At 43.8% G+C, this 52,055-nt stretch overlaps 1 protein-coding gene across 1 annotated transcript; it reads right to left on the bottom strand.

Moving 5' to 3' along the window:
- Window positions 1–13,155: 13,155 nt before the first annotated feature.
- LOC119652173 (nuclear receptor subfamily 2 group E member 1) lies at window positions 13,156–50,400 on the bottom strand. The gene is made up of 5 exons (XM_038056118.1): window positions 50,269–50,400; window positions 36,529–36,609; window positions 36,308–36,469; window positions 14,604–15,340; window positions 13,156–14,506 (listed from the first exon to the last, which is right to left on the bottom strand). Exons 1-5 carry the CDS (start codon window positions 50,276–50,278, stop codon window positions 14,021–14,023), a joined length of 1,476 nt encoding a protein of 491 aa, XP_037912046.1. The 5' UTR covers window positions 50,279–50,400; the 3' UTR covers window positions 13,156–14,020.
- Between the last annotated feature and the right edge of the window lie 1,655 nt (window positions 50,401–52,055).

The raw sequence follows: 52,055 nt of genomic DNA, 5'->3' as shown, positions 1-52,055 counted from the left end.
CCTCTCTTCCCTTCATTGTCTGCGGTGACTTTAACCTTCCTTTGCTCTCCTGACCTAACATTCCCGACCCGCCACAACTTCCAATTTGTCCCTCTCACCCGTCTCTCCTTTTACTGATTTTCATAAGCACCTGTAGTGCCCTTCAGTTCAACCGTACCACAAATCATTTAAATCGCAATCTCGATCTAGTCCTCCCCAAGAACTGCGCCTTTCTTAATCTTCTCTTGCTCTTCCCTATGTTGCTCCTGATGCCCATTAGCCTGCTTCGTGTTACAACTGCCACGCCTCAAATCCCATACTATGCGCAAGCCCTCTAAGCTTAACTTCCGTAAGGACACTTTTGAGGGTTTGAACTTAACTCTGGTGTCAATCAAATAGGCTCCTCTCACCATCAACCTGCAACCACGCCCTCCTCTCCTTTTATTTCATTCATTCATTCATTTGTCTGGCCTTCTTCCTAGTTACATTTCTTCCTCCCCCAAATCCCTGAACTCCTACCCATTATAGTTCACACTAAAATCCATAAAAGGCTTCTTCCGAAGCAAGCTGCGAGGAAAAAGTTTTTATCCACCGAGAGCCATGCAGACTTTGACCATTTCACCGCTCTGGGATCTTCAGTTAAGTCGTTGATAATCAAGTTTAGGAAGGATTATCTGGACAGTGTTGAAATCAAATTGGCGCGTAGTATCGTGAAGCCTTTCTGGTCTCACCTCAGTAACGCCCGCGACGCCTCCCAGTTCCCTTCCACTTTCATCAAATTCTCGGGCTCCACTGCTACCTCTCCTCAGCTATCCTGTGATTTAATTTGCAGTTGCTTTTCTTCGGTGTATAACTCCTCTCCTTCTTCTTTCTTTATCCTCCTTCTGAGTACAGCTTCTTCCGAATATCCTGCCATTCCCCTCCTTACTCCCTCTTTCATGGATTACCTCACTGACAACCTTGGCGCCAATATTAGACCCGGCCCCAAAAGTCTTCTCAACCTCTTCCTGATTAAAAACTCTAAGTTCATTTTCCTTCCTCTCTGCATTATTTTCAATAAGACCCTCAAATAGTGTCATTTTCCCAGCCTGCGGAAAGAAGCCCTTTTTTCCATACATGAGGGCGGTGACCATACTCTTGCTGAGAATTACCGCCCTATTTCGTTCCTCTCATCCTGCTCCAAGATTCTCGGGGGTCAATGGCCACCCACTTCGTTCACCTTATATCTAAGGAGCAGCACAGTTGAAAAAAACATCGATCCATTGCTACCAATCTTCTCACCAACTTTTTGGCCAAATACCTCAACTCTGAGCAGTTAGTTCACGTCACGTCAGACTTTTATAAGGGCTTCGATTCTGTTAACCACGAGATGCTATTGTCCAAACTCGGCTCTCCCAACATTCCTCCATCACTTATTAAATAGCTTGGCTCCATTGTTTCTATTGATGGTTGCACTTCTAGTCCTTTTTCCCCCTCCGCTGGTGTGCCACAAGGATCCATCCTAGGACCTCTTTTACTTTTATTCTTTATTAACGACCTGCAATTTGTCCTCACTTGTCCTTGCCTGTTATACTCCGACGGCCTTAAGCTGTTTTCGTCTGTTTCGTCCCCAATGGATTGCGCTTCACTGCAGCAATGGATACTTTGGTCAATTGGTTCACAGTTAATAAGCTTGCTCTTAATGTCAGCAAATGCCACTTGATGTGTTACTTGCTTAAAACCTCCCCCACCCCTTTCTCCTCCTCTCTTTGTTGGTTGCTCCCTGTCCTATTTGAACCCTATCCTCGAAGTGGGCGTAACCTTTGACGATAAACTTCGTTTTGGTAGCCACTACTTCGATATCCCCAACCATGCTTCCAAAATGTCACGTTTCATACTGTGTTCCTGTATTGATTACACCTCGAAGTATCCTTGAGTATTGTTCCATGATTTGGTGCCTTTTCCGTAATTGTATTTGTCCTGCCCTAAAGATGATACAGCGCAAATTCACCTGTTCGCTCTTCTTCAACATGAACCTCCCCGTGTTGACTATCCTGCCCACCTCCGCACCTTTCGTCTCCCTTACCTCCAACAACGTAGAAATGTCCCCGATCTTTGCACCCTCTTCAAACTCTCTGCCGGCCTAATGGACTGCTCCGGATCTGCTGATGTCGTTCTTCGTAATGCGTCATACAACACGCGTAATACTCACTTTTTCGGTGTGCCCTTCACGGAGCCTCCCATTCCAGCTTACGATTGTATTGTGTGGTCGAATTGCGCCCGGATGTTGGACAGCGAAACCCTACGACCTTAATGACATCCTAGACGAAGTACTTCGGGAACTCCGGGTATTCCGAACGGACCGTGAAACACGCAAGCCGAGCTTCAAAGGAACTTTGCTGCGGAATTTCCAACCAGGGCAGAGTAGAAGACCAACGACGTCTTACAAGGTTATGACAGAGTATTTTTCACCACCGGATCAAAGATTGTCGATGAAATCAGTGCGGGGGTTTTGTCCGATACACGCAGCGTATCCGAGTCGAACGAGTCTCCCAGAGTTCGCCAGTGTATTCCAAGCGGAAATAATGGCTCTGCTTGGAGCCTTTCGATATCTAGAGCATGATTCGAACCCCAATGTTACGTTTGGGGCCACTATTCTGACTGACAGCTAAGGAGCAATTAGGGCTTTCTACTTAGTGACAAAATCCTCCAGACTGGTGGCAAGTGCAGGAATACGCTGAACAGTCTGAGCATGTGGCTCAAAGTCGTACTCCTCCTATAAGTGACCATACCGTCAGTCTCGACATACCCTACAAATCGCATTTCCGAAGCTTCAGAGAGTAGGGAAAAATCCTCAGGTGCTGCCTCTGCGATTACCATTCTCTTGCGATAGCCAGGCTACAGACACTAGGTAAACCATTCTTTGTGAACCTCGAGAATATCTGTTGTTGCATAGTGGGAGAGCTACTATGCTTCGCGATCTGAGTGGCTGGACTCTGCCTCCTTGTTTTTTCCACAGCAGTCTTGGGAGTTTGTGGCGCACCATATCGCTGATTGGACTCCTCGGAGTGGCCCCTAATATTTTTTTGCCTACCTCCTTACTTTCCCACCTTTATACTTTCGTCATTTCTATTATTGCTTGTTTATTCTCCTAAATCAACCTAACTCCACTGTATCAGCATAAATATTCCCATGGTTTGCATAATACGTAAGAATATCACAGAAATAATCGTAATAATTACCACAAAACAACTAAAGCTAAAAACATCCATGCTTCCTGCACAAAGGATCCCTAATTATCATGTAGCATGAAATGGACAAATTAACAATGATACCTAAAACGAGCATAATAATTTCCTACATTTGCGGAAGCGAAAAAATGAATAAAATTTAAGTCTTCCTTGGTCACATCTTCCTCCCCAAAAGCCCATGTAAAATGACTGCAGGGGAACGGGTGCGGTCCCATGAATAGCGGTAGCAAATATAATTCGGTTCGGCAATAAAGTAAGTCCAGATGTCCTGATTCCCAGCGAGAATTACAAGGTGCTTGGCTATAGGTATCTCATTTCTGGGATTGGTAGCTCCGGGTGAAGAAGCTGACATCTTCTGTGAGGGTAATGGCTGTTCGCGAAACGTTCCCTGCCACCCAGAGTAATTTCAGGATGTTTGGCTCCTGTCTTCCACGTTTTTGTTCCCATATAAACTGTACAGGATTCATTGTGTGTAGTCATAATTACCGATGTAGCGGGAGATAGTGTACCCGCAGGAGATGAGTCCTGGTTGAGTCGACGAGCCAAGTCCTAACACCTTGGCCTTCACTTCACTTTTGAGCGTGAAAAAAGCAATAAGTAGGATATCACGTGAATTATGGTTAGAGCTTCTCGGTGTTCTTGACACGGACACGCCCTGATGAGAACTCGCATCGTGGCGAGGAAGGAAGTCCTGCGATTGTGATTAATTAGCTGATTATGAGAGGAAAATTGATTGGAAGGGATGGAGCTCATAACGATCGTTGTACTCAACATTTTCTTGGATTAATTTGTATTTAGCGGAAATAATCAGGAAAAAAGAAACTTTCAAACTAATTTAGGAAATTCATTGATGTGTTCCGTTCGTATCCTGTAATCCCCAACGTTCACCCTCTTCCGAGTTCTGTTTTGTTTAACACGTGAAAGCTTACAAGTTGAGTGATGAATATGTGGGGGTCCTTTCTGAACAAAGCGGCTCAAACGATTCATCAGAACTGAAATCTCTCCCGACACTTTTACACCACTTAAGGAATGCAAATTGTAATATTTCCCACGGTAATTTCCACTTTTCAATCAATAAAAAGTATTTTTTCCACGTTGATCCCTCCATCCCTATTTGCTCGCAAACAATATTTAACCTGCGACGCTACGTATAATGGCACTCGCCGCCAGGACAATCTCTATTATCTCTTGAAAAGTGGAAATGCAAACTCGTCATAATTTTTGCCGAGTCACGCAACCGGTCAGGATATGTCCAAATAATCCCACTTGGGAAATGCTGGAGTTTTTCCATTCAATTGGTTGCCTGACAATGGTGACACCGACGCCTTTCATTCCGCACTTACAAAAAAATGTTGACGATTCCCTCTATTTGCATTCTTCTCACTTTCCGAGGGTATGTAACCAGGAGGGCGTTAACGATAAAAGCGTGATGCATGGTGGAGTGATGGAGTGGATCTAAGTCCTTGCTGTAATCTTCTCGATTAGATGAAAAATTCTGTAGATTAGGCGGAAGGGCATTTAGTCTGCGCTCCTTTGAGAAAATGAAAACAACTACATCATGCCCTTGTGCCACTAAAGCCAGTTTCCGTGATTTCCCTACTCTCTTCAGGATGCCAAAAGCCGAGAAAAGACGAAAGAAAAATAAACGACCCCAAACTTGCGTGGCAAGGATGAAAGGACTTACTTAACGCAACTAAGTGACACAATTTCGCCGAGTCGTCGCTGCAAATTGAGGGGATCATGATATGTAAATAGAGGAGACATTTTTTTTTCAATTTCAAAGATGCGGCAACACGACGTCTATGTTTGAATATACACACTTCCGTGGGTACATACACATTCATGTTTGGAAGGATAATGCAAGTATCCTAATATACATACATGGCAGACACCACTTTATCATTTTCTGATGTGATTTGAAACATCTGGGAAGTCGGAGATGACAGAGTTTCTACCTTGCATCCTCGTTACTCTGTGACTCATGGAAGCATAATTAATCACGTTATTGAAGATTCAAATTTCGAATCTTCAATCTTCTGCTGCATTAATGCTCCTTGACTTGATTTCTTTAGATATACTATAATTTGACTTTCTATTGAATTGGAAAGCTGGTGAAACCGCAGTTCCAAGTCAGATTTATAGACGGCTCATAAAAGCAGAGAGCGCAAAAGAGCGCTCTTCCGATGTATCTTCATCTTAAGTTCAAGCAAAGCTTGTCTACCCAAGGGAAAGTCTTCCAGTCTCTGCAAATTGGCTACACATAACCCAGGCCAGTATCTAGACTTTTACAAAGTGACAGTTGAAAAAAGAGTGCAATCCTAGACGAATGGTACAGGTCCAGCAGCGGACTGCAGGACAGACTAATGCTAATTGTACATACCTGGAGCGAACCTATCGCTGTTCTGAGTATCAATCCACCCAGCGATCAGACCAAATATGAAAGAGGAGAGAGACAGTTTATTTACGATGCAAGGCTTAGGAAACCTAGTACAAGTAATTTTTGGGAGTGGATAAACGGTCTCCCGATATCCAGCGACCGCAGTGCGAAACGTGACTACTTTGGCATCTGACGCTACAAGAGATCTTCGTGGAGTAAAAATGAGATCCACACTGGATCCTTTTCGCAAAAACTCATTACACCTAGACAGTCCAGATTCGTCGCAGGATTCAAAAAGGAACTTGGATAGTCCCAGGACCCACGTAATTACTGATGCTGCAAAAGACGAGCGTAGCAGGCAGCACACTGCAACAGCATTTCTTGGACTGAGAGAACGCATAAATGAACTCTGTGAATTCATCAAGGAAAGGTAGAATATCCACCAAAATATCAGGGCTTTGATACGGGTCATTAATTTATTCTATATTAGAGCAGTGGAGGAGAAAAATCCCCAAGCGCCATGTGGAAAGGCCACGTAAGAGACGTAGGTGACACCTCCTCAACATAAATTAGTTGAAAACGCCGGCAAACGGAGTAGGGATGAAAAAAGTGATCCCCTTGGTAACCAACAAGCGGCCAAGAACAAAAAAGCATCTTCGTCGAAGAAAATTGAGCCGGCGAAAGTTCCGGGTAGTTCTTCGATAATGGCTCCAACTTTGACAAAAGGATAGAGTCTGCAGTTCGTAAACCCGAACAATGAGCAAAGCTGGGCGGTGAAAAGCAGCACAAGGAGAAAAGGAAGATTCTGGAAATAATCATTATTTCCAAAAAAAGAGAAATGTCTTATGTCGATATCCTTCGGAAAGTGAACCCCGATCTGAAATTGACAGACCTGGGTGACAGTCTAAGTCGTATCAGGCTTACACAAAGGTGGGATTTGTTGCTGCTACTAGGCAAGCAGCCAGAAGTGAAAGCTTGAAAGCAACAGATAGTAATCGAGTGCAAAGACCTAGGGGAGATTATATCACGAGAGGATTTCTGGGCTGTGCTAGAACAATTCAAACTTCGCATAATAGAAGAAAGTGCGATCAAAAGGATGAAGAAAGCGTATGGAGGTACAAAGACCACTATTATTGGCTTTCCGGTTGAATCAGGGGTTAAACTGATTACCGCGGCCAAAATAAGGAAAGGTTGGGTCGTGTGCCGACTTAAGGAGGAATTATCTCTCAAGAGATGCTTTAGATGCGTCGATTTCGGTCCTTTTGCAGCAGCACGTACAATAAAAATAGCAAACTACAACTTTGAGACCGTTGAAAATTTCTCCTATCTAGGGTCGAAAATCACAACCGATAACAGATATGACGATGAAATCCGCGCATGGTTGTTGGCAGCCAACAGAGCATATTTCAGCTTACAAAAACTGTTCCGTTCGAAACGTTTCACCATAGGGTCAAAGCTCTTACTGTACAAGACAATGATCTTGCCATTCCTCATGTATTCCTCGGAGACTTGGGTTCTTAGCAAGAAAAATTGTGAACTCTTGGCCTCGTTCAAGAGAAGAATCCTCTGAAGAATTTTTGACCCCCTACATGAGGATGGACGATTCCGTAGCCTACATAACGACGAAATCTATGAGCGATACCATGACCGTCAGGTTGTGGATAAAATCCGGCTGAAAAGGCTGATCCAGCCCGGAAAGTCTATAAGGGCAATATCTATGATAAAAAAAGAAAGCGAAGCAGACCCTGTCTGAAATGGAGCGATGGCGTAGGTCAGGCGCCAAACAACTTTTAGGGACACGGAATTGGTCGTCGCAAAACCGGGATGTTTTAGGTTTCTTATTAAGGCAGGCCTAGACCAGACCGGTTGTTGCGTCGTTGATGATGATAGTGACGTACTAATGAGCACGATAGATCGATAGAAGATGCAGGAAGTATGGAGAAAGCGGCACCTTATCAAAGACTGCACTGGAAATCCACGATGCATGTTGTGGACAGGGAAAAAGGAAGTGGACGACCGGTACGTTGTAGGTTGTAGCAGATGCCCCCCATGTAGTAGGGAGCTAAATCAAAGGGCTAAACGAGGTTGAGACAACAACCACATCCAACAATGGCATTCCCGGGAGCTGGCTTTTTCAGGGCTAAAGTCAACAGCATCCATATCTACAGCTATTGCGCTCCATCTAGTGTAACATTTGCGGAGCTTTCGAAGAAAAGACATTCCTGAGTGAGTCAGCTATGTCAACGGATAACTGAATCGTACCACTCAACAATGCCGCGACGGAAATTCCACCACAGTAGGAAACCCAACTACTAGTGGAATCAAGAAATCTCGCAGTTGAGAGCATCGAGTCTGCGAGCGGGGAGGGCTTTCCCAAAAGAGAAACGGGAAGCCAGAACATCGTCAGTCAGAGAAGGAATACAGCGATCTTCGAAGTAGCCTTAAGAATGCTATACAGGAATATAAGGGGAATTGCTAAAGCAGTTATGCCTTGAGGCAAATACGAACCCGTGGGGTGCTGCTTACAATTTGATAATGAACAATATTCGTGAAGTAAAATCACCTCAAATGACGCGGCTATTGTTCACAATAATCGCAATCCTTTTCCCACAACAGCAAGAAAGTGGACCTCAGCCAGTAGTTCAACATTATGTTTTCTCCATCCGGGGTGACCAAGAGAGAACTATGAGATATCTATGGACGAATTGGTCACAATAAAGCTCTGGGATTGGACGGGATTCCGAACAACACCCTGAAGTTGGAAGGAATGAAGCTCCAAAAACCACCCGGCGCACCCTCTTCATATCGCTCTATGTGTCTTTTAGACAGAAAATATTGGAGAGGCTGCTTCCGTTCGTCAAGCTAGTGTTATGCTAAGTTCAGTTCTGTCTGCCCAGATTACCGCCCCGTAGGTATTCACTGAACTTGCTATTGCAATGTTTATTCAGTGCGTCATTTTAGAAGTGCATTCCCATTTTTCCTGCTGCGGGGCTGCAAGTCAATGCGAGCGACCTCTGATGGGAGCGTTGCGCATACTGCGGGCTTCGGGTGATACCCAGTGTTCAGAGCAGAACTAGAAAGAGCTACGACGTGGTTAATATTATTCATATCCTACATATCAATATGCAAGGGATGCAACCATTCATGAGTTTCTAGCGCAGTTCGCTTCGGAAATCAAAGCTGATCCTCTTTCATGGTAATCTCATCTACATCATTGCAGCTTATAGTCATCTCTGACCTGTTGGCCCTTATGTCGGCTTCTTGTCCAAATGGCTTTCCAATTTGGATAGATAGGCTTTCTTGACATGAAAACGTAAGGTCTCCTTTCTGGGACCGTCTGATCGCGCAAATTGGTGTGTCTGCCTTTACTCTTCTGTCAATGTCACCGTATGACCCTTCACCTTGTTTAGAGATGATGATAACTCCTATCTTCATACTTTTCCGAAGTGTCGCCTTTTTCCAAGCTTCCCTTTGAGTTTGTACCTGTATAGGTGTAGATCAGCGAAAAATCATGCTTCTTCTGATTAAATCCATCGATGGTGCGAGTTCTAGTCCGCCCCATGCGCTTGTAACATTAGATGCCCCATTGGCAAAACTCCCACTACTAAGGCACAGCAACGGTGGGATATCGACAGCCGACACCCCGCCTACTATTCCTTAAAACGGCCAGCACAAGGGTTCCGATGTAGCAGAGCGAACAACTTTCGCTTTAGCCATTACATGGAAAAACAACTTTTGACATTAAAAAACAATTTTTGACACCGGGACCGACGTGTGCCGCAGATCCAGCTGACATCACTTCAAAGAAAGTATTGAAAACCAACAAAAATGCACTTTAAGCCAACAGCAACAGGCTACATTTTTTCGGGCTTCGCAGCGGATACCGTTCATTTTAATTACGCGCTGGTTGGGCTGGACGAGGAGGCAGTTGAGCTTGTTTCCGACGACCTCAAGGACTGCTCCTATAGGCAATTAAAAAAACATCTCATAAAACGCTTTTCAGTGAGTAAGACGGGTAAACTTAAGCACTTACTCAGAGAGCTAACACACCGAGCTGCTAATATCTCTGTGGCTGTGGAAGTTTCCGGAGAGCACACAGGCCATCCTGACGTCTCCAGATTCGAGGTCTCTGGATACGTTAGTCGCTATCGCGGGGTCGCGCGACAACTTAAGCCAGGTGGCTCAGCTGCAGCAAGTGATGGTAGCATTAACAGCCACCGTCTCTGAGTTGACAGAGGCCGTCGCGAGTAGGGCTAGATCCGCCTCCCGAAACGCGCGATTAGTTAGTAGGTCGTCGGGACCTTCAGCAAGTACCGAGGTATGCTGGGTCCATCGCAGGTTCACTGAAAAGACTGAAAAATATACAGCCCCTGCAATTTTTCACCAAACAGATCAGACTTGCCGGGAGTTCTGGGGACTGCTACACGAAATGCAGCACCACGTCGCGTCACAATCTATGACCCCTTGAGCCGGCGCAACTACTTGGCCGATAAAGGCGCTGAAGTTTCGGTTCCTCCCGTATGCTGACTTAACAATTTAATATCACAATCATTGATACTCGTAGCGGTAGACTTGTGTTTAGGACTTCGACGAACGTTTTCTTGGTACTTCATAATCGCGGACATCAGCATACCCATCTTAGGTGCAGATTTCCTATGCCACTATGGTGTGCTAGTGGATATACATAATAGGTCCCTTATTGACCCCACAACTTTCCTTAGGTCATCAGGAAAAATCTCATTCTGCTCACCCAGCACTCTTTCCATTGTTGTAGGAAATGGAGGCTTTATGGCGACTACAGACGCCTAACCACTCGGCTATTCGGACGTGTGTCCGAATAGCCGAGTGGTTAGAGCGCAAGGCTATTGTACGGAAGGTCGCGGTTCGAATCTCACTGGTGGCAGTGGGATTTGTATCGTGATTTGACGTCGGACACCAGTCGACTCAGCTGTGAATGAGTACCTGAGTCAAATCAGGGTAATAATCTCGGGCGAGGGCAATGCTGACCACATTGCCTCCTACAGTGTACTGTAGTGTACCGTTACGGTCTTGAATGAAGTGCTCTAACACACTTGAAGGCCCTGATCCAATATGGATTGTTGCGCCAACGATTATTATTATTATTACAGACGTCTAAATGCTGAGATGATTCCAGATCGTTACCCCATCCCACCCATCAACATCAAGACATACCATCAGATCCCTGTAGTTCCCAAAGATAGTCCGAAAACGGCAATAGGCACCCCTGTCGTACTCTTCAAGTTCACGGTGCAAAGCTTTCAAAGATTCATCAATTCTGCGCTGCGAAACCTCAACTTCTGTTTCGTATATGTAGATGATGGTCTGGTCCCGTTTTCGTCCGATTGCGAGAATTTACAGCACTTCAAGTGCATTTTTAACGTCTCCTTGAGGCTGGTCTAGTACTCAACGTTGAAAAATGCAAATTCTTACAATCGCAGATGAGATTCTTCGACCACCTGATTACCCCTGAAGGCATCCAATCGGACCCAGTCAAGGTGCAAGCGATTTCGAGCTTCCCGCTTCCAAAAACTGTTAAAGATCTGAAAAGGTTCTTGGGCATATTAAACTTCTATCGTCGTTTCTTGCCCAAAGTTGTCCACCACGATTTCCGAAAAGAAGTTTTGTCCGCCATTCATGATTTGGCGCACCCAGGCATTCGTTCAACAAATCGGTTAGCCACTGCAAAGTATTTCTGGTTGTCCATGAACAGGAAAATTATTTTTTGGGCCAGACAGTGCATCGCATGGCAGAAGTGCAAAACTACAAAGCATGTGAGGAAAGAGGTAGGAGTGTCCCCTCGGTTTAGAAAGCGTTTCCACACAAGCCACCTAGACATCATCGGTCCTTTGCGAGACTCGCACGATTTCAGGCGTTGCCTCAGAATCATCGATAGCTTCACGCGGTGGCCTGAGGCGATTCCTCTGAAAGACATTATTGTACAATATTGTGCAAAGGTCCTCTGTTGAAAATAGATTCCACGCTTTGATGAGCCGGCAATTATAATTACCGACCAGGGAATACAGTTTGAGTCCTCCCTTTTTTCAGAGTTGAGCAAGCTCTTCGACTTTAAACGCTAGCAAGCAACCGCTAACCACCCGCAATCCAATGGGATGCTCGAAAGGTGACACAGGCCGCTGAGGGCCGCTATAATGGCCCAAACGCCCCAAACGGGCCTCCATAGCTCAACTCAAGCCTTTCGTCCAGAAAAAAAGCGGGACCAGGGCGATAGGCGCGCAACGCGTCCGTTTTGACTGGCGACTCTGCATCTGGTTCCTTGCTGAAACTCTCCTTTGAGGCTATGACATCGAAAAACAATTTTTTACATCGCAAAATTCTATTTTTGTATCAGTTGGAGTTCGAGACAAGACCGAGGAGAGAGGTGACTCCTCACTAATTAATTTAAATAGTAATTTAAATTAAGTTAAAAAAAATTAAATTATATTTATTAATGTTCAAAAGGGATAAAATCTAATTTGTCAGACAAATTTATTTATCCCGTATCGAAAACTTGTAACGTAACATTATTTCACTTCTGATGCATGTTTGGTTTTATTTCTGGATATCCTTCTCATAGCTAATTTTTATCCACGGGCATGCCTTTCGTTCTCACCTACTCAACCTGCGCCCTCACATCTCCGGATAGGTACATGTATATGCCCATAAGATATCCCCCGAGCATTCCCTTATCGCACGGTGGGAGATTTGCCAACTCCACTCAGGAGTTTCCATTTAGTAACCAAATGGCGCTTTATCAGCCCATGAGTGCATGCTGTTCCAACTTTTTATTTTGGGTTTCACTTTGACACCTTTCATCGTGCAATGTGAAAAAATTCTCTAGCGGCTGCATAAGCTGTCCCGCCAGTCAGTACTTACCTACCCCCAAAACAAGGTCAGCAGACGCCTAAATCATTGTCAGTCAATGGAACTTATTTCCAACCTAGGCTGCACATCTTCCTAACGAGAAACGTAGGGATTTGCGTCTAATGAAGCCTTAAGCAAACCAGTCAGATTATTGTAACTCGGAAATAATGATCGATGGGATAACCTGCCACTATTGAATCTTGACCTTGAAGCTTGTTAAATCACCTCATTCTACCCCCTTCTTATACCACCAGTGAAATTTGAACCACCACCTTTCATCGCGAAAGACTAAGTCTTTAATCCAGGCCAGATGACAGGCAGGGAAAGTGTCTGATTCCCCCTGATTTTTCTTGAGGGTTCGGAGTTTTCTCTAGGGTTCAGAATAAGGGCTTGCGTAATTTTCATCCTAACCCCGAATTTTCTTTTTAAGATCCCCCTGGAAGTTTGTCGATGATTTGAACTAGCTTGGGACCATCTACACCCACGGAAAATAGCTGGCAACAAATTCAAGAAAAAACAGTTTTGAGTCCTTTTTAAATTTAAGTATATTTTATTAGTATTCATATATTACGATATAATAATATCGATAGAGACTATGATTCATTAAATACCTAAATACTATTGACTAGATTAGGCAACTTACAAACACTTTAAACAGGCTATAAACACATCAACAGTTATCTTCATTGTCCTTTTTCAGATTCTTGAACTAAATACATTTGATTACTGCGTTGAATCCTTGCTATAAATTCATCATTATTTATTTATACACATTTTGATTATCTCTATTTTACCACGAAGGGTGAACTGTTATATTCGAACACTTATCTGTAACTCCCTTAAAGAGGGGCTGCATCAATGTGAGATCCCTCACGGATAAATAATTAAAACCGCAACTCATGCGACCAAATCTTCCGTAGCTCCAACTATCCATCTTCCTTGGAAAGGGTTGGTTTTACTATGATGATATCAAAATACTCCGCCAAAACGCAAAAAAAATGCAATCATATTAATCCGTAAGACACCTGAGTGGCTTCCAGTGGCAAGGACTACACAGATCCTGAGTACAATGTGGTGGTTCCCACCATCTTCGCACACATATGACATACAAACGCTCACGGCAAAGTTATTTTTTCATCTTCAACTCCATTTCTGATTACACAGTGGCACCCTTTCAAAAAGGAATCGCCTACCATACTCCCAGTTACCTGTGCCCTGCGCCACGAAAAAAAGGATAACTTTTCCTCACTCCTTCTTGCGTTTTCTTCCATTCACAATGCAATACTTGTAAGTGTAGCGGACTCGTCTCCTCTTTCTCGCGAACCAGCTCGGCGACAAATCAAAACATTGAAAACGCCCTGATAAGGGTAGGAAATGTCCTTCGGCAGAAGTCGTCCAACCATTGGACGTGTGGGACGTCGATGCCGTTGCTTTCTCGTGGAAGAGCTCGGTCTCGGGGGTTGAAGCAAATAAAAAGAAAATATTCGAAGGCATGAAATGAAAATTCATCGATATTTGTTTTTCCTTTTCCAATTGTTCCTGGGAACAATAATTATTTATCAATTGATCCGTATTGTTCCATGGAGTACATATCTCGCAGCAGCCGGGCTATTGCAACGTTGCCGATGGTTTCCTTAAAAAATAAAGCCTCAATCGTGGATGCTCTGATGGTGCGGAGAGAAGGAAGCAGTAAGAGGAGACGTCCGAACCGGGTAGGCTGACGCGGATATCGGAGTCTTACGTGGTCAGAAAGGATGCATTGAGCTTGATCCTGGAGCATTTCAACAGGTTGAATATCACAAAGCCCAGGTGTCTCGGGAGCGAAAAGACTAATGGCCTTCATGCAACCAACTTCACTTCCATCCGGAGTTATTTGTCGAAACCGGCAAAGGATCTCTTGGATTGTTTTCATTTCTGTTATAGTAGCCTCGTCTTGAAGGACTCGTTCCTTGATCAAGGGACTCTCGAGAATTGGTGTTAGATCTAAGGGTACACTCCACTGTGCGAGGTTGAGAAGGAATAACTCTTTCCATGACTCCTGGTTGAGAATGAACAAAAAACAATTCCGATTAATATGTGGTAAAGTCAAAGGGTGAAAGGATTCTACTATCCTTAAGTTAACATCGATATCATACCTGTAATAACAAATGTTGATCGTTCTTTGATAGAGTTTGAAAAGGCATCAAGCATCGCACCCATCTCACCGCCATAAACAATAATCTGGCCGTAGTCTCCTGTAACATCTCCCAGGACAGCAGTCTCGAATCCATTCCGATGAGGGAGTGGGGCAAGGGCGGAAACATTATTGAATTATGAACCTGATACTGGATGAACTCCTGGCATTTGTCCGGATTTAACAGAATCTCGAAAAATCCATTCTGTCTAGCGCTGTGCGGTGCTGGGGGAGTAGTTGACGGGGTAGTTTCAACATTCAGTCTAGGGCTTCCTGTCTCTTCAGAAGCCGGTCCTCCAACACTCGATATACTCTGAATAGTATGCGTTGGAGACGGCGAGAGGTGATGCAAGGGCTTGTAAAAATCGTTGTTGTTCGAGGCAGTGAGATCAATGAAGGATTGAGGATGATCTGGATGCTTTGGGGTATCCATCAGACTATGATGAGCGGCTGGAAGTAGAGGCCCAAAACCCAGTGGAGGCGGTTGACTGTGATGGGGATGATGTAGCTGAGAAGGATGATGGGGATGAAAACCGGAACGTTGAGCCGCTGCTGAGATATGAGAAGTATAGTTAAACGACGCCGAAACATTGGTGACTAGAGACATAGGAAGATGCGGATTATGATGCTGAAGCGGATTGGAGCCGTGCTGCATGTGAGGGATTTTCGGTTTTCGAGGTCCGCGCTCATGTTGAACAGCTGTGGGGAGACATTTTAAAAATCTTAAAGTCAAATTAGCTTTTCTCTTCACTCTTAATTAAAGTAGAAGTACTCATAGCACTCCTAAATTCATAGCTTTCAATTAGTTACCAAGCCTCATTCTTCCAACCCAATACATTCTCTCTCTATCCCCACTAAATTCCACTATGGGAAAATTCATCACAAGCTCCGATACGTGCTTCTACCATGTCATCACAAACTGCCCTAACAATACAAATGCCAAATTGTCATGTCCTAAGTTGAAGGTGGTGTGTTGACATACACGAGGATTAAAATAGACTCAATTGCCCTCTAGTCCCGGTTTCACCATCACCACCAACCCTTCACTCTGGCTTCCATGTATCTGCATCCAAGCGAATGTGACACGAAATTGCAGTTTAATATCATGTCCGGTCACCAATAGTAGCTTTTTATTGAATTTGCATGCACGCATCATTCTCTCGACCCTGCCACCCCATAGGGGGATTACACTTTTGCCTGTGTAGAAACTGGGGGCGAACATTCTCTGTTTGAAAGGATAAAACTCCGCCGCGAAAATCCGTCCTTTGAATTTGTGTACTGGTGCGTAATCGCATACATCAGGGTTAATTGTAACAGAGGATATGTGAACAGGAGGTCACATGGAGTACTGCATCGTGGAATTTTGAGCGGTAACATAGTGGTCGACGGTCTGGAGATATTCTTGATATTATTAATAAAGGTAGCGAACTTTTGACAAAGTACGATAGTTAAGGATAGTGGTAGACAGCTTTTGTTTGCTTATTTGGATAGTTTTTCAGGTGGAAACTCATCACTCACCGCCATTAAAAATATTATTTCAATAAAGGCAGACCCAAAGGCTCAAATGGAAACACCGCAGAATAACTTTGATTTGAAGGACGAAAAGGATCTAAATATCTTATGTCTAGAAATTGAGCTCCAACTCCTCAGATAACCTCACTCCCAGAGTACTTGTACTCTTGTCTCCAAAAGTTGCTAAAAGTAGGAAGTCTTCACTATATTTACATTACTCGCGTCCTAGGTTTTGGGCTATCAAGCTTAAATTATGTTTGAGCATTAATCCCTCGATATCACACCCCGAATTCAAATCCTGGTTCCTCCCTGCACTAGAAAAAAATCCAACAGGACCGCAAGCCAAGGCGGATTCGCATGCGCTGATAGATGCATGGATAATGGGGAGCTTAGTATGCGGAATCTGTATATGCTAGGCGCTTAAGCTCCCCCCACGGTTTCCTGAGACGTCAGAACTCTTTCTCTACTATTCCGCGCCAAGTGCACTTGGGGTGACCCACCTGTTGGCCATCTTGGGAGAGTGGATTCCACTGCATGGTGTAGCCGCTAATGCACTGCGCTTCTGTCTTCCGATCACAGGGCGAACGAGAGCCAAGCCTGTGCGCCGACCAAGTTCTCACAACACAACCCTAACTTGATCTTGATTTTGAGATAACTGTATTTACTTGACTTTAGGCAAGGCAGCGAAATAGATCTAGAACTGTCAATGCATCGGGCAACATCCAGTTCTATTCTATTCTAAGGTCCCAGTGACAGGGCAACCAGATGTCATCAGGGCAGTCGAGGTGTTTAACGAGGAAAAATGTTATAGTCCATTGAACGCCCCGACATCCTCCGGACAAAGCAGCATGAAGAACCTAACCGATAACAAGAAGAAATAATATCGTTGACAAGATTCAACCCTGGCGGACTCCGATTTGAACCTCAAAATCCTCCGTGTAGCACTTGATCATATGTCGCTCTGATAATAGCCATTAGTTTTCCATAAATGCCCCTTCTGTGGAGAGCACGCCAGATATACTCCGCTGTTAACAGCTTTCTCGAAATCAATGAAGGGCAGGTGCAGCAAAGATCGAAACTCCACGTACTCCACCAAAAATGATTCGTAGGTTGATGTGGTCAATACTAGAGGATCCGGAGCGAAAATCGACCTAGTCTCTGCCGCTCAAGCTTTCGAGATGGTTCTAACGCGTTCCAGGATTATTTATTACCTTTTTAAAAGCAGGAAGAACGCAGATAGCCCTCGAATTGTCAACAGGTACCCTTCTTGAAAATGTTAATGATCATCCTCTTTTTCCACTCTCCGCGGTAGACCGTCCTTCACAGAGCCATGCAACCTATTTCGTGGTGCGGTATACACTTCCGAATTCATTGCGTGCTGCGGAATCTCTCGCTCACCTAACCACCGCAAGAGCAAATTCTCTCTTGTCACGACGCACACTATACTTAACTTCTTGGAATTTCGCTATTGCAGTTCATCCGCGTTACGCCCGCCATCACTCGCATCGGTCAGTACAGCCCTCAACCCCTTCCGTTCATCGAACAAGACTACCAAGAATAAGGAGGCCAGGACTGTCGACGAGAGGGATGAAAACAACCTCGCTTAACATAAGGCAATTGTCGAACAATACAACAAAAAAGCCTGGAAAACCAGCAGAAGGTAAAGCCCACCACCATGTAAGTGCTCGGATGCCAAGCAACCTCTGCAAACAGTGAAACAACAACGGCCGGTCGACGAACCACGAATTGCGAAACGCTTCAGCGATATAGCCAGGATTCACTTACAAGTGAGACTAGCAAATGGTAATTCCTCTACCGATAAACTGACACCGAAGGTCTCAACCAGACTAAGCTATCGGAGATGGTCATCGAGGATTTCCTGAACAGCAAAGGGAAATGGGGGATTACAACTTCTGTTTTGATTTCTTCCCGGTGTTCCGTTGATTCCATGTCAAAGCATGTGAAAACAAATTTGCCAGGGACTTTCCCCGTTCGTACGTAGATAAAATCAGCGGCGCCTGGGACTGCGTAAGGTTCAACGTTGTCTCATACGATGTGATTCCCAGAAGACCGGTCGCTCCCATGTGGCTAACCAAAGATCCGCATAGATAAGGACAAGCTTGCCCTTGCGCATTGACAGCATAAATAGCAAACGCCTGGAGACACTGGAGAAGGTGAATTGTAAACGACGATTTAAAGTCAGAAATGCAATGCTGAAAGACTTCCGGCTCGCCAAACTGGCAGACCACCAGGATCCATTCGAAGCACCAGCGAGCTGTTAGAGGAAATAAAGTTCGACGGTCCGACGGGGACTGACGAAATCCCTAGGCAAGCAGATAAATCTACAACACTGGATCGGAGGAGGCCGAACCATCAAAAAGCTCCAAAGCAAATAATACAATTTACTCTACACCATAAGAGATACTGATCGGGACAGACTTAGAGCGTATATCTTCGCCAGGAGAAGCCTACATGCTTCTTTGAGTCCGGACCTAAGTTCCAATGACCTTACGGGATTCAAACTAGAACGAGCACGAGCGAAGAACGACCATATCTCCATCACTTAGATGGCATACCTCTGATCAGTTCCAGCAAAAGAACGACAATATTTGACGCACACCATCTGAGTAAAGTCGGCCAACCTGTTGATAGGTTGCAATTCAAATAAAACGCACGCAGCTGACCAGGGAGGTCTCCAACATCTACAGTAGATAGAAATACTAGTAGCTATACAAGGGCTACCCGCAGAGGTGCAAATCAGCCATCGAAACTGCAAAAAGCGGTCCTGATTGGACTTCCCCATAGAAAGCTCCAGCGAATCTGAGAGATTTAGTAAAATTCTGTCAAACGAACATAGGAGCCCATTCTTTTTTAAAAGTCGGAAGGCCCCTGACGGAATCTTCTGATGCTACGCTGGTGCTGCTTGTTCCTAAACACCTCCTTGCCAGTGAGTCAGAACCTTTCTTAGAGGATATGAAGACGTGGTCTTATGAGATTATCAAATTAGTAATTCCCGAGGATAAAATCGACTAGGTTATTGGCAATATAAAGCATATATGTAAATTTGGGAGCCCAGATGGAATAATGCCACTCATACTACAGAAACAGCAGGGAAGAGTTGTGCCGTGGCATGTGGTGTTTACTGGAGTTTATTCCTTTTGGATGCGTACCACAGTCTCGTTCTTCAAGAGGTAATTAGCAGGAGGAGGAGGGGAAATGGGAGATCGAGAACGAATCTTTAGATGTATACAGCTGTGGTTCGTCTTATTCTAACATACGGTTCTATTGTGTGGAAGCAGGCAAAAGTACAGTAAAATTATGAAGTACAGTTTGGGAGCTACTATCCTTCATGAAACCAAGCTTAACAGGATTCAAAAAACCGAGTGGGCAATTACAGGCTATTCAGTCCTGTCCGGAAGATACTCTCAATGCACTCCTATATTTCCTCGTAGACCTCCAAAATTAAATACGCGGATATTAGGCAGCGAAGCTTTTCAGCCATAGTAACATCCTATACAAAGTGCTTCTGGAACTCTAGGTGTTCCCAACGGACTATGCCACACTTTGATCTTGACTTTCCAACCATACCGGCAATCTGCACGGGTAATTGACATCCAGGAGGCCATGTCTTCACACTCTAGTTACATTCCACAATTTGCATTCACCTGCACTGCAGAGAGGAGGGAGAAACCCTAAGGCGCCTCCTTTCCGATTGCCCAGCTCAAGTTAGATTCAGGTTGCGGACGCTAGATAAACAGTTCTTTGGGAACCTTAAAGAGATTTTTAGTTTTAGAGTTAGGAGCAACTACTCTTCGTGAATGTAAAAGACTGGTTTTGAAGATTGAGCTGGCTGGACACTGCTCCCCTGTTCTTCTCACAGCAGTCATGGTCTTAGATATTTGTGGCACCGAAACGGGGCACCACAGCACTAATTGAGCCCCTCGGAGCGACCACTAACTTACCTCTATCTACCTCAGTTTAGTTTTGGACGTCTTTTTAGACAGATCCAGGCGATAGTTTGTTTTTCAGATTCCGGTGCTCTCCCACGCATTGTGGGAGACTGAAGTGTCCAAAAAGACCCTCCCCCAGATTTCCGAACCTGGATACGACTTATGCGCACTAACGCGTAGAATAGCAACCGGATGCTGCTATACGGGTAATACCACTTGCGTTAACCACTATTGATCATATTACCTACAATTTTCACAGGGTTACTACTTCGATTTATCCATAAATCTAGGCCATCAAAGATCTTTGCTCATCAATGAAAGATAAAATCTTAAATAGCTATAAATCTGTGAAAGACATTCTCTCCACTTCGGTGGAGAGATTGCATTCAGTGTCTACCATAACTACCATACCATAAAGAATGTGTTTCGTAATGAGAGGAACTGAAAACCCCATTACAGCTGGTCTGCCGGTGGCGCCGCCGGGAAAATCCTGACTGGAAGCAGCAGACTCTTCAGTTAGCGGCAGTTTAGACCTAAAGGTTTGCCAAAGCCTCTTCATTTCTACTGGTAGCAAGGCTGACAAAGTTACAGTACTGCCCTCATTTATTTCTAGTACATGAGACCCATGGGTTCGATTTAACAAAATCTGTGGGATTGGACCAGTAAAGTGGGCTAGGATCTTCTTCGACTAAAGAATCGAAAGCGTGGTAAGATTAGTTATTTCCTTACTTCCTTAATTAGTTCTAAGTGGGTATGGAGGTTTTCTGTCTTATCTACACAAGATTAGAAAGACACGATCCCCTAATTCTGTGTCCTTCAAAGGGGAGACAGATGACGCGGATGTCACCTTTTTCTCATGTGCGCGAAGGGATGGGATTCGTCAACAACTTTATGCAGACACATGGAAGTTCTCTTCAGGCAATGCTTAGCGACGCTGGCAGATGAGGTCGTGTTGTGCATTACATTCTGGTTCTCCTTCTTACGAAGGGAAATGATATCGGCCAGTGGATGGCAAGGAGCTTTTTGAACTTAGAACTCCCTTCCTCCTCTCCCCTACCGTTGGAAGGAATTTCCTGACGTGCAGGCTCCCTAAGCATGGAGAGCGAGAGGGTTAGCCCGAAACAATATGTCCAATAGTTTCAGGCTAGTACTCTGGTGACGAGAATACGGTTAATTGGCAATCCGATTGCCTACCGTTGCACGGAGTCAGACAGACTTTAAGCTAGCCTTATTGCAGAGAACTGTAAGTGTGGATATTACCAATGTCATGAGCATGACAACCTCTAAATGCATTACTCAATCTTCAGCCCGTTGATTTTTTTATTCAGAGCAATGCAATGACAGAAGCTCATTGACTAGAGCACAGGGCATTGGAAGAGCAATTGGGAGAACTGAAGCCAATTTTGGCAATGCCTTCTGAATCTCCGCTTCGCATACATCTGTTTGGTAGAAGATATTAAATTATCCTCAAATATAGAGGAAAGTGAGATGAACCGAAAGAATGCATGATGGGATGATATATTGATGTCTTCTTCATCGATGGCTTAAAAACAGAACAGGATTCTGGAGCAGGAAATTACCTCTGTCCTGAGCCCTCCCTTCTGAAACAAAATAGTAACTAAAATAATGCTGACGGGAAGACGTGTAGGAAGTGCAATGGGCCGGGACATATCTTCTGAAGAAGGAAAATAAATAGCAAAAGAATCGACGTTTTCAGGCCAGTGGGTCCTCGGACTCTTCCTATTGACATTGACCATTGATATACCTTGATAGCGTTACTTATGATAATGATAGCACCGAACTCACTCGAGGCGTAAATAACGCTTGAATGTTAGCATATATTTCCGCTGTGCTATTGTAACCCTATACTCTAGCCCGATACAACCCCGAACAAAAAATAATGTCATCGTGCGGGCTACATCCTACATATATGTTAATCAGAAGGTAGAAATGGCAGGGGATGGGTCACACATTGACCTTTGAAGGCTTTGTGATTCAAAACAGTGGAGAAAGAGAGAAAGCTTTTCGGAGAATCCTGGAGGGAGCTGAAGTACATTGGCATGAACCGTCAACGATGGCGAGTAAATGAGTGGGAACGGCTATTTTTTCATGGCAAATGGTTATGTGCTAAATTTCGTGTTTACGCCCTGTAAGTTGGAGCTTCAAAGGTCCAATTATCATAAGACGCGACTAAAAGGGATAGAAATTTGTTTGCTAGCAACATGCAATACTAAAACATCAACAACGCTTCGGATGGGGATTCATTTCACCCTGAAGACCTTTCGTTATTGACAACAGACTATGATTCGTTTTTGGAATGTGTTCACGCTCCTCAACAGCAGTAGGAAGGGTCTTCAGAACGCTTACTTTCTCCAACTTGAGCGGGAATTCCAACAATATAAGCTGGGCATTCTGGGCCTGAGCGAAGTAAGATGGTGAGACTCTGGAGAGTACTTCTCTCCCTCTTACCACACTAATAGCAATGTGCTTTTGTACTCTGGAAAGCCGCGTAGCAGTAGATGCGAATTTGGTGTCGGGTTGCTTCTGACAGTTTCTACAAGGCCCGCTCTACTAATTCTGACGGACTTCTAACTGCAAAATTCCAGTCCAGGTTAAGGAACATCACAATTCTACGATGCTATGCACCAACGGAGACTTGCGATATAGTGAAGAAGCTAGCTATTAAACGCAGTTCAGGAGAGGCTTAATAAGGGTGACATCGTGATCCTGATGGGTGATCTGAATTCCAAGGAGGGATCTGAAAACATCTGCTCGGTATTGGTGGCATATTGTTCGAGCACAACGGCAGATATACTGAGAAACACGCCTAAGAATAAGGATAATCGTCGAGAATCTAATAAAGAGCACCTGGTCCGGAAGATGTGGAAGTCTCCAATGGACAATGACATCTTTCCTCAAATACGCTACTAAGATGATGACATCTGTTTTCTCTCTCACTGGATGGTGGACCTTGACCAAATGGCTCTGGATTTATAAAGAGAGGCCAGTAGAGTTGGACTGAAGATAAACACCAGCAAAACTAAGGTTCTCAGTCTGACGAGTCATTCGCGCATCGCGAAATGCAGTTATCTCAACATCAAGATCAAGTTGAAATTGTTCTGTGCTAGTGTTTTTTATGCGTTGCTATATAGGAGTAGCACATGGGAAGCGAAACCCACTGTTACTTAAAAGTTCTAAGCCTTCATCAACACCTGTCTCCGTCCTATCAACGGAGTACGTTGACGAAGAAATTGGTCGGTGCACAGGCCTGGCACTCGTACGCACTATCTTCAAAAGGCGGAAGTGGCAGTGGATAGATCACACATTAAGAAAGGGCGACAATTGTATTGCGAGCTACGCCATTCACCAGAATTCACTCTATGAAGATGCTAGACGATTAGGTCACCCAAAGGCACTTGGCACAGAATAGTGCGTGGGGGGATCTAAAGCTCATCCCAAAAAGGAGTAAATGGCGACCTTCTACTTGATTCTATCGATTTGAAAAGCTCTGACTATATAAAACGATAATTAGACCTTAACGCTAACTTCCTAAAAACTGATCAGTTCCTTCGAGGGGAGGGGGGGGGGGGAGGGATGGTCCTAAGGAGAACAATAGTAGCTAAACGAGAGGTTGACCAATAGAGAATCAAATACAACCATGAGTTGTACCAAATATGTGACGACCCTGAAATGTACAAATTGATAAAGTTGCAATGGGCTTGCCATATCCTGCGTATGGACGCCATTCAGATACCTAAAAGGGTATTCCAAGGGAGGGCACCGGTAGGAAAACTACGCAAGCGCTTGGCAGATTCTTTCAGCAAAGACAGCGCATCACTGTTCAGATTTAAAAATTGGAGTACGCGATATATGGATCGAGATGGTTGGAGAAAGGGCATTCTAAAGACCAAGACCCTAAATAGGCTATACAGCCTCGGCGAGGACCATCTTTCTTGTCAAAGTACACGAGCTCTAGCCGATAAACTTAAATTTATTTATAGATTTCGAGTCCCGTGAGACTTTCTAATTCTCTTTTATCCAAAACAGAGAAGAGTTAACAACAACTCCGTAGCTTCGATACATTTTTACGAAACCTGCATTCCATCGAAGTTCATAAGAGACACATAACAAAGAACTTACTCAAGCTGAAGATCCTTCCCTTATTTATTCCCTACTACAACTACAATTACCTTATTTACATATTATCTGCATATCTACCTCACGTTTGCCGAAAACTAACGAGAAGGATTTGTCAACAAATCCCATCCTCCACCATTACAAGTTACAACTTTCCAAATTCTTGAGAATACCTCCTGCGCCAAACAACCATCCCATGCATATCTGCTAACTTCCCAACTAAAACGAGGCCAAAGTTCCATGCAAAGGAATCATCAAAATCTCGAAAGAAGAAACTTTACATGTCAACATCAACGCCATAGCAAAATTATAAAGTTTCGCAAGGATCACAAAAGTTTTCCAGGTCTGCCTTTGATTCGTTCTTCGGGTTCTTTCACGCAAAGTTGGAATGCTGAAGTGTGCGTCCCTAGTGTGAGCTGGAGCTTGTGTGTGCAGGAGCCTCTATGAGCACTTAGGAATTCATATGATATACTTCGTCCTGAAAGTATAGATGAAGTGCTTCTCACCCTTTTACAATTTCATGGGATTAAATGTGGTTGTGTACCGCCAAAGTTTTGCGCCAGATATCGAAACTAATTGAATTTCCAGTTGCCCTCAAGGAACTGAAATTCACGGGAAAACGAAAGACGTATCGAAAGTGTTCATGGGAATTGTACGATGTGCTTTCATTGCCCTAGTTTTATAGGATATTATGCATATCCTGCAAAAGGCGCACAGGCATGTATTGCCTAATTAATTTCAGTCAATTTTTCAATCAAAAACAGGAGTGTCCTGTGGATGTTACATTCATTTGTCTCAAATTCCCTCCACTTCACATTGCATCGTAAACTATTTGCTTCATTTCTTTTATCCTTATTCTTATAAATTAGAAATTTGTTAATTACCCTTCACATCCACCCGTCCTATAAAGTACCCCATCCATACCTATCAAAGATAATGGCATCACAGCATCACTACTGCTCTGTTAATTGCACCGTGAGAAAACATCTGGTGGATTCCAGGTATCTCACAGTCATGATCTCTGTTTATTCATTCCACAAATCAATTTTCAACTTAAACCGTGAAATTACACCCTCTCCAGTATCTTCGAAGGGAAGCATAGCGTCCTGCAGATACCAACAAAAAGTTGTCCAAATTCTCTCCCTTGTTCCCTGCAGAGCAAAAAACATATCTTTACCGAGAAGAAAAAGTCGCGGTGGGAAAGAACATTCTCTAAAAATTATCAACCCCCACAGACAGGAAAAAAATGAAAAGATATTTAACGCGAAATGATCCATGAAAAATCCTTGAAGCTTATGAAGGACTTTTCGTCGGCCTCGAAAAGCTTTTCGATTGAATTCATTGAATGGTCTTTACTGGGGGCCACCTCTTTGCTGCAGACAATTCCTTACAACTCTAAGACTGCTAGCTGGGAAGAGGCGGAATTTCTAAGGCTGACTAGGCTTTAGGGGGATACCAAAACAGCAACATTATCTCCTATTAAATTGTTGCCTATGTGAGCATTTTAGTCGTCGATTATTCAGGTCCCGCCCCTCTCCAAGGCTCCCCATGAATAGAGTGTCACATTTGAGTCTTCCGCTTCGATAAATTTATATTCTCTCCTTGCAACCACTTGGCCTGGTTGTAGTGGAGGATTCGATGATTTCACGGTACAGGCTCGTTGCGGGACCGAAATGACTATGAGGAAAGAAGCCGGTGAAGTTGACATACATATCCTTTAAGTTATCCGCCCCGACAGACGAAGGATGAAAGCAAATCGTTTATGAAGTGAAATAAGATTAATCCGATGATGTAATGACTGCAGAAGAATGAGGGGCAAAAGTGAAATATAACTTAAGTCCTTGAAATGAAGGGCATGTTAAGGTCGTGGCGGGGATGGTGTAGAATGTGGTGGCTGTAGTTCTTATTTTGGAAATGATGGCGTGAGATAGCACGCATATGTGACGTTACAGATGCAGTACGTTTCAGGTGAGGAGGACGTGGGTACATTCATTTGCAATGTTATGTTCATGCGTCTGATGTCATCAAGGATTCATTGTTGCCCCTTCCTTCTTGTGTATAGAATCTTTTGAGGAAGTAATAACCTAACTAACATAGGAAGGAAGAGGGACTGAACAGATGGTTTGGTCGTCTTTTGCAGTCTTAAATAAATCGCAACACCTCGAAGGACTCATAACTTTTTTCTTCTTTATGAAAACGAAGTTTATGTATGTAAACAAAAACAAACTTATTAATTATTATAAATGCCACACATTGTGCCTAGGTCGCCCTCTCCTCCTGTCTCTCTATTGATCTGCAGTCCGTAAAGGTACGTTAATCTTTCATCTTTTTTTCATAACGGTAGTGTAATAATCTTAGAAAGGCGCTTCAGCTCGAACACCTATGGAGGAGCCTCTTTCCCACCAAACTTCACTACAACTAAATTTAAATATTACCTCTGGAGATGGGCTCTCTATCATAACTCGCGATTCGTTGAACTTACCTCACTTCTAAATCCTGCAAGTCTAATTCTACCACCCGTTTTTTCGTTAATTCGAACATATCCACATTCTACACATTCTTTTCCAGACACTCACCTACACTCTCCCGTCCAAATTTTTTCTCTCATCCTTGAACGCGAGGTAATGAAGCAGCGCGTTCAGATTGTCCAGTCGTGCAACCTTTTCTAGAACAGCTCGGGAAAACATTCAACCTTTCAGTTTGTCAATAACATCTCGTATAAGGAGCTTCTCAGGGTCATCAGCGATCTCTAAGAGGTCGCTGTTTTTCGGTGAACAGCGTGCTGTAAATGACCGGACTCGCTGGTAGTCCTTAGAGCCCTCGACAACTCTTTGGCGACGTCAATGATATGATATGAGCCTTGCTTGCCAAAGTAATAGTTGTGGCATGTATCAGTTGTTAGCCCCTTTAGGACCCTGTTCGGATAGTGTGCATTGGACCTGTATTAATAGACCACGTTGCCCCAAGTGAGCACTGATCCGTTTGTAAGTTCTGGGATTAGCTAATCGCAGGGCAGGCTTCATACCGGAAACTGGGGTAGGGACTTTGTCCCTGAGGGCACAACTCTTCTTGGCTGCTGCGGCCTGCTCCCTTGCATACGATACGCTGATAAAACTAACAGTGAACAAAAATTCACAAAACTGCCGAGAATGGAAAGGCTGTGTTTGTGTGCAGCAGGAAGGAAGAAGACAGCAAAGACTGAAATACCCGATGGGACACCGGGATGTCAACAGCCAAATAAAAAAGAAAACTCGCAAACTGATGCAACACTCAGGGCGCAGATGGCAACCCCAGCACCATGCTGTGCAGCCATTCCAGGAAGAGGCGCAGAGGAGACTATAGAAACTGGGCAATTGTGTTCAAACATAAACCGAATAGGAATTCAGTCGACTGTCCTTATAAAAGCCGAAGAAGAAAAGCTTATCAGCAAATTCTCAGCAGTTCTGAAGCACATGATGTCTGCAACGTTCCTACAGAAGAATATCAGAAAAGACGGGAAAAATGGGCTTGTAGAACTGGAGGAACTCCTGAATGGCATATCAGCAAAAGTAATTGCGCTCTCCTCTGAGAGCATAGAAAATACTAAACGGATCGCGGGTAGTTCGTTGCACAGCGAACTAAAGAAAAACTGAAAAGAAAAAGGCGCATCTGAAGGAGACTTCAATCAGTAAGTTCCACTTTAGGGGTCAAACGAGAAAGCAAAGAGGAACAAGAGACATCAACAAAAAGCGCCGCCAGAAAACCCTCTGCCTCAAATTAAAGAAAAGAGTGGGGAGACGACGGACGAGTAGACCAGCACTGCTTATTAAGCCGACGAAGGCAAGACCTTTGCGGAAGTCCTTAGCGGGATCCATTATAAGATCAAACCCGAAGATAGCAGAGCTGAAGTGTCTTCCATTCGGAAGATGAAGGGAGGCAAATTCCTTATCGAATTATGTACAAAGACAACAACCAAAGGTGCGGTTTATGGAACAGTCAGCTCTGGTTGTGTGGAAATATAAAGTTTTGACTGCCTCACAGAAAAGATCGAAGTGGAAGAGACCATGAAGCACGAATGTGTGGAATTCTCGTCACCAAAAACTTATTGTAGTGGAACTTACCGGGCAACATGCGAGGAAACTTCTTAAATGAGAACCCAGAGCAGCGAGATTGAGAGGGTGATGCTCTACCCCTTCAACCATAATATTTTTCGAAAAAATTAACGAAACAGCGAAGGAGACTGCTGCTCGAGTTTCAGCCTTAAGTCGGCTAATGGCAAATATTGGGGGCCCTACATCTAGCAAGGGGTCAAGCAATGGACCTCAGGACAAATTGATGTGGAAAATAGCTCCTTAAGAGCCAACCTGTCTCCCTCAGAGAGTGATATGTTTCCCTTCGCGGGTGATATGTGACCCTGTAAGAGCCAAAACTCTTGTTTACCAAGACCGTGAGTGGGTGGTGATAGCCACATCCTATATGAGATGACCCTACTATTACTACTGTCTTTTGTCGAAAAACGTCTCCCTCAATCTGGGATGTCATCCATACCACTGCAAACTATCCGCAGTCGAGGATAACCGTCTGTATTCAAACGGAGTTTCAGTGAGTCAGTTTGACGTTACCGTGCTACAAAGCATAACACGGCGGTGAGCACAGACGAGCGGGAGCCCGCACCGCACACAAACTAGCCAACGAGGCGGAAGCACATCCACCGAAACACTGAGATCCAAGTGATTACACCCAAAAAAGGGGAAGTTATGGCGTCAAGCAGCGGAACCAAGATCAACATTGGCCCACTGCGAAAGCTACAACCAACAAAGACCACTGCTCAAAAGGGACAAGCAAAAGCACGTCGGAGGTCAGTATACCAAGAAGGAGACAGGCTTCAATGGCGCAGGTACGGAGACCAGAAATGCCGGGTAGGTCAGAGGTGAAGGTAGGAGCCAGCAGTGCGGTCAAGAGCATTCGAGTAGTCATACTACCAAAAACTTTACCGGAGCAAAAACTCACTTGTGAAGAGCACGAAACTATCGAAAACTTTGTCGTCAGGCAGATATGCAAGGAATAGAATGAGAAACTTGTATTTACTGGGATACACTTTCGACCAGTCAATATACTGGTGGATTACGCCACGAAGGCCACTGCGGAAAGGCTTATGGCTATAATCCCTAAATTTCTAGGCTAGGAAGAAGCTGAAGTGCCGACATATGCTGGGGACGATATACCAGTGGCACACATGGTGACAGTGTACCACAGCACTAAAAACGGAGGACCTTATGGACCTCCTAATTGCTCAGAGCTATGATCTCCATACACGATTATGGAAAGTCCTCAGAAGCAAAGGGGAGGAGAATAGTAAACTCCTGATAATCGGAGTAGATGTCTGAAGGCAATCAAATGTCGAAACTGCCATATCAGCTACAGATGTAGCATCATATATGTGCACTTGCAGAGGGAAGACCAAGGAAAGACACTTCGGAGGAGACATCAGATGGAAAACCTACCGAGTTCCCCAAAGGAATCTTGGAAGCCATAGAGGCTGAAAGCATTGGATCCAGCAGGGAAGCAAACCCACTGCCCAGGATATTCGAAGGGTTAGGGTAGAGAGCGTCTTGAAAGAAACCGCCTTGAAAGAAAACGGCATGTCGGAGGGGATGGGTGATACTACGATAGTGGAGAAAGGCTCCAAACCAGATGGAGAGCAAGTTACTCTCACTTTTTTGGTACATGCATTATTGGAGAGATCCGAAATACGAAACGAAGGGCACCAGTTGAAGTATACTTTCGCACCGAAGTCTCTGAGTGGAGCACATTTCAACCAGATTCTCGCGAAATATGCATCTTCATTAATACCGGTAGCATTCCAACAATCCGCTACATGCCACTTCAAGGGCACTATTCTCGACGTGACATTTGGCCTGAAGTCCTTAGTGTCAGTGGTGTAACAATAGAAAGTGCTAAAGATCGCAATACCAGTTCTCAACATTATATTTCCTTCGAAGTGGTAAACAGCCCCTCTCAATATTTTCAAGTCTGAGAAATGAGCCACATAATTGTGTCGACACTATTAGCGAGAGAATAAAAGCACCTATCACTGTCGAAGCGCCTCATATGATGATCTGTTACGACTCAAGATGTCCGATGAATCGCACCTGGCCGGATTCGTAGATCCGTCACTAATCGCAACATGTTACCTGGAACAAACCCAGTGCATACGAGGAAACGCAACTTTGCTTTTCAGGAAAAGGATAGCTGAGCACGGACTTTCCAACTCTGGAAAAAACCAAAGTGGTCATCCTGACCAAAGAAAAGATTCCTACAGAAAATAGACACCTTTAGCTGTCAACCAACTGTGGTTGGAACTGTGAACTGAGTATTCCTGACTACCAACCTTGGTTAATCGAGGAGCTACTCTGGCATGGAGCAAACAACCGGCTGGAAGGTTTCGTGCCAAAGTCCCTGATACGGAACATGATTTGTAGTGGAATACTTGACATATTCGTGCGTAAGACGATTGTAGATCTGGCAAATGAAACAAATCGTCTCAACCAGAGAAGGGACGAATTCGTCCAAAGTAAATGCTGATTTCAGAAACACCACTAGAAAGGAGCTCTCCAGCAAATGGCAGCAACGGTGGAATAATTCTAATAAAAGGTACTAACTGATATATTGGTCCCGTGTATTGAGAGAAGAGTTGATCGAAAACATGGAGAACTGGACCATCACCTGACATAGTTCCTTAGGGGACAAGGCGATCATAGGAAATATAAGGTTGGGGAAAAAGTAATGTCGTATTTTGTCAATAGATGGCGATACTTAATCATATCTTATGTTGTACTTATTGCATCGAGTCATACTCGTACTATACGGCGATTTGAAGACGACAATCTTGTCTCTGACAGTTTTATGATCGTACGTTTCAGTCTCAAGTTATAGCGCGTCAAAGATGGAGTCCCGCCAGAAGCGACGGGAGCTCAGATGGGATCTCCAATTGCACCCACCGTATAGTCCGGACCAGTGATTACCATCTCTTTAAATAAAGCGTTAAAATTCGATCACAAATACCGCATTACTTTTTCCCCAACCCAATATTTGCATCTCCTCGGATTCAACGAGTCTCTCGACTGTATCGAATGCACCAAGATTTATGGATGAAAGAGGGAAGACAGATAGGAAACCTCATAACCTTCTTCTTTTTTGGAAGAAAAGTAAAAAACCTCTACTCGTTGACATTTGAACAAAATGTGGGGTAGGCTATGATTAGGGACAGGTTATAGGGTAGAATACATGCAGGACGGGTTTGAGGATTAAGGGCTTGGAATTGATGCTGAAAATGGGTATGTTTTATAAACTAGAAGTAATTACCAGTGTAGAAAACTACTCTACCTTCGGGGTCGAAGGGCGGCTTTCGGGATTGTAGGGATAAGAGGAGCTGAGGGAATAGGAGAGTACGAAGAACATTCTCTTTAAAGTTCTCAATCTACATGACCTGGGCAATAAGGGGATTGAGGTGTGTCTGGATGGAGGGGGGTGGGATGAAGCGGTTTGGTGTGAATTGGATGTGGTCAAAAGATGAGGTTGATTGTACGAGTAGTTGGAAAATTTATCCGCTGACCTCGATTTTCAAATATTGGTCCCGGATATTCAGGGTGCAATGGTTTACTTGTAGAAAGGGTTTTACTTTTTTGGGGCTGGGGAATGGTTCGAAGTAAGATTGGAGCGTGAAGTTGTTTTGCCAAGCTAATTTGATGCTGTAGAGGTGCTTCTGGTAGCCAATAGATAGGAGTAAAATTCGTTGGTGGATTCACCTGTCAAGGTTGTCGATTTCTCCAATGAGGTGAGAGGACTGCGGAAAGTATCTTTTTGTATTTGATATCATCACAGATATCATTGGGGAAAGAACGAATATTGCGGTAGTTGAGGAGACGAGCTGGAATCAGTTCATTACATACTTGCTGAATTACTTCAGTATACTGACGACCTGTTTCTGTTGTGGATGGTAACGTTAAATACCATGCTGTTTGATGGGAGCAGGAGTGGATCAAGTCTGAACTGAAAGACCTGGTTACTTATCAGCTTCTTCTTTTTCTTCAGCCTTTGTCCCATTCACAAGCGGGGTCGACTCGACGTGATCGGTTTCGCCATTTGGCTCTATCAAATGCCTGATATGGATGCAATCTTGAGGCTTTTAAATCCCCATCCAGCGTATCAAGCCACCGTTGTTTCGGGCTGCCTTTTGGTCGTTTACCATCGACTTCGATGTTCAGACCAATCTTGGCAAGTGAATTCTCGTTAGCGCGAATTATGGGACTATACCATCGAAGACACCTCTCTCGCAATTTGTCCCCCCCACATTCATAATGACAAATCCGGCTTGGTTCACGCTTATTTCAACGATTTCGCGTATACAGGAACTGAAGGTGGACAGGACCGAAGGCTCCATCAGGATGTTGCCGGGGGACGGTTTCCAGGAAAGGATGGAAATTAGATTGCCGGTTAACAGTAATGCTGCTTCTAATGATGAAGTGGTCTAAATACGAGTGATAATATGCTTGGATGAGCGTTTATTAGAAAACAATTGAGCATTGCGTCATTCTGGTTAAACCGTGCATCAAACCAAGGATGATGCCTGCCGTTGGGATCTCCACCACATTATTAGGTTTCAAACTTTACCTTGTACTTTTGATAGGGAGGTAAGGAATGAATTCATAAGAAATCGTGGGGGATTGAGGGAATGGTCGGAACAGTAAATGGGAGCATCGACTGATGGAGTGAGAATTGGAATGTGAGTGAAAAAAAGGTGTTAGATATAAAAGCTGGGTTTATACCTATAATGCAACCTGGTTTAACACACTATGCGGGACTTGTGTTTTTCAAGAAATAAATCAAACTCGGGTCTGCGAACTTGGCTGATGATGGAGTTGATGTTCAACCCAATGATCCTGATTTCCATCAATGAAAGCCAGGATACCATCCATCGCGTTGAACATCCGCAGGAATTTTTGCCGTTTCTTGGCGAATTCGAGAAGATCAGGGACGGTTCTTGCTTTTGAAAATTTCTCCGCGTCACAATCCTAGCGAAAGTTAGGCAGTTTCGGCAGTTTTAAGGGTAGTCGTTGCTCCTACAATTACGCAATTTGGTGCCTGCTCTGTTGTCTTGGAGCAATCGCCCGGTTGCACTTGACACAGCGGTAGACTAAGCGGCAATTCTTAGATTGCGATACCTACTTATTTTTAATTTCTTCGAAGCCGATAGTGAGAACATCGAGTCTAAGGAAACCAGCCAAAAGTCCAACTATCCATTGTTTTTACCCAGGTCTTGACGGAAGGCTTGACGCTAATGGCACTCAAAGCTCGGTACGTCTTCAGTTCTTCAGCGATTTCTTAAGCCGAGGAAAAGGGGAGATAAGACTGGTTATCCTTTCGCAGGGAAGGGTGCAAGTGGAAATTATGCTATTGTCCTCCACCAGGATTTTCTTTACTGTAAAATAGTCTCCGGTGGTTTCGATAATGATTCGATAGGAATTACCAAACATCTTAGTAAAGCAATTATCGTACGATATTTTGTTTGATTTGTTTCAAACAACGATTAGTGGAATTCGTCGACCTACTTCTTTGCTTTTAGCCGCTAACGGTTGTATTGCTGAGGAATACGTCGCTGAATGGTTAGTCGCCTCAGCCTGACCTGGGATTGGTTTAGCACGAACTAATGATGCCTGTTTGAGTGCCGCCGCTTTTACTGAGACCACTACCCAGTATGCTTGCTGAACGGCTGTCGTAGTTCGAAATTGGGTCCTATACCGTCTGAAGTGGTTTTCAAATACCACATCTTCAGTGAATTTCCAAGTGGATCGTGGATCATTTGTTTGAATAAGTCGTGGAATTGTTTCCCGTTTAAGTAATCACTACGGAACTTGGGTATAGCGATCTTTGGTAACCTGACAGGTGCCTGTGTTTTTTCCAAGCACTGATTGATAAAGATAATTGCTTCTTGGATCACATCTTCGATATTTAAATATCTGCTTAGAATGTAAGGATATCTTAATGGAGCCTCCCAGTCTCATCCCAGGATCGATAGAGAGTGCACAATTTGACCCCATAAAATTGTCGAGGATAGCCGACTTCAAGGCTGTTAATCCCATCGATGAGTTGTACTAACTACTATGTAGCAACTCCTTGTCGCCTGATGCGTTGAAGGTCAGAAGGTTCGTCTGATGATGCTGCTAAATTCATGGCACGTTTGATGTCATTTTTCAGACTCTCAAAAGTCGTTGGATATTCTGCTTCTCCATGGTGTATTTCGTACCGACCTTAGCGAAATACTGTCTTACCACGTATGGATGAAACGGATAGATTTTCGCATTAGGTTTCAGCTCTGAGTTAGCTGCACTGAAGGTTGCCCACAACTATTCTAACTGCTCGAGCTTGGCCTTCAAGTATCATTATACTCATTCTCGAGGTTTCTTATGAGGCGCCAGTTCTGCTCCTTAACTAAAGTTTTGCTCGTTCTCGACCATTTTGGATCCATTTTTAGTTTCGGCGGGGTTCCGTGGCGATGCGGACTCATTGCCCATTATGACGATTGGCTGTGATTCCTACTGGGACATGATTATTTCGGGTGGGGAGACATCGGGTGGTTTTTGCCGGTCAATATTTTGAATTCGCCCTCCGAATGACTCAGTTTAAGCTTCGTTAATTTTCTTGACCTCAGCTTGAGTCTGCTGAGCGGCAACGTAGAATTCAGTGTGGAATCACTACCCAAGCAGAATGAGCCCAAGTTTCTATCAACTTTTGATGAATGACTTCCAATATCAAATGAAGCAGAATAACTTAAACAACACTGGAACAAATGTCCAAAGTAGTCTTGAAATCTACTACAAACCATAATGTGTAAACTAATATCGGAATAAAACGTCAGAAAAAGCTCCAGAGAAACGCAGACTACCCCAAATTTCATCATTCAAACTTTCAGTCAAAGGATACTGTCCCCTCTATTTTTGGGTTTTTTTTTAATAAATCCTGTACTTGGATCTTTATGTAATATTTTTGTCCCTCGCCTTCTTCAAAGAACGCCACTCACCTTTCCTAAAACAATCCTCCGCTGCCATCCCTATTCCAGGCCACAAAAATGGTTTCACTTCACATTACTTAAATTTTCAAACCGATTCCAATTTAGCGGAAAAGTTCTCTCAACTGTTGACATCTAATATTTTTCACTAGCCCCAATCTCCTACCGACCATCCCCTGTTTCTTCCCGAAAACTTATTTTTAACGTTAGCCTGATAGTCATGTTCATTCCACTGCCAAGAAACAACATGCCACAGAGGATTTTAGGTGTCATGCTGCTAAAGTGACACAATCCTCGGAAGTAAAAAGAGCGTGTGAATTTCCACAGACAAACAACAAGGGTTCTTGTTTTGTTATCCTTGTTCTTGTGTTTTTCCGTTCTACAAGTTGATGGAGATACCTTAGAGAGGGAGATGGCAAAATGGCTGGCAGGAAGTGACTACAGTCTTTGAATTTCGCAATGTTACTGCGTGCCTTTAAGGACCTAGAGAAGCACATCAAAGCTCCCAGGTTCGATTAGTGGACTCCCCTAGAGAGAAGTCCCAAAATGTAGCTAGAATTCGAGCATAATGTAATCCCATTCCAGAAGACTTCGCAACATTCTCTTGTATCCTTTACATTCCAATAGGCAGAGCTTGGAGCTCCTGGATTCATTACATGGTGTTTATGCAAATCATTTAATATTCAGGATTTCGGAATTTGTGGTGTTTGGTGTAAATTATACCAAGAAGGTTAAGTTTTTAAGGTATTAGGCAGGTTTTCTGGATGAAAGGTAGGAAAGTATTACCGGCAGCCCCAGGCGCAAGTTGGGTGTTATTCTTGGTTTCTGTTGTCTGAATTTCATTTGAATATTTAATTTTGGGAAGAAATGTGTCTCTTATCTGGTCTTGATTGAACAATTGTGGTTTGATTTAACTCAATTAAAGAGTAAACGCTGAGATTTACTTCCAGAAAACGTTCACTTTCAGATAAAAACGCTTCTTGAATTAATAACTTCTATCAGGACCTTCTCGCTACTCACCATCCTTATTCATCGCAGACTGGAAACATTTTGATAATCGGCAGGCACGGCATTGATTTCGATGCGTCTTATCCACTGGACATCGTCCTTTCATATCTCCAGTTGCTTTACACGTATATATCCTGTTCCTGTGTATGCTCCTCTTAAAAAATCCGGAGCAGCCTAGAAATTACTCTTGCATTAATTTCGATGCCTCCAAACCATTACTTCCTTAATCTTACCATCACAGCTATAAATCCCATAATGTTTTCCGGAACTTCGATCCCCGCAGACTTTGCATGGTATGTCCAATAGACGGTCTCCTGAAATAAAAACGAAAAACAAATGAAAGCGTCAAAAATCATTAGCAAACAAACTGACTAAACGCTTCCTGCACCACTTTCCGGGGAAATAATCTTTCCAAAGAAAAACTTCAAAATGCCATAACGAAAAAAACGAAAGGATCCGCACAATAGGCGCAGTATCTAGGTGAAGACGTGCCATATCCAAAAACAAGAAAATCCTTTTTACGAGATTTTTCTTTAATTGTTGCCTATTGCTAATTTTCCCAGGAGTTGAACCCTTTATTTTTTGCGCCCAGGACGTTTGTATCATTTTTCGTCGTAGTCATTTATAGGTGTATATGTTGTGAAAATAAATGCAAGGGGTATCCCCGGCCGCTTGCTACGTGTCAGTAGAACAAGCAACCACTCAAGCATACAAAAAAGGATGCGAATACACAGAATCCTATTATTGAAAAAAGCTACTGCTTAGCACAGCGTTGACGTGAAGAAAATTAGTTGGGCTAGGAACGGATTTAATTGAAATTATCCCGGATTACGTAGAGAAATTAGGAGTCGAATGACATTGGGTGGGTGGAGTGGAAATCCTTATCGACTACTTTCTAAGTGGCTTACGGTGGGGTTGCCCGCCGCATGCCTAATGCAGAAAGGATTCTCAATGCAAACGATACGAGTTTTTATTAGGGGAATGGAAAGCAGGACGGATTTAGGTAGGCCTCATATCGTAAGGCTCATATACGATGTTAGCAAGGGTCAGCGCCGGCGCTCGTGTTCAAGTGTGTAATGAAATGTTTATTTTCGGGGTTGTGCCGATGATAAAACAGCACTTGTATAAACAACACTTGAATGGTTTTAAACCATTCAAAAATCAAAAATAAATAACGGATAACAGGAAGCATATGCCTTAAATTATTAAAATAAAAGGATTTATTTCCAAATTATTTTCCAGCACACACCCTTACCCTTAAATATGGAACACTTCAAAAATTGTAGCCAAACATAAAATTGCCAGAAAGATACTGCAAAGGGTAAGTAAACCACCGCTCGATGTGTGCCTTAAGGAGTACAGATCGTTACGCTATTATATGTAAAATAGAATCCAGACTCATCGAACCTATAGTAGCTCCAATATTCACGTCCGCCTTTAATGTACGCTGCTTGCTGTTCAACAAGACGGTTGGTATCCTAACGTTCTACAATTGACGTTAAGATCATCGTGCTACTTATTGGCTAGCAGAAACTCCCTGTGTGAAACTAGGCTTCACTATCAATATAGGCAGAACTTCCCAAATTTTAACTTTTCCCGAACTGACCCAACAAAATTCAATCCCAAGGTTGTGCCACCTAAGGGGATACGGCGTCCTCATTTATGTTAAATTCGCATCCAACCAACTGTTTCCACCTTCCAATAATTTTAACTGGATTTCTTTCGAAACCCAATCATCCTTACTCTTTCGTTCCTGATGTCTACTGTTCTGAACAATCTTTAGATCTCCATGACATCCATCAAATTCTTTCCTTCTGCACCTCTCAAGCGATATCACTTGTCAAAGCAAGCCTCATAATAGTACGTGGAAACCTTAACGTTATATCATGGCCTTGGATATGATACTCTCCGACAAAGCCATGCGTTCTACTCCATCCAAAGTCCTACACTTCCAGAAAGCGAATTGAAAATAAATCAACTAAATCCTCCGATCTCCTTTGCCCTTCCAAAAAAATTTCCAACGATACCATACATTTTGGCAATACCCCAGAGAGTTTCAACAATACGCACCGAACCGATCCCCTCTTATTCCCCTAACTACCGAAACCTAATTTCTCTCCGTAATGATATTCGTTGTGATATCCAATATAAAGAAACCATAAGGAGGAAACTATTTAGAAATAGATGGTCCCAGCAGTTCTCTCCTCTCCGTAACGAAATCCATACCCTTGACAGGTCAATCTGTGAAAGATGTTTGACCCATTATGACAAACACCTTCACACACGTCTTCCCATCATCGAAGTGAACCCTGAAACTTTTCAAAGAAATCGGGAAAACTTCTCCGCGTCTAGGCAAAACCATCCAAGAAACCTTAATTCTATCATAAAACTTACCAACCACTTTCTCAAGCTCAGCGGTGCACCCTTCATAATCGCGGTCAACGCTTCGAAAGCACTCTATACTGTAGAACAAACGAAAAACAAGAATTCCATCGGTTAAGACAAAATCCCTTCCATAATTCTAAAAGAATGCGTTCCCAGTATTTCCACAAGGCTTTTCTCAATCATCGCCCTGGGAGACGGGGGTTGCTTTCTCTAATACCTCTGGAGCGTACTCCACTCCTTCTTGCGCAACATGCTTTTGTGTTCTGGAAAGTCAAGCAATAGTAGACGCTGGTGTCGGATTGTTACCAGTGGCTGTTTCTGATTTTGGTCCAGGTTAAAGATCGTCACAATTGTATAGTGCTATATAGCAATGGAGACGTCCGATATAATGGAGAGGAATACTTTCTTTGAGCAATTATACGCAGTTCGTGAGAGGCTTCCTAAAAGTAGCATTATGATCGTGATAGATAATCTGAATGCCGAGATGGACTCTGATAACACCATCCCCGGACATGTGATGGGAAAACATTGTCTTGGCGACCGTAACGATAATGGTGGAAGACTTGCGAATTCCTGTAGCTTCCACCGTCTCGTTTACCCTAAGGTCAGTTGGGTTTCAACTGACTGACACCATACGAGCAATCAGATCGACTACTTTGCGATTAGCAGCAGATTTAGCAGTTATTTCCTGGATGTGCGTTGCAAGAGGAGCGTTGACATGGGCCTTGAAAGAGATTACCATCTTATTCTGGCGTATGTTCTCTTGCTTGTTACGTCCTCCATTTCTCGCAGGGTTGGAAAGTTCGACATCGACCGCTTGTATGATCCAGCTGTCGTTGAAGAACTGTCTTGCTAACCAGTCTGCAGATATACTGAGTAACCCGCCTGAAAATATTGATGAGCATTGAACAGCCACCAAAAATGCCCTCTCTTCGAGGGTTATTCAAGTTGTCGACACCGTTCCGAAAGAGCACCACAAGATCTGATTGACTGTGAGGTCATGGAAATGGATCGAAGGACGTAAAGGATTATTATATACGGTCCATTCCTCAACCACGATGTCAAGCAGTTGAAGAGGTGGAAGGAACGCTTCACCATGGTTCTTGGCCAGTTCACATCCGGTGAACTTCCGCCTCTTACGAATGAAATGACTAGTCACAATAACTTACAAAAACGGACTGTCCCTGCAAACAGAAGCAGGAGAGTATTCCACAGAAAGTAATAGCCATTATCGAAGTGACGAGCGACGAGGGTGCAAAATGTTATGTACCCCACATGCGTAAAATCTCAGAGGAACTTGAACGGAGTCCGGCAGGGTTTCATTTTGTCACCGATATTATTTCTTCTTGTTATCAGTGTCTTTATTCATGGTGCGTTTTCCGGAGGCCGTGCACGAAATAAATGGACTATGATATTTTTCCTTAGACACCTGGACTATGCTGATGACATCTGTTTGCCCTCTCACTGTCTTACTGGGTTATTTTTTTTTTTTTTTTGGGAGTAGGGTATAATAGCAATAGCACGCTGGTGGACTACCAACTAAACACCTCCCTGTCATCAGAGAACTAGCCTGGAACGGTTTGACACATTACTTCGGCCTAGCCCTCCCGCTCTCCCGGCTTTGAGAGCCTTCAAGTTAGGGAATTCCTTTCACCAACGGGAGGGGAGGGGAGGAGAGGAAGGGCGTTGTTGTTAGTTCAGGGAACCCCTTACCGTCCGATCCCTCCGCCGGTCGAGTTCAATCTTCTTCGTAATAAGAAGAGCCCGAACGTAATGCGCAATACGATTCAAGCTGCCAGCGCTCTTCAGCATCTCTCTGACAATGTTGTCTGGAGAGAGCTCCCGTGCGTCTGCATAAAGCTGTTGGCGGAAGCTGTCTCACCTCTCGCAATAGAAAAAGGTGTGTTCAGCGTCGTCCGCCACTCCATCGCAGAACACACAATCAGGAGATCGCGCCTTCCTAATCCTGTGCAGGTAAGACTGAAAACCTCCGTGCCCACTTAGATGTTGGGTAAGGAAGTAATCAATCTCACCGTGCGTTCTGTTCAACCCTGGGTCTAATTTGTCGCTGAGCCGCGCAGTCCACTTGCCCCTTGGCTCATTTTTCCAAGAAAGTTGCCACTCGCTAAGGGTGCGTAGACGTTGACGAGGAGGGCAATGGGGATCACTCCCGCGATCACCATCACAGCTGGTTCGGAGACGCCACTCGCCTCTGTATTTGGAAAGAAAAGCAAGTAGTATGGGAATGAGTATAAAGTCCAACAAAACTAAGTTACTCAGACTGATGCGTCATCGTACTCTTCCTATCTGCATTGATGGACAAAGCATCGAAGGCGTCGATCGATTCGTTTATTTAACGGGCAATAAACATATACTTTTTGCCCTCAGGAGGAGGAGAAAGCAATAATCCTAACCTATGCTGAAAACTATTTAAAGGAGAGGTGTTTAAAGGACCAAACTGTTGTGCGTTGGAACTTCAGCCAAGTCTAGGAATCGAGGAAGTAGACTTCGAAGTCCGCGAAGGGCATGTTGAAAATGTTTGACAGACCCGAGGAAAGTAAAAAACGTGCATAAATCCAGATAGGATCTACGCTGTTGTAAAAAAAGGAGATTCAGCAAGTGAAGGCCGGAGAAGTAGTCCACACGAGTTTTTCTTAAAGAAGAGGTGAAGGTGACCAAATCACGGATTAATACCCAAGGGTACTCCACAGGAGGGAATTTACGAGAGCTAAGGAGTGTTGGATACGGTCAAAATTTGAGAAGGAGCGAAGTATAAAGCCTGACAATTTTGCTGCTCGATTGGTGACTTCGAGGCAGTGGGTGTTGAAGCGGAGCTTATTGTCGAAAGTGACTCTGAGGTCTTGAGTAGAATTTAGGTATGATAATCAATAAGAGAGTAGGAGAGGAAGTGGGTGAGGATTTGGGCGGGTAGCGGGAGTAATAGTTTCTGACGTTTGGCGCTAAACCATTAGCAGAGCACCAACGAACCATAGTGTCTGGGTTAATTTGAGGGAAACACAATCCATAGACGACGATATAGCGGACAACAGTTTAAGATCATCGGCATAGACCAAACAGGATGAGGGACATAGACATGGACTGAATTATCTTGTGATTTACAGTGTCGAAGGCTTTAACAAAGTCAGTGTAAAAAGCATGCACTTCCCGCCGTGAATTTAGACATTTAGCAACAAAGTTGGTAAAGTCGACCAAGTTGGAGGCAGTGGACTACACTTAACAAAGCCGTGTTGATGACGTGGTGGCGATAGTAGGCGGATAACCAGCCGCTGACATATCTCTCCAAGATTGTGGAACAGGATCAAAAGAGGGAAATGGAACGGTAATTCTCGGCAAGCGTACGATTGCCACTTTTGTGAATGCGGATGATGAGAGTCTCTTTCCGCAAGCCCGGAAAATAATTCTCTTCGCGGCTTTTGTTCAAAATAAGGGATAGAGGAAGGGAGACGGACTGATCAGTTTTCAGCAAAAAGGGGTTTGGAAGACCAATCGTAGCTAGATCCGACATTAGCATCAAATTTGAGGTACAATGAGGTACTCGATAAGGAGAGCGGCAAGGAGGGAAATGGTAGGCGATGCGGAGCAGGCTACATAAACTAGCGGGAGGAAAATGGAGGAAGGAGAGGGACCATAGACTGGGGAAAATTGGCAGCAGACTAAATTACAAGATAGTTAGGGAGAGTTAGCTGAGAAGCCAGATAACTTAATGGACGTAGGGGATAGCTAGGCAGGACAGCGGGAGTTGCGAATGGATGATCTGGAAGGTTTGGTGTTTCTGCGCTTTAGTGAGTCTTCAACACTGGTCGGATATTCGTTTCTGGACTTATGCATTAATGATTTGACCAGGACAGGACAGTAACTTCTTCCTCGCAGTGTGTTTTTGACAAAAAATTCTGTGGACTACAGAGGTGAACAAGACAGGATAAGAGCGTAAGCACTTAAACGAGGAGGGAACGTAACAGAAACGAAGATCAAATAAAGTTGTACAAAAGGTGTTGAATACTTGGTCACACGTTACTGGAGAGAGGAGGGGAACCCAGTTGACTGTCGCCAGGGCTGAGTTCAAACCTTCGAAGTTACCCTTACGAAAGTTATACTTAGTAGTCTTGCGCGTGACAGGGGAATGGAGACGGGGAATTAGAGCATCACACTCGAGAGCAGGACGTCTGTCGAAGAAATCCTCCCACAGAGAAGGGAGACTGGGGCAAGGAAAATATACACGGGATATGATGAAGGGGCATACATTTGGCAGAATAACTAGTATGGTGACTGAATCGTAGGTAAAGGAGGAGGAGGAAAAGATGATTTCGGCACGGAGAGGGAACTTAACAGCTATTAGAGCACCTCCCCCGGTTGTCTTGCCAAGCACAGCGCAGTCTATGTCACAACGAAAGACACAGTAACCTTGGAGAAGCCCCGGAATTTAAAATCTCACTATCCAACCAGGTTTCAGAAATGCAGATAACGTGATATTGGACTGTTAAGGCGGACAGCTTCAAACCCAACAGCTTGGTCCTTAGACCCCTTATGTTTTGATAAAATGATCTAAAGTAGTGAAAATCACTTAAGTTCAATGAGACAGGTGCGGGCTGTAAATTTTATCGAAGCTTAGTCCTCTGATAAGGCTTTATGAAGACCCCTTGTGGTCAAAAGAAAGGTTGGACGATAGCATCGAGATCGCGGGGATACGTCACTTTGAAGGATGCTATCACTCGGTCGTGAGAGACATCCTTCGTCAGCTTCACACATGGGAGAGGAGACGGACTTGAGTTAGCCTTGCTTCTGATTTTGCCAGAATTTCGTCGGAAGTGGTGCAGTACGCTAGTCCCGATGCGAACAGTTGTTTCGGTTGTAAGCAACATTCTGCAGGGGGCCGCCCAAGCGACACGAGATCGGGACGGCCGCAGGTGTGACCTGCGGTTCAGCTGAGAGTGGGGAACAAATATCAATCACGACATTTTTTGTCAACTGTCTCACAGGAACTCAAGTCTCGTCCGCCGGCCAGAGAAGGCCAAGTTAAGTTTTATCTTGTCAAATTTCAATCAGTACTTTTGTTTTAGAATTCGTTATAGAGAGCTGTGATCAAGCTGTGATAATTGATGTATTGGTTAGATAAATGAAGTTCAAATAAATGAAGCTCCAGAAATTCAGAAACGGATTTTGAATTATTGAGGAATACAGTTCCCCAAAACTTTAGTTAATCTCATGATTCTGGACGTAAGGTGTGCCCCTAATGTCTCACTGTCACATCGCTAATACCTAGAATCTGATCTGATCTGATTGTTAAAGCCAAACAGTCTGTAATACAAAGACGGAATCCTTGGAAAATGGATTGGACAAAATTCAATAGTTTTCCAGGCAACAAAGTGCCGTTCCCTAGGCGACCAGACACTCTTTTGGTTTTAAAAAGTCAATTGGACATTCTGAATCGCTCAGGTTTAGAGTTCTTGGAGAGGCTTGTTCTACCTTCAGAAGAAAAAGTGGTAAAACGGTTCAATGGTGGGACCGAGAACAGCAAAAACTCGGGAAATCAACCAGACTACTTTTGAATCGTTATAAAAGCAATAAGAATCAAGACTGGTTAAACTTCTCGTATTTACAGCGTGAATATAACAGGCTCGTAGAACGTTCGAAGCAATGGAGCAATTGGAGCATACTGTGAGGAGTCCTTAAAAGGGGTGAGTCGGTCATGTAGAAAAACCGAATGGAACTTTCACGAACTCCTGGGTTGGATTTGTACAGACGCGCTTGGTAAGTACACTATCCGTGAGAACAGATGACAGAAGTGGAAAGGATAGAATTGGCGGTTTTTGCAGACCTTTTAACATGGAAGCGTTGCAAAATGAATTAGAACACTACCAGAGCGGTGGTTACGATGGAAAAGTGAGTGCTGCTATATTGCCCTTCAAATACTTCAAATCATCTGGCATTGATGGCATCTACCCAGCGAAGCTTAAGGATGGTATAGAGCATCTAGAACGACTTGTAGGGAATTCTTTTCTAGCGCAAGTTCTGCCCTTCCTCAGTACCTGATCAAGTAAGATTTTTTCTTCTATTCTGGGGATCTTAATTGCTATAAGATAATTTAACTTAATTAAACATCGGGGTTTGGGTGACAATATTATTGCACGGTGTTTCACTTGCCACCTCTCTCAGAAGTTTCGAATGCACGTTGCCCATGTCGTGGTTTAATTTGCCCCCTTTTGATTCCCTTAGGATTGCCAAGCTGTCTTGCGCGGTCAACTTTCTACTGTTCCCGCATTCCTTGAGGACCTCTACATTGGCCCATGTGGTGTTATGTCTTTCCTCTATGATGTGCCGTGCTATCATGGATTTCAGCGGTGCGCTCTTCTAATTCTTTTTCCTGGCTTCATCTTCTCTCTCGTGCTCTCCCCAGCATACCGAAACCAGTCTTTTCGTTTGTCTACATAGAAATTTTCACAATCTGGAGATGTCACTTTATATATCTCGTTGGATTCGTGCTTTAATTTATGGTTCTTTGAGGTTCCTGGAACGCATCAAAGAACATCTCAAAAGCTTCATCCGCAGCGATAAGCTGATTCCCGCTCAGGATCCTCCTGCATCTGCCACATGAACATCCCACGGATCATTTTGGAAGAGCGCGCAGAGTTTAGATCTTCGCTGCACCAAGCTCTTCATTAATTTTGAGAAACCTTTCGATGCCTTGTCTGGAGGACGTGCAGAAATTCAATGGACGATGACATCTTTCCTCAAATACCTCAACTACGCTGATCCATTATGTTTGCTCTCCCACCGGGTTATGGACTTTGATCAGGTGGCTCTGGATTTGGGAAGAGAGACAATTAGAGTTGGACTGAAGATAAACACCAATAAAACCAAGGTTTTCTACTCGACGGGTCATCGCACCCTCGCTATCTGCATTAATGGTCTAAGCATCGAAAGCGTCGCTCAATTTGTATATCTAGGAAGCGTTATTTCCACCGGCGGTGGCACCAAACTGAATGTTTCCGGCGCATTAACAGCCCTAGCTTCGCTTTCCCTGCCCTGTCTAAAATCTAGAAATGTAGTTATCACAACACCAAGATCAAATTGAGACCGTTCTGTGCTAGTGCTCTCTCTATGTTGTTATATTGAAGTAGTACATGGAAAGTGAACTCCACTGTTACCTAAAAGCTTCAAGCTTCCGAAGATATCTGTCTGTGTCGTATCATCGGAGTGCGCTGACCTTATACTATCTCAAACGAAGAATTTTGTTGGCGCACATGCTTGCCACTTGTAGGCACGGTGCTCGGAAAAGGGATGTGGCAGTGGATAGGTCACACTTTAACGAGGGACGACAATTGCATTGACGACTACGCAGAGGAATCCGCTCTCCCAAGACGGCCGACGAGCGGGTCGCCCCAAGGGCACTTGGAACAGAGCAGTAGAGTGCGTGTGTCTCGGAAAGTCGTGGGAGGTGCTCAAGAAGATTTGTGAACGATAGCGCGTAGGTATAGTTGACGAGCTATACCTCACCAAGGGGTAAATGGCAACCATATATTTATTACTTTCACCATCGAATAGTAGTCCCCATATCGACCCTCCCCTGTCAGACTATATCTCAGCGCCCCCTTTCAATACTTGCATTTGCATGTATCTCCGGGGTACTGTTTATAATTTATTTATTTACTTAATTAAAAACAATAGACAGAAAGTAAATTTCCAGTTACATATTGTCCTCAAAGATAGGAGCAAGCAAATGGCTTAACTTACATTTAAAGCTAAGGAAGGAGACAGAGCCAAAGGACCCAAGCTGAACGGCGTTGTGGGATCGGCATAGCCTCGGAATCGGGGAGTGAAAGTAGATGTTCAGTTACGCGAAGGGTACTTGAAGTATACACCCGGTACTGAAGAAGGGATCAAATTTTTCCCGAAATATCAATGTATGCCGTAAAAAAGTCAGTACTAGCGACGAAAACGATGTTGGGTTTGAATCCCGTAAACTTTTTGCTGGAATTACGGCAAACACCCATTGATTATACTCCAAAAATGTTCACACTACGTATACTACGAAAGACGATACGAAAAATAATATCGAAGTTGGCAGAACAGTCCATCAGGCAATTACAGAGTTTGAAAAAGGTATACACATCAATGAAAATGCAGCGTTGTTGCAGGGAAGGGAGATTGTGAGTGCGGAGCCGTGACGGATAGTCCACTGGGAGAAGGTTTTTTTTTTAAAAGAGGGTCCGGGTGAATTTATGTTGTACAGCTTCAAGAGCGCCACATTTGTCACGGTTCAGAAGGGGGACTACACAGCAATGATCAAGGATGTTTCTGGCAAGAGAGTTAAAAGTATTAAGGAGGACTGAATTGAGTTAAAGTCGGAGTAGGAACGTAGGATAAAACCAGACATTCCATGCTCGATTGATGATACCCACAAAATTCGTCGTCAAAGATTACACCCAGGTCTTAAAACAGTAGTGAAAGGGATTATCTGCCAAGAGAGTAGAGAAAGGATTTTCGGGAGTGGTTTAAGTGAATGGCACATACAATGGCATTTGCTGACATTCAGTGTCAGCTTGTTAACCGAGCATCAACGGAACAAAGTATCAACGTTAGACTGCAAGAGAGTACAGTCCAGCGGAGATGAAACTGAGGCAAATAATTTAAGGTCATCAGCGTTCAGCAAACACGGACAGGTAAGGATGGAGAGGAGATCATTGATTTTATCAATGATCGGCAATACTAAGGGCCCAAGTATGGGACCTTGGTGAACACTAAGGGAGGGAGAGAAGAAATAGGATGAGGGTTCATGAAAAGAAGCTCTGCAAGAATGGTATGAGCGGTAGGAGGAAACCCAACAGATGATTAAAGGGAGGAAGTTAAGTAGAGGGAGTTTCGACAAGAAAATATTGTGGTCAACGGTATCAAAAGTTTTGGCAAAATCGGTATTAATAGCGAGTACCTCCTTTCGTGAATTAAGGCATTTAGCAACGAAGTTGGTCAAAACCAAACCTCTTGGGGAATTTTGAAACAAAACTAAAGAAGAGAGATGGACAGTAGTTCGCAGCTAGTGAAGGATGTCCACTCTTGAGGATAGGCATGAAAAGAGCCTCTTCCCAAAGATGGCGAGAGATTGGGAGCAGTCTGGATCAAGAAGAAGCGCAGAGGATGCAGTGGTTGAGAGAGTAAACACAAAAGAGAAAAAGAACAAAGAAGATTGCTGTGGGGAGTTGGCAGCGGAATCAGTAAAGTTGATGGAAAAAGGCAAAGATTTGGTGTGGTTGGCGGGAATAGCGAATGTGAGACCAAAAGGGTTTCAAGCTACTGCGGGCAAGAGCACTATTTGAATCATCGACTTAACAATGGAGCACATAGTCCTGTAATGGGCAAGCTCAGCGTCATTCTTTGAAGTGCGAAACTTGGTCTACGATGCATGTTTCAGGCGAATGTTATTAAGAACCTCAGCTGTGAACCAAGTTAGGTAAGAAGAAAGACAAGTAGGAGAGGAGATCAGACAGGATATTATAAAAGGTGCCAAGAGCTTGATCATACGTAGAGTTTTATAATATGTGATCCCAGTTAATTGACGCTAACGCTGAGTTAAGACCGTCAAAATTGGTTTTTCGGAAGTTGAACTTAATAAAATTACGTGCAGTTTTGGCATCTGAGCGAGGGAACTCTGCTTCAAATTCAAGTGAAGGGTGGTGAACATCAATTTTGACATACGGGGATGGACGAGGAAATAGAGAGAGGTGGCACTCGGGGAGGTTGGAAAGGAAGAGATCGAGAGTGCAGCCCAAGAAGTTTCTGGAGGTGTTGAAATTCAAAATCAAAAATTCTTCGTAGGTGGGAAGGGTTAGCACAGGGAATGTAAATACAAGGTACAATAAACGTCGTCGATGAAATGACTTCCCATCATAGCATGCGGATAGAAGTAAAGTTGCTCTGCCGAGGTAATTCGGCTGGACTAGACGGTCTCCGTATGGAATTATTCCTTGCTACTGAAGTTTCCTGCCTATCTGGTCACTGTTTTCTTCAATTAATGGCCAGACCTTGGAAGGCATCGATAAATCTATATATATAAGAAGCGTTATTTCTGCCTACTGCGGCACCGAACCCAACATCCACCAACGCATTAATAGTGCTGGATTGGGCTTCCCTATTTTGCCTACGATCTGGAAATGCAGCTATTTCAATACCAATTTCAAGTTAAGACGATACCCTGCTAATGTTCTTTCTATACCGGTATATCAAAGCAATTCGTAAAAAGTGGTCACGGCTAGTAGTCGTCTGCTCGAAGCCTTCATCAACACTTGCCTGCGCCGTATCATCGAAGTATTCTCGTCTAAGACAATTTCAAGTAAAAAATTTCGTTAGAGAACGGCCCAAATACCAGCGGACATGTTGATTAGTAGGCAAAAATGGCAGTAGATCGGTCACATTATAAGAAAGAGCGATAATCGCTGATTATACAGATTGACAAACTATTAGGACGCACCAGAAACGTATGGCGTAAAGTAGTGAAGGAGGAATGCAAGCTTTTCGAGAAGTCCTAGAGGAGGCTTCAACAAATTTCATCGAGTAGTGGTTGAAACGCTATACTGCATTTAGAGGTCAATGGCAAGCATGTACACACATATACCTTATAACGAAAAAACCTTACTTCCGGCTAATTATAACAAGCTCGATTTCACATGCCTTGGTTGCGGATTAAAAATCACAACACCAACTTTGTCAGAGCGCCCCAGAGAACTCACATCAACACTATGAGCTAAATGGGCAAAACAGCCTCGTAGTGGCTCAATATAGAATTTCGATTAATACTTCTATTTCCTGCAAAAAAATCCGAAAACAGACGTTCAGAAAGAGCTCAGCTTTGTAACTCAATCCGCAATAAATTAATAAAATTGTTCCAACATAAAGTCCTTAAAAACCTTCCCAATCAAGACTCAAACCAGTGATCAAATGATAGGCCTACCGTCGGTAATCAATGGGGAGTGATCAGAAAACGGCAATTTAATGAAAAGAATGTCAAAGGAACCTCTAATAACGTGGGATATTTCACACGAAAGACAAAAACGGAACTCTAGGTTGTTAGATCGCCGCAACCAATGAAATAAAGGCTTTTTGATTACCACAAATCGCTGAGTTATCAGGTAATGCCTGCTGGAACAGTTGTGTCAACACTATATTTATCCTTCTAAGGTTAGATCTGCGTCTCCTTTGGAAACTACCCGGAACAATCAGCAAAGACCGCAAAAAAGGTAACAAACATTGTCACGGTATTAAGACACCGAAGTCCTCGTAGAGGTGTCAAAAATGGCACCATGAATCCTTAAAACGAAAGGATAGAACTATTTCTTCAAGGGAAAAAGGAAGATGAATTAAGATGGGGTATACCTCATTTAGATATATACCTGGTCATGGATCACTGCAAGAAAAATAAGTTTTATCAAAAACTGCTGAATCTAAGTCCCAATCCAAGGAGTCTGTAAAGTCTAGTTACTGGTTCTCGCAGCACAACTGGGGCTAAGATTTCATATTTCAGGAAACATACCAGAGGCGCCTATTTTTAATATAGTAAATGGAAATAAGTCCGTTACCAGTTCCCATTTTCCGGAAAGATTTAAATCCGTATGTGTCCAGGATGCAACCTCAAAGCAACACACCACCAACTACAACACTATTTGCTTCTTAGCAAAGGCTAATGTCCTTTCACTTTGTATTTGTTTATGAATTTCTCATCCACATAATCCACATCACAATTCATCAAATCGATTCCATGAAACAATTCCCATATCCTTCACAATTACTGTTATTTTCATTCACTACCTTACTATTGTCACTAGAACCCGATTTGGACTAACACCTAATGGCCAACTGCATTCACCACAATCTCGAGACTAATTGAATCCTTGAAGTCGAAGTCGAAATTGGAAGTCGAGCGAAATGCTAAAGATGACGCGGCTTGTGTACTGACGTTGGTAACGTGATAGTCACTGACTCCCGCAACTTCTATAAGGCATAAGGCGCCATTATTGCACCACCCACGTATTTATATTAGCCCACCCAACCTTGAAGGGATGGACGTAGTGCTTCCTTATCGCCCACGTTGTCCTCTATTTTCTCTTGATTGTCAGCACGTCATAAGACTTACGGGCAGAGTTCCTTTTGCTTTTTATGTCGAGTACATCTATATATACATTTGAATGGCTGTGGCTTCAAGCCATTCACCGCAAAATGTCAGGACCTCGCTTATATAGGTTTAACCCTTACACCCTTATGTGATAAGTTATCCTTAGACTGTTCTACCTTGGTGCGGAGTTCTACAAAAAGGATCACTCCATTCTGCAGGCTCAAAGATATGAAACGAAATTCACTAATCAAACTGTTATCCTTAAACCAACACCCTTAGGACTTTAGCATTCAATCATGTACACAAACGATTCCCTCCAAATTCACTTACAATCCAGGGTTAATACGTGAAAGGATACATCTCAACATTTCATTTTTCCCGAATTCTAAAAATGAGAGGGCACGAATCCTCGTGAGCACTTCACCACATCATCACATCATCACATCCACCTCCATATCATACCAGCTGAGAGGCAACCAACCCCCCGGAATCATAATCAAATGACCTGCCAGCTTAATGTACAAAAGCCACGAGGGCAGGAACAGGCAGACATATACATAGCCTGCACCAGTAACTCTCCACGGAAATATAAGAGAAATGAGCCCGGAGAAGTGGCTCCTGCTGGGATACAGCCTTCCCGTACTCTTCATGTAACCAAGACTTCCCAACCGATAGACTTTGATCAAAATTTAAAATGAGGGATGAGCCTGTGGAACCTGGCGGGATTTGTATCTAGCCATTCGTGAGTGAACAGATCCGGATCCCGGCAATGATACACTTCAGCTTATTGAATTTCAGGGGCGTGGTTGACTTCACCGTCGAGACAATGTCAGCGGGTAATTTTGCAACAATATGAGAGGGTTGATTTGCTGACTACAATGCACCATTATGTACCCGAGACGGCTCTTGTGAGTGAGGGTGAGTGGACCTGTTAATGTGTACCGCTTTGTAATGATTACATGGCACAAGGGGTGGAGCCTCGCGCTGACTCCGGAAAACGGAAAAATATCTTTTCTCCCGAAATCAAGTAAGATTTCTACCCCTTTCGTTGCCCTGGGGTTTTCCCGGGCACTTTTTGCGTATCATGAACGCCGTCATCATCGCGCTGCTAATAAGTTTGACTCCAATACTGTATCGAAGTCGACGACATTTTTCCATAGCCATGTAACTGGCCCTCACCTGCGGTTTCGTGTCTGTATCCTGTGCGTATTACAGGCGAGGAATCAGCCATGGCGATAAGTGTAGAACAAACCA

The sequence above is a fragment of the Hermetia illucens genome, chromosome 3 (genome assembly GCF_905115235.1).
Source record: "Hermetia illucens chromosome 3, iHerIll2.2.curated.20191125, whole genome shotgun sequence".
Classification (NCBI taxonomy): Eukaryota; Metazoa; Arthropoda; class Insecta; order Diptera; family Stratiomyidae; genus Hermetia; species Hermetia illucens.
The sequence above is the reverse complement of the archived record's forward strand: the minus strand, read 5'-3'. Positions and strand labels throughout refer to the sequence as shown.

Bases quoted from the DNA above. Each gene is read 5' to 3' on its own strand.
- LOC119652173 (XM_038056118.1), bottom strand. The intron at 36,470-36,528 runs GTAAGATTAAGG...AGTAATTTCTAG, and splicing joins TGGGATTTATAGCTGTGATG to GCTGCTCCGGATTTTTTAAG. The intron at 15,341-36,307 runs GTGAGTAGCGAG...GTCTCCCCACAG, and splicing joins GTCTGCGATGAATAAGGATG to CTGTTCAACATGAGCGCGGA.